This window comes from Eumetopias jubatus, unplaced genomic scaffold (assembly GCF_037043125.1).
Source record: "Eumetopias jubatus isolate StellerSeaLion01/CBP00866 unplaced genomic scaffold, mEumJub1_p1.0 scaffold_11, whole genome shotgun sequence".
In the NCBI taxonomy this organism is placed as follows: domain Eukaryota; kingdom Metazoa; phylum Chordata; class Mammalia; order Carnivora; family Otariidae; genus Eumetopias; species Eumetopias jubatus.
In genome coordinates this window covers 89019462-89091550 of record NW_028274817.1, presented here as the reverse complement: position 1 = coordinate 89091550, position 72089 = coordinate 89019462, and the positions used below count along the sequence as shown (strand labels likewise).

General features: G+C 43.4%; 1 long non-coding RNA gene across 1 annotated transcript; it reads right to left on the bottom strand.

Annotated features, from left to right (window-relative positions):
- Nucleotides 1-19130: 19130 nt before the first annotated feature.
- Nucleotides 19131-71068, bottom strand: LOC114216877 (uncharacterized). Its single transcript, XR_003610852.2, has 5 exons — nucleotides 71013-71068; nucleotides 57486-57563; nucleotides 51581-52129; nucleotides 47322-47481; nucleotides 19131-19303 (listed from the first exon to the last, which is right to left on the bottom strand). It is a non-coding gene; the product is annotated as an uncharacterized LOC114216877 (long non-coding RNA).
- Nucleotides 71069-72089: the final 1021 nt, after the last annotated feature.

The following is a 72089-nucleotide window of genomic DNA, read 5'->3' as shown; positions in this document are numbered from 1 at the left end:
GTATCTTCAAATAACTATATATTTATTTACGACTGTTGTAAAAAAAAAAAAAAAGCTGGGGCGCCTGGGTGGCTCAGTCCGTTAAGCATCTGCCTTCAGCTCAGGTCATGATCTCAGGGTCCTGGGATCGAGCCCCGCATCGGGCTCCCTGCTCGGTGGGGAGTCTCTTTCTCCCTCTGCTCCTCACCCCACTTGTGCTCTCTTTCTCTTTCTCTCTCAAATAAATAAAATCTTAAAACAAAAACAAAAACAACAGCGTCATGTGTTTTTTTCATTCCCAGTGTCGCACATGGCACTGTAAGATCTGATCTCTCCCAGGGGTCACCAACTCATTCCTACCTCAGTGTCTGCAAAGTGGGGGGCAAATGCGTCCCCACTCATTTTCCTTCAGGGGGTTTGCTCCTCTGTGGTTGCCCAACGTGAACCGAGAGATGCTTTGAGTCAAGTTGCTTTTTTCTTCACTGAGAAACCCAAGACAGACCACAGTTAACAATAGTCTTAAAAATAACATCTTGGGAATAATCATCACATGTTTCCTTATTACAGGAAATGCATACCAAATGTCGCCTTGTATTTAAACCTGAAAAGTGGGCAGAGTGTGGGCGACACTTACACCAGAGGCTATTTAAGGAGGGCAGGTTTTCCATGACTGGCAACTGTTGGCCATAGAATTCCATCTGTTCCTAACTTAATTTCACATGTAACTATTAGTGCAGGTGCCACCGGTTAATATTGTAGGAGCAAAAGTGCTTGTCATGTAACCTTGAGGATGTGAGTGGCTCCTTCAAATCCCTCTGGCTTGACCACACGTCCAGTATGGGTGAGGAACAAAGACAAAGAACAAACTTGCAAGGACTATGTCTCATGGGGCTTTTTGTCCTTGGAACCAGAGACATGAATTCAATCTCAAGGCCCACTTGAACACAGAGGGCCTTTGACATTTCTCGCCATTTCCCTGAAACACACACTAGCCACATACTGTGAGGGGACATCAGAACCAGCCACATAGTTTGTGGGGCCCGGCGAAAAATGAAAATGCAGGGCCCCTGGTTCAAAGGCAGGAACAAAGGGGTCATAAAGGTACTAAAATATAAAGCCTTTCCCTTTCTTCCAGTTTTTCTCTTGCCTTGTCATGATGTTTTTCATTTGCTATTTCGAGTCATTCTAAGTAAGGAAAAATTAAAATTTTAAATTATTAGCATGAATTTACCATTCATCTTATATTGCTCAAAGCCAGCTATGAAAGCAAATATATGAGCATTTAACCCATATGTGGAATTACTGAAATGACACAGCTCAGATTTCCTAGCTCACTTCTCCATGTGTATTTTGTTCTCACCAGAATAGCGGAGATACGGCAGATACGGCACAAAACCAACTTAACTGATTTTATCTCACTTTGTCGTATGTACACATTCTACCAACACTCTCACTCTTTGGCTTCCTGGTGAATAAGGAAGGATGGGGAAGAAATGAACTACGGGTTGCCCTGTTCTGCTCTTTCCTTCCATCTTATTGTTTTCTGTGTGAGTGGTTGGTTAATTAATAGAGGCAAATAACACAAGTGAGTAAGAGCGTGATAAGGCTTCTTGTTCCTTCATGTTTCTTAGAAGATTGCTGCTTTCTTTTTGCAGTGGGAGCAAATTCTCGTTCAAATGGAAAGCATCGCCTCACAAAGCTGTCCGATACCCCCACTTACTCAGTTGTAGATGGAACACGTTTGGCATCTCTCTGCGCTCACACCATGGGCCTACTGGATTTCTGAGCTCATGGGCTTCACTATTGCTATGTGCTCACAGAGTGGCAACGGACAGCAGACATTCATCTCACAATATCTTCTCCGCTCATGCTCATGCTCCACCATTACATCAGACTTCACTAACCGAACACAAAGGTCAAAGGTGAAATTAAGAAGGTCAAGGAAGTGACAGCAGGACACTGAACTGAAGTGCCGGACCTTCGTGAGTATGAGCGTCCGTGTAACTACACAGATCCTACACCCTTGAACCTGGCCCGGGGGACATTTCTTTTTGTGCTTCAACATTTAGTAAGCAACAAGTATGTGTGAAAAAAGTAAATGACAGATGGATACTCTGCCATCCTTTAAGTCTTTGAGGGGATGTTTGGGTGATTGCCATATCCATGTCTCCAATAGAAGAGCTACTTGCTCAGCTTCTAAGATGATGCCTAAAATTGCAAGAGAATATCTAGCACTCCTGGGATATGCCTTATCCCCAGAATTGCAATCCCTTGAGATAAACAGGGGAAAATGCAAGATCTGTACAGCTGAGACCTAACACCAAACTTATGAGCTTGATTTGACATTCAGAACATATTACCCAGGAGGATTATTGTAAACAGGCTACAGAAAACAAGGTGACCAGACACAGCTCCCAGCAGCTTGCCTCAACAGCAAATCAGAGCCCTTCTGGCAAAACTGCTGAACGTGAAATAGTGGTGGACAACATTTTTTTTTTTTTAGAATTGTATTTTCTTTTTCACTGTGGTAAAATATGCAACACATAAAATTTACCGTCTTCACAATTTTTAAGTGTGCTGCGCAATAGTGTGAACTATATTCACATGGTCATGCAAGCAACCTCCAGAACTTATTCGTTTTGTAAAACTGAAACTCTGTATCCATTAAACAACTCCCCATTTCCTCCTCCCCCGAGGCCTTGACAACGCCCGTTCGACCTTCTATGTCTAGGAGGCTGACTACACTAGATACCCTATATAAATAGGTGGAATTATACAACATTTGTCTCATTGCGACTGGTTTACTTCTCTGAGTATAATGTCTTCAAGGGTTGTTAATGCGGAAGCACGTGTCAGAAGTTCCTTCCTTTTTCAAGGCTGAATAATATTCCATTCTTTTCATTTGCTCTTTCGTTTATCCATTCATCCACAGAAGAACATTCAGATCGGCTACTGTGAATAAAGCTGCCATGAACATGGGCCCACAAGATCTCTTCAAGACCCTGCTTCTGATCCTTTTGGATACATACCCAGGAGTAGAATTGATGAGAAAACAATTATTTTAAATCACACTCATAGGTGCACGATCCATGCTGGGAGATAACATGATGTTTAGAATTGTCAGGAGACTACCTTGGGAGTTTGAGGGGTAGGAGAGGTAACATGGACGTATTCAGTTTGCAAAAGTATAAGTGCATCCCACGCAGTTGTTCAACAGTGTGGCCTTTCGAACTGGACAGACAAAATCGCTGGCTAAAATAAGCATCAAGACAAATATTCTAACCAAAACACCTTGGATTGGAATCAAGTGAAGCTAAAATAAGTACACTGAAGATGTGTAGAAGAAATACTCACTGACCATCCAATTGTTCTTGGAAAGATAAAACTATTAAGGCACTGTTTATGGGTTTCTAACGCAGCACTTGGAACAATGCAAAAGAACTCTCTGTGGCGAGATACCAATCTTCAGGCAAAAAACAATGTCCCCAGTGAGATATCACTGCGACGCCCTGAAGTAACCTCGCTGAACATACGTCAGCACTCAACACTTTAGACAGCACCGCAACCAGCTTCACCGATGAATTTTAGAATTATAGAACTTTCGAGCTTGTGAGGACATTAGAGATTATCTAGTCCAGCTCTCTTAATTGTAAAAGGATGAAACCAAGGCTCAGAGAGGTGAAGGAGCTCTCCCGGGGCCATAAATAAAGCTAGTTGGTGACAGAGGTACAGCTGAGTTTCTCAGTTCTAGTGGTGAATCTATTAATATCCCCAAGGTCACCCTTACAGCAGCAACCTCACAACTATCTGACAGTATAAATAAAATAGTTCAAGTCTGAAAAGACAAGAGCTTCTGGGCTATTTTTTGTAGCACAGCCAGGCTATCACTGATGTCTTCCAAGTATACTATCCCACTCCAGGGATGTAACAGATACTTTTTCCAAGACCCATGAAGAAGTTTGCTGGTTGTAGACAATCAGCATCACAAAGGCAATAGTCAGCGCCCCCAAATGGACACTGTGCAAATGGACAAATATCTACTGCCTCCTTTGGGTTAACTTAAGACTTCAAGACCTCAGAAAGTTCCTGTTCAAAGGGAAATAGATTCTTCAAGAGAGATTATGTACAGATTCGTTATAGACATGCACCTACTAGCAGAAATTCATTGATCGGGTTAGTGAGTTGTCACCTTGGCAAAGAAGACACGTCCTGGCATTGAGGGACTCGGGACCTGCACATTTTTGTTGAGTGTGGAGAGAAGTTGGGGAGAGAAAGGCTCCCTGAGCTGAGGTGTGCAAGTGTGGGGGGAGTGTTTGGTGCCCTGAGGAGGAGGAAGGCAATGGACAGGGCATAAAGAACACCTAAAAAGAAGGTATAGGAGTATCAAGGAAAAAATTCACTTACTTGACAATATTACCTTGAAGGGCTGCTAAGAATGCTACAGTTGGAAGAGCACTGTCCACGTGACCCATGCTGCGTGCAGCACGAGATAATATTTTGATCATTCAACGATCTCTAAGACCAAAAGGTGAATATGCAAAGTGGGGCTTCAAACACTGGGCTCCAAACTGCCTATACACCCCGCTGGGATATTCCTACTTGGTAGAGAATGATCTTAAACTTGACGAAGGTAGCAGCCATATTCCTATATAACGAAGAAAAACTAAAATGTGATGGAAAAACCCGCTGGTATTCCACCAATGGTGGAGTCACCCAGGTTGAGGGAACTGTGTCTCCTCTGTTGCTGGACAATTGACACAAACGAGTAGGTGAATAGACCCTTTGGGAACTGGCTAGGATTAAAGCAGAGTGAATATTTATTTTCTTTACCTTATCTTTATTTTTCCCATATCCCTGTGCTGCATGTTGATTCAGCCATTAGAGACCATAAAGGTTTAGATAAGCTCAGGGACATCCCACAGGAGTGGTGGTTATTTTCCATTCTTTGTTTGGTGGATGTGTCTGTTTTGCAGCTAGCCATGCTGGGTGGCTGCTTCCCTGGACCCAACTCCTGGTACCCAGGAAATTCCAGGGATGCCAGGACCTTTGGGTTCAGTCACAGAGAAACACACACCACACCTGATCTACATATTTATGTGGGGAATTTGTTCCAGACAATTCTGAGGACATCCAGGGAGGTGGATTGGTTCTTGGGAAGGTCCCAGAGGACTCACTCCCCAGAGAGACTTGCAACTCATAAGAAACTTCAAGAATACTGTGGTTAATGTTCACAAGGACAGAGAATCCTGGACAAGCCATATTCCTTTATCGTCTTATAGGATTTCTGCTATCCTCTGGTTAACCCCTTGTCCCTTTCCTGCTCCCCAACATAATCACGACCATAGTAGACACTTGAACTAACTTCACAACAGATACCATTTTGAATACCATTCTAAGTGGTTATCTACATTATCTCATTTATTTCCTCTGTAATCTTGTTAGATACATGCTATCATCATTCCCTTTTCACCGATGAGGAAGTTGGGATTCAGAGAGCTGAAACGAGCACCCCAGGTCACAGAATGAAGGCAGCTAGGACTCAGACTCAGTACCGTGGAACTTCAAAGTCTGTGGTCTTCACCACCCCACTGTTTTATCTCCTCAAGCATCTTGTTTTCTCTGGGGATTGGGGAGGCCCCTTATTCTTCCATTTCATACCCCATTTCCCCAACCCTACATTTTGGAGCCTCAGCAATGAGGCCTCCCCAAGAAGGGCTGGCCCGCGAGGAAAGAATCCTTTCCCCTTCGCTCACTGAAAGCTGCCGAAGGCTAGCAAGGCCCAGGCTCTTCCACAGGGCCCTGCTCTGGGCTCAAGGCATGGAGTCTGGTTGCATGCTAAAGAGTTTCCATTCCCAAGGGGAGACTGCCCAGGAGAGATGGCCATCTGGAAACGACCTTCCTGATGTTCCTTTGGCTACACATTTTGTTGATTTCCTCAAGTGTGTTTTCTTATGGGGTTTCTGTTTCTTTTCTGGCTTGGTTTGTGACTTGACTTCATTTCTGTTTATTTCTTATTATTTGGCCCAACGCGCTTGTTTTCTTTTGATTTTTTTTCCTCAGACCTCTGGCATATACGACCTGTAGCTCATTTTGCTGTGTGATATGCCACCGTGTGTGTGTGTGTGTGTGTGTGTGTGTGTGTGTGTGTGTGTTTTGTCTGAAGTCTTTGAAAGCCAAAACTCAAACACCATGAAAATGAGATGCGTCAAAGCTTTTGACTTAGACAAAGACCGTCTTGTTAATGAAATACGTAACGGCTGTTCAGATCACAGTGGAGATACCCTCAACTGTTTACTACCCCTCCTCACATAACTGATGAAGCTGCCATTGAAAATGTAGCATCAGGAACCTTAAGAAGAAATAAAACTATGAAGCATTTCTAACAGTTTTCCTTCAGCGACCCAGGGATGGGACAAGGAAGCCTTGGTGATCCTCAGCTCAGAACCTTGGGAACAAGGACAGAATAACTCCCGGCCACCAAAAGATGGGGCAGGTGAAAAGCATAACAGGGCAGGGGCACTCAGTCATTTCTCATAGAAAATCACTGGGCATGCTGAATAGGGCTTATCGTGGTTTTGTGTCCAACTTCTAATTCCAGATAATATTCAGAATTTTTTTATTTAAACCAAGCTGGTTTGTAGTCTGTCTGGACCTAATTATTTTCCTCACACATCCAAGAATGTGTTCGGGAGACTTCCATCAGAAAAGATGGGATACAAAATAAGACCACCATAGACTCTGGTTTTAGGACCACTGAGAGAGAGGAAGAAAAGAGCCACATAATATGCTTCCTGGGTTAGAGGGAGAAAGATCTTCCAAATATCACAAAATTCTCAGAGGAGAAGGCCCCACCAAATAGATTCCAAGTGTAACTAAATGCAGTGAAGAGCTTTATGACAGGGCTGTCCTGTTCCTGTATTTAGAAGTCTTGACAGTTTGCTATGTACTAAGGCTTTGGAGTCAGTGAGGTCTGAGTTCAAATCCTGCTGTGCAACTTACTAGTTGGGTGACAATGGGCATTCAGTGACCTCACGCACAAAATGGAAATAATAATGTCTATTGTTTACAGTCCCTATCAGACTCAACTGAAATAATGCATATGGAGTGATTAGTACAATGCTGACATCTAGTAATTTTTCAATAAGTGGTTATTCTTATATATTATCCTACCACTCCATGTATGTCCTGTTAGCATATGTTGAGCTCCTTAAGCATATAGCTTAAACCCATATGGAATCACACCTACTGTTTCATGCATACTTATAGTAAGTTTTGGAGAAAAGCTGTCATTTTTTTTTTAAGATTTTATTTATTTATTTGAGACAGAGAGAGAAGCACAAGCTGGGGGGAGGGGCAGAGGGAGAGGGAGAGGCAGACTCCCTGATGAGCAGGGAGCCCAACACAGGGCTTGATCCCAGGACCCTGGGATCATGACCTGAGCCCTGAGCCAAAGGCAGATGCTTAACTGACTGAGCCACCCAGGCGCCCCATAAAGGCTGTTTTATTATTCACCTGATGTTATATTCATAGAAACTAGAGTGAAGACTGGCTTGGCCAAAAGCAAATGGAACGGCAAAGCATGGGGCAAGAAGCAAAGCTAAAACTGAAAGATCTAGCAACTCTTCTCCAACCGTTCCCCCCAGAAGTGTAGTGGAGAGGACTGAACACGAGTCCAGAGGGTCCAAGAAGTCTTCCCAGGAGGATATCCCCAGACTGGAAATAGCTAGATGTCGAGTTGGAGAGGAAATAAGGCAGATCTGGCAGACAAGGGCAGACAGAGCTCCTCACATGGGGCATTTCCTCTTCTCTCTACCTTTTCCCCGAAGTAGTGTTTGTGTCCAGCATCTCATTGCAAAGTCCCAACAGCCACTTCATTTGGAGAGGTGGGCACGTGTGCCACTATGATCCTCAGGGACTAAAGAAATGTGTTCAACAAAAAATAAGTCCATTCAGACCAATCATTTGTGTCAATTAAATAGTGGATGTTTGCATGTTTATAGAGATCATAGAACAAGAACGTTCTATATAATAAATGACTGTACTTTGGGGTACTAAAATAGACAAGCTAGAATTCACGAATACAGCTCAATTTTGTCAGGCATAACAATCAGCAGTTTTGCAAAATCAGGAGCCAAGGTCAGCTTGGACTTAATTCTCCATCCAGGTTCTTGTGGGTCACCCAGCTCTGCAGCACTCTCTGTTCTGAGCTGGGAAGGAGAAAGGATTGCCTCTGTTGGTTAAAATCATTGTCATGGTGGATCTCGGATGCATTGTTGGCTCATCCCTCCACTTTTTTCCACTAATAGCATGACTTTTCCTTGAGGGAAGAGTCCCTGACCCCATTCATGTGATTCTTTTCAGGCCACCTTACATGATATCCCATCCACCTAGTCAGAGACAAGATCCCATAGATGAAGCCTGGACATCCATAGTACCACTTTCCAGGGGTGCTTGGCTGGCTCATTTGGTTAAGCGTCTGCCTTTGGCTCAGGTCGTGATCTCAGGGTCTAGGGTAAAGCCCCACGTCAGGCTCTGTGCTCATTGGGGAGTCTGCTTCTCCCTCTCTTTACCACTCTCCCTTGGCTTGTGCTCTCTCTCTCTCTCTCACTCACTCTCTCTCTCAAATAAATAAATAAAATCTTTGAAAAAAATTAAAAGAAACCCATAGTACCACTTTCCTCTGGACACAGTGAATACTCAAGAAGTAGGTACATTCTTCCAGCCAGGCTAATCACTCTTTCCCTTGGATTTTTCTAACTAGAGCTGAGAGGTAAGAGCTCTCTTTCTTTTTCTGGCCCAAGACTGTGAGGACATAAACCTAAAACAGCTATGGCCAGGCTACTACCAGATGGAAAGACCCCATCTGTAACAGAAGTCAATGAAGTGGATACATGAAGAGGAGATAAACTAGAGGCCTGATGGAGTTCAAGTCCCTGGTTCTAGGTGTCTCTGGGGCCAGCTCCACCCTTCCTGGGTCTTAAGCTGGCGTGAGTTGTGTTTCTGTCACTTGCAGCCGAGAGTCCTGACTAATAGGGAGAGAATACTCAGCCGGGTAGACTCAGGACAAAACAATCGACACAATTAAAGGGATAATAGAAGTCAGACATCCAGTAGAGGAACTTTCAGAGGACAGACTATGGAGACTGTGAATCAAGTAACAAAAACAAAAAACATGGAGAACAGAAGAGAGGCACCTTGACTCTTTGTCATATGTATAGTCAGCACTTCCAGGACTACAAAACAAGGTGAACTTCTTAACGGGACAATGAATCTGGATCGTTCAAGTGCACTTGGACACACATTTCCATATGTTGCATAGTGTTTCAGGAAGCCCACAAACCTCTCAAAGCTAGTTAGGAATTGTCTCCCAAGGACTACAAGGCACAAGTAGGGTTAATGATGATGTTGGAGATTCATGTTTCTATGTAGACTCTTGCTAGTTGTGTGTCATTATTTAGCCAAGTCTTAGATTCTTCATTTGTAATTTTGAAGTAATAAAAACACTGAATGTAAGTAACAAGGGAGTTGAGAATATTAAGATGGATCATCTATGTAAAGTACCTGATACAGTGAGTGACACATCATTGCCTCTCAATAAATGGATCATCATCATTATCATTATCATCAGGTTAATTAATAGATGCTTATGGACTGATTCACTAAGGATACACAGGCATCAAATATTTAACTTTCATAATAAACTTCGTATTTAATTTTGAACATGTCATTCTAATTGTTTCATTGCATAAATACAGGAGCCCTCTGGTGGTCAAAACCACTTCCTGAACATGCTCAAAAGACTACCTTTATTTAAGTATTAAAAGGAGTCACATAAGGAGATTGTCATCTCCATCCCATTAAGATAAACCACAAGTTATGGATTTATATATGGTTGAATTGTGTCCCCCCCAAATTCACATGTTGAAGTCCTAACCTCCCGTACTTCAGAATGTGACAGTATTTGGTAATAGGGTCTTGAAAGAGGTAATTAGGTTACAATAGGATCATCAGTTTGGGCCCTAATCCAACACGAGAGATTTGGACACAGACACGTACGGAGGGAAGACAAAGTGAGGACACAAAGGAAAGATGGCCATCTGGCAGCCAAAGAAAGAGACTTCAGAGGAAACTAACCCTGCCAACATCTTGATCTCGGACTTTCAGCCTCTAGAACTGTGAGACCATAAATTTCTATTGTTTAAACCACCCAGTCTGTGCTACTTTGTTATGGCCTCCCTGGCAAACTGATACGTATGGATTGAGGTCCCAGTCAGTAGATGACATTGGTTTTCCTCCTAGTGCAAATTGTGCCAACAGACATAATTGTTGTCATCTCAGAGGCCCATTTGGATGTCACCTGGGGATGAGGTATGCCATAAAGCATGGCATCGAGGAGGTTTGAGGGAAGGGTTTCTTTTGCATGAGATTCACTTTGTTTCGTGATCAAATACTAGCCATTGAAAACCAAGCCAAGAGGACCTATCTGATGATAGCTAGGGACAGTCCAAAAAAACATCAATCAAAAATAGCAGAAGCATTGGGGTGCCTGAGTGGATACAGTCTGTTGAGTGTCCAATTCTTGGCTTCAGCTCAGATCGTGAACTCAGGGTCATGAGATCAAGCCCCGTATCGGGCTCTACGCTCAGTGCGGAGTCTGCTTGAGATTCTCTCTCCCTCTCTTTCTGCCCCTCCCACTTGTGCTCTCTCTCTCCCTCTCTAAAATAAATAGATGATAGATAGATAGATAGAGAGAGAGAGAGACAAAAATAGTAGAAGCATCATCTTCACTCATGCAGTACAACACATGTAGCAAAACTTAATGCTATAAATAATTACTGTTTGTAATAGGATGTTCACAGTTTGCTGGAGTTGTAGCATAAATTTTTTTCCCAGACTTCACAAGAACCCCCTTATGGAGCTATTGTTCTGATTTCTGCTTTTAGAGATAAAGAAGTCCAAAGTCAGCAAGAAGGTCAGTTGCAGAGGTGCAATTCAGACCTAGGCTTTTTGACTCCATATTCCCATGCTCCTTTCACTCTTTCCTACTGCCTCTCCATGTTTTCCGATTTATGTGAGCCCCATTCACTGAGATCTTCTTAAAACATCTTTATTAAATAGGAGAGTTTATTTTTTCACAAAGAGAGTGGCAGCCATTTGTTCTATAGGTTTGTGTTTATGGATTAAACACATGAAAAAATCGGATATAAAACTATTGAACTGGATCTAAAGATGGATATGAGATCTGTCTTCCAGAGCATTACGTTGATTGGAGGTTTCTATGCCAGGAAGGGAGATAAGAATAAATTAGGAAGCTTTTCCTCCTTATAATTTCCTGTTATTCTGTACAGTAAGTATTTAACAAGAATGAGAATTGGTGTGATCTTTCCATGTGCACAGAAGTATATTTTTCTTTAGAAGAGGGATTTCAAAATTGTCCTTTCTTGATTCAAAGCTGATCCTGTGAATAACTGACCCTCGGTTGCATTTTAATACAGAACCTCTGAGAGAGTGTAAGTAAGAATCGATGAAAAATTATTTAATTAGTAGAATTCAGCACTAGCAAGGTGCTCCCACATCAGATAATTAAATTCAAACATACAAAATTCCTGCATCAAATGCAGTACAGTTTTATTGATTTGGAGTCCATTAATTCATGATGATTTAATCTAGCTCAGGCTGACGTTTCCCTCTGCACTTGCTCCGAAGAAAGAACGTGCTACGGAAAATACTACAGTGTAAACAAGAAGAGGTGGAAGCATTTTCATCTTGTGTAAGCAAAGTAATTATTTTAAGACACTTTGGCACATTCATTGTAAACCGATTGTATTTAAGCCATTGCTGGTATTCTTGCTTTTCAAAAGTTTGCCGTACACCACATGGCTTTTAATGAAACACCTACATTATTAGCACTTGTTTTTGCTAACGAAAAGAAATCCAAGGAGAGTTTTTGCTTTCAAGAAAAAAGATGAAAAGCAAAAATAGCGTTCAGCGTTTGTCTTGCAGGAAACTGTTATAGAGGCATTGAGCACCCTGAGTATGTGGAGTGGCCCCTCTAAGCTCCTTCCCTGGTAACTACACTCAGCATCTCAGCATCCAGCCACCAGCCCTTTGTACGGTGTCTATGAGCATTTGCGCTTTATCTCTGTTTATTTTGTGCATGTTAGCACAGGTATCAGAAAGGCCTAAAAGAGGTCATTTTTAGGGTCCGGGAATGCTCAACAATTTTTCCTATAAATGAATGGTAATTGCTTCTTTGCTTTACACCATTTCTGCTTGCAAAAATTTCATAGGAATGCTCTGTTTTTGGAGAGCAGGGCAAATCTGTATTCTGTTGTCGAAATCTTGCACGAATTCAGAGGGTCTCTCTCTCTAGCCAGTAATGGAGATGAGCCATAACTGGGTGTTTACAGTGAGGTTAAGAAGCCAAACTGATAGCCCTTGTCCTGAATGCAGGGGAATGAAGGCTCAGCTGCTGGACCCTGCCTGGCCTCCTGCTGATGGAGGATAATGGGAACTGAGCCGGATCTGGAGTTCTCAAATAGTGGCAATAATTTTCAAATCTGTTTTTTTTTTCTTTCTCTTATTTAAGTTGGGCTTCAAATGAAATCCAATCCATATTTTCCCTAATTTACATTTAAAATTGTTCAAATGTTGTGTTGGTAGGAGATGAGTGAGTCCCCAAGAGGCCTTATAAACCTTCTAAAACTTTTCCTTCAAAACAGGAAGTTGCACTTTACCCAGTGCAAACAAAGTTTAGTTTGAAAAGGCCTGATATGGTCTTTGAAAAATTTGGAATATATTTTAATTTTAATTTTTGAAATACATTTTCTCCCGTTCTCCTTACCGTCGTCAATCTCTGTCTAGGCTCCCCATCATATATGCTGCCTTTCCTTCTCATATAAGCCAAGTTAGGAGAGTTCTAGCCTTATTCTCATAATCCTATACTTGTCTGTTATGGTTAAGGGATTCTATAATTCTGTAAATGTACTAGTTACACCCTCTAATTCAGCTCAACAGCCATCTCTTATTGCCTGTGTAAGCAAATAGGCCTGCCTGCAGGGATGGAGGAGATAAAAAAAAAAAAAAAAAAGATTTCAGAGATGAGTTGATTGCAGCTGAGGAATGCCTGTTTGTTGCACTAAATAATATTTTGATCACCCTTTGCTCCCCAGGTTGTCTGGGAATTAGATATAAACTCCATTTCAGATTTTTGAAATCGACTGAAGAATCGAAAGAACCTCTCTGTGTTTAGGAACAAGCAATTTAATTAGTGGTCTGAGGAGGAGGTGGAGGAGATGGAGCGAAGACAGTGGCAACCTGCGTAGGCTAGGACAGAACGTAGTCAGCCATCTTGGGCCTGACTCTTCTGTGTTTCCGCAGTACTCGGGATATACCTCCCTCCAGCACTTCAAAGCAACTATTGATGGATGCCTCAACTTTTCTTACAAGGACTTATGAGCCCCTCAAGGGCAGGGCTGCTCCTTTCTCAAGCAAGTCATAGGGAGTTGCCTCAGCAGCTCGATAAAGCGTGCTTCTTCAAATGGTTCTCATGGAGGTTTAGGGAGCCAGTGGAAGGCAGGGCCTTTCTCACTGAAGGAAGCCAGAGCAGAGGAATAAAGGAGCAGACTTTCTGGTAACCAGATGTGGAGGTAGAAGAGCCCTGAGGAAATATGGTGAAAATAGGGCAGACAGAGATAGGAACCTCCCTCCCGCCTCTCCCACCCCTCTACACCTCCACTTACTCGGTTGCCCCCTCCTGACCCAGTGTGCCTGTGTGCTGGTCATTACTGCAGCAAAACAACCCCCCCCCCCAACCTCTGGCTTAAAACAACAATCATTTTATTATCTTTCCTAGTTTTTGCACGTTGGGAATTGGGGAACGGCTCTTCTAAGCAGTTCTGGTGTGAGATGTCTACACGGTTATGGTCAGACAATGACTTGAGCTGGAACAATGAGGGGCTGGGGCAGCCGGGACGCAGCTTGGTATCTCTCTCTCTTTATGGAAGTCTTAGGGCCTCCCCACATGGTCCCTCCACATGGGCTAATCTCTGCTTCCTTAAAGCATGGAGACTTCTGGGTCATCAGTCCGCTGCTATGGAGGCTCAAGATGGAGGGTCTTAGTGTTGCAGTGAGCAAGGTGGCAGTTTAGTTGCCTTTTAGGACCTAACCTCAAAAGCCTTGTAATGCCACTTGTGCCATATTGGGTTGGTTGAAACAGTTCCAACAGCACATCTGGCTTCATGTGGAGGGAACATAGTCTCCACTCATGATGGGGGTGGGGGAAGTGTCAAAGTCACATTCTCTAAGAGCACGTGAGATGGAAGATACCGTTTTTGGCTACCTTGGGGAAATATATGGTTTGCTGTGGCCAAGAAGACAGCCAGCAGCTGTGGGGGCTCTTTCTTCCCCACCAAAATTGTTTCCCTATAAACCAGCCCCCCCCACACCCACACATACTTCTTACTCTTGTTACATTTTTCTTTTTGTTTTACACTGAGGGAATCTGGCATAACATTAATCTTAAATACCTTAAGGTTTCTGTCTACTGCATGTGAATTTAGATGGCACAAAACTTAAAAATACCACTGGTTTGATTGTTCACACACATCCCCAAGTAATTTTCCCAGGAAATACTATTTCAAATTCTCTGTGGGGGGGGCGGGGCAGGAAAAGTTAAATGAAAATCAATATTGATGGGTAGTGCTGTATGAAAAATGTGAGTTGTAAGTTATTTTTACCAGAGAGGTAGTTTCCTGTGGAAACTGTGACTGGTAGTAAAGCTCAGTTCTAAAATATTTTGAGATAGAAGCCAAAATCTTGGGTGGGGAAAAATAATTTGCTCTTACCCAGAGAAAAGTCAATTGCTTAGTACTAAAGTATGTATCTTTTCTAAAAGTAATGTGTGGTATATTCAATAATAGCGAGGATGTTCTGGCCATTAATGATTACTGAATTCACCTCCAATGTGTGGACCATTTTCTACCTCTAGAAATTATAGATTTCTTAAGAATTGCTGGATTTTTAAATTTCACTGAAAGTATCTAAAGCAAGTGGTAAGTGGTTATTGAGCTTGGTGGTATCATGAATGTTATCCTTAATACCTCACTGGCAAAACCTGGTGCCATTCAGCATATTCTATATTTAAATTATTGCACAGCAGAGTCAAGCCATCACAGATTTGTATTTCGAAAAGAAATATAAATGACCTCTGCCTCTGTTTTTCACATTGATGACCCTGTGTAATGAACTGGAGAGGGAAAATTCAGGAAATTGTCTTCATCAAGAGTAAACTAAGAACAATAGTTAACTTTTTTTTTTTTTAAGGAGAGGGAGAAATCATTACCCGGGGTTAGATAATTGAATTGTATAAACTTGTTAAAGTTTCAGCCTCACTATAAGCGTATTTGAAAGTAATTATCACCCACAGCATAAATAAGTTTATAATATCTACCTGAGTCAACATTAGTCAGATTTTCAGAGCACCAAGGAAAATAAGCAATTAGAGGCTCCTTATCCAAGAAAAGCATATTACTTAGTTACAAATAATTCCAAAATTCCCAAAGGAACGAGTGGGTGGAGGCTGGTTCTGTGCAGTCCGTGGCCCAGCATCAGAAGATGTGGCAGAAGGCCACCTTCTGATAAACTATGTGCTTCCTTTAATTTTCGGAAGGCCCATCACAGAAACGTGGCTCTGGGAGACGCTGGAGTCTGAGAGATATTGCTTGAGAACCTGCCCATGGGTAGGACCTGAAGTACCTGTCTCGATGAGCCTCAGGAGCAGGTTTTCTGCAGACCCTCTTGCTAAGAGCTTCAGGTCTGTGAGAGAGAGGCCTCAAAGCGGCCCACATGATCAGGCTCCGAAACTTCTGGACTCTCCATTTCAAAACAACGTACAAGGGGAATGGAAATGCTGGAACAGCTTATAAACTATCTGAATATGATCATGACATGATTTCACGATTTTTAGTACAAATGCGTTCATCCTCCCCCTCCCTAGCTTCTCCGGACTGCTTTGGCTGAATCCTATCAAACAATGATTGGGGGACTGCTTTTTCTAGAATAACGACCTTTTGAAAGCTGAAGTTCCGGAAGAAACTCCATGTTTGAAATCTCACTCGTGGAGCTCTCAGCCGGCATATTGCCTGCACAAGGGCGAGGGACCTGCCAAGGCAGGGCTTGGAATGATTACAGGGCGTAGCTTTAGCTTCAGGCTGCTACATTGGCTGGGCACCGACCTGTCACCCTGAGCATTTCTGCCCAGCTCAGTCTTGCTGGGGACAGCTGTTTCTCCGAGGTACCTATGGGCTGTGGTGCCCTAGTTCCTCCTAGGAATGTGCTCTTCTGAATGAAGGAAACATGTTATCTGCTTCCTATCGGATTGGATGTTTATAAATGCATACCTACTTCTAACCTTGTCCTCATGCCAGTTCTGGATCAGCCCAAGGCACTCACTTGTTGTCTTAACTTTAGAAACTCTGTCCCAGTAATTCCAGAAAGCCTACATCAGTAAGAGCCATCAAATGTCTAGGGAAAATATTTGGTAATACACAAGGTAGTGTTCAGCAGAGTAACCCAGTCTGCATTTTTCCCCCTTTTGTCTAAAAATCTCCATTCACAACCGAGAGCGGATGGTAGTGACACAAATCGCCTCCATACCCACCATTTTGTCTCCCCTTCTGTGCTGTGTGTCACAACCCTCTATAAAACGGAGGACATTTCCTCCCTCGTTGCCAGTAAAGATGTTTCTGGGTCCAGTTATACTGCCCCGGATTGTTTATTTGCCAAAGATCGTTTCGTATCCCAGAGTGTTAGACCCTCACTCAGGCTGAAGGAAAGAGCTGACTGCATCAAAGTTGTATACAGAAGACAGTGATATTTTTTTCCTTAAATGTTCATTTTTCTCTAAAAGATTCTATCTAATAAAACAAAAGATACATTAGCCATCCATTTCTAGCTCCCGAATTATACAGTATCATCATTTGCATTTTTTTCAAATTAAAAAACAAAAAACAAAAAACGCCTGCTTTCAGACTTGCTTCAAGGCTCACTCATGAGGTATCACGAGAAGCAGATCTGCGAACTGGCCACCCTCAAGCAGGCACCTTGGTGGTACCCTCTGAGGAACATTTGGATATGCTCTTCTTTAAAAATTGGATTCAGAGGAAAATCAGATTTAAGACTTGTGGTTGGCATGGGGTAAGTGTTGAGAAATGTTCCCTTGGCTTGCATGAAGGAAAGAATATGGCCATCCGGAATCTTAAAAAAAAACAAAAAACAAAAAACAAAAAACAAACAAGCCCTTAATCTTCCTGTTATACTCAATTTCCTTTTGTGTGAGTGTGGGGCTAACACAGCCTCTTTGAAAGAAATAGAAGGAAATAGTGACGAAGAATGAGAAAGAGGACAGCTCTCAGGACTGTCTATTGGTTCCTATTTTTTATACAACACACACATTCTCTTGCCACCACTCCTTATCCATGTACCTGGTGCTCATCAATACCCCCGGATCCCAATACCTTTTCTTGGCTTAGCTGACTCACGCTGACTTTCCGTTTCCGAGGCAGGAATGACTACGCCTCCCACATGCATTCCTGCCCTAGATCCATTCTGTAAATATGTTTTCCTGACCACCAACTTCTCCTTTGCCTCCTTAGGGCAAGTGGGGAGTCTGCTTCTTTGGCATTCTCCCATCACTGGATAGCACAATGCTAGGGGCAGATGTGCTCAAGATGAGCTTCTGGAGCAAATGGCAATGGATACGCTTCCTCCTTGTCAAAATTCTCAATCCAGAAGTCCCACAATACTGACAATCCTTTCCTAGATGATGCCTGCCATCTTCTGTGGACATCACACCTACAGAGGGGACCTACGGACCTCAGGACAGTCTGTATGCACAGAGTCTGACACTTGCACACGTTTACTTCCTCCAGTTTAATCCAACCCCAACTCCAGTTTCCAATATGGTATTTGATTCTGTCTGCTGATGCCAACCTCTAGCAACCCTGAACCTCTGCGGCAAAGAGAACACGGACAGTCCCCTCGTGGTAACGTACTTATCACAACAGACAGTGACCCCAACAGTGTTTGCCTATGATCTGCCATATATTTCTAGGGGTCATTCACAGGTATTATCATATTATTGTAGTTCAGGAGGAAAACAGAACAGAGTTAGGTGTCTGTTTGACTCAACTTTGTCCCAGAAAAGAGTGTGAGCTCTTATTTCCCTGATTTTTTTTTTTTCTAAAGGCCACTTCAGGGCTCTGCCCTCCACACTTACTAAACCTTCATTGAAAGTGGCAGATGAGATAGCTATACATGTTTTTGTGCTGTTCTCTGGAGGGAACACAGACTTCTTTGTACAAAAGCAAAATCTAAAATTTAAGTCTGCCACGACTTTGGTGTGGTTATAACAAGGTTCAGCAACACAAAACACAAATCCCCAGGAGTTTCAGAGAAAACCTTAGCTTATCCCCAAGAATGACACGGTTCCCTGGGATGCCCGTCAGTTGGAGGACATTCATTATGGTCCCGGCCAGGGTGGTCATGGCTCACACCTGAAGCCACGTGATCTTCACCCACTCCCCAAAGTAAAATATCTGGTAGAAAGTGGGGAGATTTGTGAACAAATACGTTCAGAAGAGCTAGAGGATTAGCCACATGATTTAAAGTAGCATCAAGGGGCACCTGGCTGGTTCAGTCGGTTAAGAGCCTGCCTTTGGCTCATGATCCCAGGGTCCTTGGATGGAGCCCTGCCTCGGGGTCTCTGCTCAGTGGAAAGCCTGATTCTCCCTCTGCCCCTCACCCTGCTTGTGCTCTCTCTCTGTCTCAAATAAATGAGATCTTAAAAAAAAAAAAGTAGCATCCTGGGTGGCTCAGTCATTAAGCGTCTGCCTTCGGCTCAGGTCATGATCCCAGGGTCCTGGGATCGAACCCCACATCAGGCTCCTTGCTCGGTGGGAAGCCTGCTTCTCCCTCTCCCACTCCCCCTACTTGTGTTCCTTCTCTCACTGTCTCTCTCTCTCTGTCAAATAAATAAATAAAATCTTAAAAAAAAAAAAAGCAGCATCAATAATTGAAGAATGAAAAGTTGTCCTGCCAAGTATGAGTTATTCTTGAGTAACAGGTTGGGAGTCCTTCAATGTACTCACATGTCTCCAAGGCTCTGCAGACAGCCAGGAGGCATGAACGAATCCGCTGGGCACAGATCTGCCCTGCATCACTTCAGCTCCACGTTTCTACCCTTCTCTACCCTGTGGGTCTGGACTCCAACACCAGGGCTCCTGTGCCCTGTGGCTCCCACCTGGGTTTGGCCAGTAGAGAACACCTACAGAAGATCAGAGAGAAAGGACATTGAGGTCAGAGTATTCATGGCCCTCGCTCATCCCCAAAGCATTGCCTCTGGCTGGCCGCAGCCCCCACCCACCTTTTCCAGATGGCCAACCCTCTGGCAGCTCCAAGACTCACCCTTTCCAAATTCCAGCAACCATTCCCTCCCCTCAACCCTTCTGGCCTGGAAGTGGTAACAAGTTTGCCGCCACTAGTTACAGATTACTGCACTGTCTTTTGGGGTTCCCTTGTATCAACTTTGTAAATAAATCCTCCTTAAATTATCCTTTTTGTGAGTGTGTGGACTCTTTCCTGTTAGAACTCTGATTGATACACCCATAGACCCGAATGTCTGGATTTTCCAGGGTCCCTGAAGGACACCTATGAGGCAGTGCACACAGTAGGAGGTAGGTGCCAACCACTCACAAGATCAGCACGGAATGTGGGCGTTGAGGTCTGGGTTGGGGGATGGTGGGGGGATGCAGCAGGGAAGGCCAGTCCAATTTTTCTAGTTTATACTTGACCACTATCATGGTGCACTTATCTATTGCTCCACTCATAGGTAGATGGACAGAAGCTGTGGGACATGGAGCCAAGAAAAAGGGACTCAGTCCCCTACGTTACGTCTCCTTCCAGGGAACTATGTCCTGAGCTTGTAAGACTCTTCATTGACTGAACTCCACCTGAAGGTCAGCTTCAGCCAGCTTTATAATTAAAAAGTGAGTGTCTTTTGGAACTATTTTCCTTAAATCTCCTCCCCCCCACTTTGTGCACTTCCTGCCCTCGTGCTTCCCAGACCTCCAAGCCTGTGTTCAAAGGGGAAGCCCAAGCCCAACAGACCCATTCTCCTGGGCTTAGGGGTTCCCCGTACTGCAGTCATTGAGGCAGTGAAGGAACGTTCTTCCTAATTAGACCGCCTGGGGGCCTGTGCTGGGAAGAGACTGGGCCTCTATAGGAGTCCGGTCTCCCGGGTATCTCTCATCAGGAAACTTCTCAGCCCTGCCATGAACAGCAAGGCTGAGTTCCCTGAGATCTGGCTTCAGTGGTACAGGGAATGCTCTAGCATTGCTGTGAGTACACCCCCCACCACCCCAGGAGTCCTCACGGGGGGTCGGGGGGCTCTGTCCATCCCCACAAGTCCAGGACCAAGGATCCATTTCAGGCTGCCTGAATGCCGAGTCACAGCAACACACACACGTGCCTCCTTAAATCTTTGAAATTTTGTAAGAAAAAGTCAAGCCATGAAAAGTTATAGGATCTGTTTATGGTAGAGAGATGGCATTTAAACACTCTTAGACCATTTCCCCCCATGTATTTATGAAAGTGAAGAAATATCAAATTAGCTGACAGGATCAAATATTTCCTAAACGACGCTCCAATAAAGAATTGCAAAAGACCATCTGAGTCAACTTTCAACTTCTAGATAGGATCACGCTTATTCCATCCGACTCTCCCTGTCTACTGCAGAAGATCTGAGAAATGGTAAGATAAGTTTTTCTTACACTCCAGGTCTGTGCTGAAACAGAAATGGAGAGTTAGCGGTTATTTTTGTAACTGAGGTTGTATAAGTGGTGACAATGGGATAGGCCGGATCAACATTCAATCTCTAATAGAATGTTTTTCTTCCTGTCTCGCCCATCCAGCACTGGAATTCAGGAACCAGACACCTGCTTCATGTTTAAAAATATATATATTATGTCTGGGCTGATGAGAAAATGTCCTAGGAGGAATTTCTGAAATGAGTACACAATCATTGTGATGCCCCCTGGCTTGATCTGTCTATAGAATCATCTTGGTTAGCTTTTACTCCACTGTATAGCCAATGTTTATGCGGATATGACACATGATTTCTTGATTGGAAAGTGCTTTCTAAATAAAATTAAGGGTGCATTTTATCATGACATGGGAATGTAGAGATTTGAGGTCAGACGCTGACTCTGCCACCTAACACCTATACCTTAGAAGTGTGTCCCTGACAGGGATTTGGTGCTCTCATGAGGGGATAGAAGTAGAGGATGACTAATGGCCACTTCAGGTCGAATTAAAATCCTACCATTTGAACATGAAAGATGGAGGGTCCCAGGTGTATTGATCGGGATTCTGCTAAAATAATTCTGTGTTACAAATGACTCCAAAACTTGATGACTTATGACAATAAGCATTTATTTCTAGCTTAGGGATCTGAAGGTTAGCTGTAGTTCAGCTAGGATCAGCTCTAAGCTTCAACTTGGCTTCAGGTTTGCTCCATGTTTCTTTTCATTGTGGGGCCAACAGCTACCTGGGGCATGTTCTTCTCATGCCTGATGGCAGAAGCACACACACACACACACACACACACACACAGGAGTGAGTGGAAACACACAATACCTCTTAAGATATCAGCTGGGAATTGACACCTTGTTACTTCTTTTTTTTAATTTTTTAATTCATTGTAATACTAATTTTTCTAAGTTTTTATTTAAATTCCAGTTAGTTAACACTTATTTTAAGCCATTTTTTCTTATATAATATGATCATTTAAGGCTATACATTTCCTTCTAAGCACTGGTTTACTTCTACCTAAATCCCATTGCCCAGAGCAAGTCACGTGGCTAAGACCAAAGTCAATGGATCAGGGAAAATCTTTCTTTCCCAGGAGGCAGTGCAAATCCACATGGCAAAGGGTATGGATGTGTAATTCTGTGACAAGAAGTGAATTAAGAATTAAGAGCACACATCAGATCTACTACCCCACTGGCCATGATCATCATTTTTATCTAAATTCAGGGCAGCTGAGAGCTGTCTTCAGGTCCCAGAGACATTTTATTCACCCTGATGCAGCCCCAAATAATCCCACATTGGTCTTTGGGTTCCCCCAGTAAAATAGATTTCTAGCTCTCCTCAAAAGTTCTCATATAAGAAATTCAACAGAAAACTGTGGAAGTTTCCCATAGTGGCTGGCCCAGAAGGCCTGGCAGTGTTGTTGACTGCCAGAAATGCAAATCACCAGACTTAACATCGATAGAAATCAGGAGTTTATCTCTAACTCAAAGTTGACCGAGCCCTCTTGAAATCAGATCTTTATTCTTACTTGCGTGAAGATGCACATCCAAGTCTGAATCAGGAAATTCACCAAGCTACCCTTCTCAGAAATGGCCAGACCCCTATGGGATATTGTTTTTTTGGTTCCCCCATTTTGACACTTAGAATTATGGGTTGTAATGGAAATGTTGGCACAACCTGAACTCTAGCTGCAGATTGTACACAAGGCCTCATGGCCCGTAATCTGCCAAGACACATACCCATAACGTAAACTTCCTTGGTTTGAGTTTATAAATTGGATGTCTTTGACAAACTCTAAGACCTGCAGGGAAATCACTCTGTCATTAAAACTCAGTTTATTTAATGAGCCGTTAGTGAAATAAAGGGTGGGAGAGAAGCTCAGCCTGTATCTAATCTTCCAAGACTCAACCCAAGAAATATAATTCCCTTCAGACGGCAAGACCTCCCTTCGTGGACAGTCATTCAGCAAACCTGTGAGAAACCATCATGGGCTGTAGCCAGGCTGAATCACAACCATGACTTCATTCAGCTGCCTTGCTGTCACACCAGACAGCTTCCATCGAGTGAACTTGCTGGACAGATGAGGGGAGAAAAGCTCCCACAAAGAAGCTCCTGGTTGTGGGCCCACATGGTCATCTCTCAATAGGGACGCAGGCTTAGAGCTACTCCTTAAAATGCAAGGGTTGTCTCCAAAGTTTGTGGAAATGAACTCAAATAAAGACGTGTTCAAAGAAGATATGATTCTGTTTATGGGATTGTTATAATTAATATCCCCTCTGGAAGGCGTTCCGGTAGGCTCTGTTTCTGAAAATTAGATTTTTTTTTTTAATGTTATAAAATGAAGTTAGCAAAAAAAAAAAAACCTTTCCCTTTCAAAGGGAAGTGGAGATTTTAAGAGGGAAGTATAGAATCAAAATCGGTCTTTGCCCCAAAGATGAATTTTAACATTCTACATTGCCAACAATGGGCATTGTTATAACTGGCCATCATAACTCAGTTTACCAGAACTTCCTGGGAGAATTGACCCCCCCTGATTAGTTAGTGCTTTTAAAAGATTTCTTCATTCACATTTTAGAATCTTTATGTAAAAAATCTCATTATTTTAAATTTTATATAAATGCATTAGAATAATGTTCTTTACAGGCAGAGAACAGCAGAAAGAAATGTTTCTTTCCTTGATGATACCATACTGGTGATCCTATATTAACTATTTACTACTATGTAACAAATTACCCCTAAACTGTCTTAAAGCTACATTTGCATTTATTATAATTTACATTTATTATGGATTATAAACAACAACACATATTATCTCACAGTTTCTGTGGATCAGGAATCTGGGGGGGGCGGTTTAGCTGGACCCTCCATCTCAGGACCTCTCATAAGGCTGCAGTCAAGGTGTCGGCAGGGCTGTGCTTTCATCTGAACACACGACCGGGGAAGGTCTACTTCCAAGCTCACTCACATGGTTGTTGGCAGAATTCAGGTTCTCAGAGGTTATTAGACTGAGCATCTCATTGGCTGTTGACTAGAAGCCTCCTTTGGTTCCTTGCCAAATTGGCATCTACAGATGTAAGTAAGCTTACAACCATGGCAGCTTACTTCCCCAGAGCAAGGGCTCCAAGAGAAAGAGAAAGAGAAGGAGTGTGTAAGAACTCACAAGGAAGAAGGAAGTCAGTCTTTTTGTAACTTAATCTCAGAAGTGACATCCCATCCCCTTTGTTGTATTCTATTTATTAGGAGAAAGTCACTAGGTCTAGTCCCCCACTCAAGGATATGAATACTAACAGGCAGAGAGCATGATGGGGCTTTTAGAGGCTGCCTGACACTGATCTTTTAGCCGTTTAATAAAATATGGTTTAAGGTAAAGACAAAATATATATTTAGACAAACATACTAGAACCTGAAACACAAATGTATGTTGTCCCTATCAAACTAGATAGGTCACAAGGCTCTAAATATTCCAACAACGATACCCTTACTCAAAAATATTTTTCAAATCAATTTTTAAAATTCCTATTCAGGGTTGCCTTCAGTGCCTGTGGCACATTCTTTGCAGTCCCCTAACTTTACTCTGGCCCAAAGTTGTGGCCAATCTTTTTTCCTTTGCAGGTAGATTTGAATAATAGAAAGAGTTAAGAGCTATCCAGATACATAAGGTCAAGGTCGGTAATGCTGTCCTTAGTCTTGGCTTTTGTAAATAAGAAATAAAGACTGAGGTATGCAGGCAGGATGGCGGAGGAGTAGGAGACCTGGATTTCGTCTGGTCTCAGGAATTCAGCTGAATAGGGATCGAACCATTCTGAATACCTACGAACTCAACAGGAGATCGAAGAAGAGAGTAGCAACAACTCTGAACAGAGAAGCGACCACTTACTGGAAGGTAGGACATGCGGAGAAGTGAATCCGAGGCGATATTCGGGAGGATCGACGGCGGGGGAGGGGCCTCCGTCGGCCGCTTCTGGCAAGTGATAGAGCCGCGGAGCACAAAATCGGAACTTTGAGAAGTCAGCTCCGCGGAGGGACGTCGCTCCAGTGGCTAAGCGGGGGGTGGAACCCTCGCGGGACAGTGTGGTCTCAGGACCCTCGGGGTCACAGAAAGACCGGGGGAGCCTGAGTGTGGCAGAGCTCCCAGGTATCGGAGCGGGGAAGCCGGCTGCAGAGACGGAGCTGAGGCGCGGGCTCTCAGCTTGGGGTTGCCATAACCTGTGATCCGCGGCCCAGTCAGGCCACTGCTCCTCCAGCAGGGACCCAACAAGCGGCAGAGCCGGGGAGACTCCCCTTCCTCCCCCGGGAGAAGCGGCGCGGAAGCGCACCGCAGGGATCTGCTAGGTTTGGAGACTCCACACGGGGTCGGGAGCCAGAGATAGAAACGCTTGGTCACAGGCCGAGTGAGCACGGAGTGCGGCCGGAGACCGGGGAGACGGGAGTGACTGCTTTTCTCTGGGGCCGCACTGAGGAGCGGGGCCCCGAGTTCTCGGCTCCTTCAGGTGGAGATTGGGAGGCCACCATTTTCACCCTGGTCCTCCAAAGCTGTACGGAGAGATTGCAGGGAACAAAAGCTCCTGAGCGGAAACCCGAGCAGCTTGCTTAGCCCGGACCGAAAAGGGCGGGGCAATTCCGCCTCCAGCAAAGACATTTGGGAACCACGGCAACAGGCCCCTCCCCCAGAAGATCAGCAGAACAGCCAGCAAGCCAAGACCAAGTTTACTGATCAGGGAGAACGGGAGAACTCCAGCGATAGGGGAGTACTGCACATAGAATTCATGGCTTTTTTACCATGATTCATTAGTTTTTCAAAGTTAATTTTTTAACTGTTTTTTTTAATCTTTCTTTTCCCCTTTTTCAACCAACATCTTATCAATCCCTTTTTTAAAAAAACATTTTTTATTTTTCATTTTTAGAGTCATATTTTATTCTTTCATAGTAGTTACCCTTATTTTTGGCATATATATATATAAGTTGTTCTCTCTTTAAAATTTTGAGATACAGTTTCTTCTAACAGATCAAAATATACCCTAAATCACTAGTGTATGCCTTTGTTCTAGTCTCCTGCCTCATCACATTCTCACCCTTTTTTTTTTAAATCTTCTTTGTTTTTTCAAACAACTTCTTATCAATTCCTTTTATAAAATCTTTTATAATTTTCATCTTTATAGTCGTCTTCCATCCCTTCGTTGTATCAACCCTTATTTTGTACATATATGTCTTTCTTCCTTTAAAATTTTAGGAGGCACTTTTTTCTAACAGACCAAAATACACCCAAAATCTAGTGTGTGGAACTGATCTATACACTAGCCTGATCATATTTGATCATATTCTGGTTTTTTTTGTATTGTTCTGTTTTTGTTTTTATCTTTTTCTTTTCTTTCGATTTTCTTTCTTTCCCTTTCTTTTCCCCTGGTTTCAGGTCTTTTCTGATTTGTATAGAGTATATTTGCTGGGGACGTTGTTAACTTGTTATCATTTTGTTCTCTCGTTCATCTATTCTCCTCTGGACAAAATGACAAGATGAAAAAAATCACCTCAGCAAAAAGAACAAGAGGTAGTACCGTCAGCCAGGGACCTACTCAATACGGACATTAGTATGATGTCAGACCTAGAGTTCAGAATCATGACTTTAAAGATACTAGCTGGGCTTGAAAAAAGCGTGGAAGTTATTAGAGAAACCCTTTCTGGAGAAATAAAAGAACTAAAATCTAAACAAGTCGAAATCAAAAAAGCTATTAATGAGGTGCAATCAAAAATGGGGGCACGAACTGCTAGGATAAATGAGGCAGAAGAGAGAATCAGCGATATAGAAGACCAAATGATGGAAAATAAAGAGGCTGAGAAAAAGAGAAACAACTACAGGATCACGAGGGCAGAATTCGAGAGATAAGTGATACGATAAGACGAAACAACATTAGAATAATTGGGATTCCCAGAAGAAGAAAGAGAGAGAGGGGCAGAAGGTATATTGGAGCAAATTATAGCAGAGAACTTCCCTCATGTGAGGAAGGAAACAGGCATCAAAATCCAGGAGGCACAGAGAACCCCTCTCAAAATCAATAAAAATAGGTTAACAACCCGACATCTAATAGTAAAACTTACGAGTCTCAGAGACAAAGAGAAAATCCTGAAAGCAGCTCGGGAGAAGAGATATGTAACCTACAATGGTAGAAACATTAGATTGGCAACAGACCTATCCACAGAGACCTGGCAGGCCAGAAAGGACTGGCATATCTTCAGAGCACTAAATGAGAAAAATATGCAGCCCAGAATACTATATCCAGCTAGGCTGTCATTGAAAATAGAAGGAGAGATAAAAAGCTTCCAGGACAAACAAAAACTAAAGGAATTTGCAAACACAAAACCAGCCCTACAAGAAATATTGAAAGGGGTCCTCTAAGCAAAGAGAGAGGCTAAAAGTAGCATAGATCAGAAAGGAACACAGACAATATACAGTAACAGTCACCTTACAGGCAATACAATGGCACTAAATTCCTACCTTTCAATAGTTACCCTTAATGTAAATGGGCTAAATGCCCCAATCAAACGACACAGGCTATCAGATTGGATTAAAAAACAAGACCCATCGATATGCTGTCTGCAAGAGACTCATTTGAGACCCAAAGACACCCCCAGATTGAAAGTGAGGGGGTGGAAAACCATTTACCATGCTAATGGACACCAAAAGAAAGCTGGGGTGGCAATCCTTATATCAGACAAATTAGATTTTAAAGCAAAGACTGGAATAAGAGATGAAGAAGGACACTATATCCTACTTAAAGGGTCTATCCAACAAGAAGATCTAACGATTGTAAGTATCTATGCCCCTAACATGGGAGCAGCCAATTATATAAGGCAATTAATAACAAAAGCGAGGAAACACATTGACAACAATACAATAATAGTGGGGGACTTTAATACCCCCCTGACTGAAATGGACAGATCATGTAAGCAAAAGATCAACAAGGAAATAAAGACTTTAAATGACACACTGGACCAAATGGACTTCACAGACATATTCAGAGCATTCCATCCCAAAGCAACGGAATACACATTCTTCTCTACTGCCCATGGAACATTCTCCAGAATTGATCACATCCTAGGTCACAAATCAGGTCTCAACCAGTACCAAAAGATTGGGATCATTCCCTGCATATTTTCAGACCACAATGCTTTGAAACTAGAACTCAACCACAAGAGTAAAGTCGGAAAGAACTCAAATACATGGAGGCTAAAGAGCATCCTACTAAAGAATGAATGGGTCAACCAGGAAATTGAAGAATTAAAAAAATTCATGGAAAGCAATGAAAATGAAAACACAACTGCTCAAAATCTTTGGGATACAGCAAAGGCAGTCCTGAGAGGAAAGTATATAACAATACAAGCCTTTCTCAAGAAACAAGAAAGGTCTCAAATACACAACCTAACCCTACACCTAAAGGAGCTGGAGAAAGAACAGCAAATAAAGCCTAAACCCAGCAGGAGAAGAGAAATCATAAAGATCAGAGCAGAAATCAATGAAATAGAACCCAAAAGAACAGTAGAACAGATCAACGAAACTAGGAGCTGGTTCTTTGAAAGAATTAACGAGATTGATAAACCCCTGGCCAGACTTATCAAAAAGAAAAGAGAAATGACCCACATCAACAAAATCATGAATGAAAGAGGAGAGATCACAACCAACACCAAAGAAATACAAACAATTATAAGAACATATTAGGAGCAACTCTATGCCAGCAAATTAGATGACCTGGAAGAAATGGGTGCATTCCTAGAGATGTATCAACTACCAAAACTGAACCAGGAAGAAATAGAAAACCTGAACAGACCTATAACCACTAAGGAAATTGAAGCAGTCATCAAAAATCTCCCAACAAACAAAAGCCCAGGGCCAGATGGCTTCCCAGGGGAATTCTATCAGACATTTAAAGAAGAATTAATACCCATTCTCCTGAAACTTTTCCAAAAAATAGAAATGGAAGGAAACCTTCCAAACTCATTTTATGAGGCCAGCATTACCTTGATCCCAAAACCAGACAAAGACCCCATCCAAAAGGAGAATTACAGACCAATATCCTTGATGAACATGGATGCAAAAATTCTCACCAAAATACTAGCCAATAGGATCCAACAGTACATTAAAAGGATTATTCACCATGACCAAGTGGGATTTATCCCTGGGCTGCAAGGTTGGTTCAACATCCGCAAATCAATCATCATGATACAATACATTAACAAAAGAAAGAACCAGAATCACATGATCCTCTCAATAGATGCAGAAAAAGCATTTGACAAAGTACAGCATCCTTTCTTGATCAAAACTCTTCAGAGTATAGGGATAGAGGGTACAGACCTCAATATCATAAAAGCCATCTATGAAAAACCTACAGCGAATATCATTCTCAATGGGGAAAAGCTGAGAGCTTTTCCCCTAAGGTCAGGAACGCAGCAGGGATGTCCACTATCACCACTGCTATTCAACATAGTATTAGAAGTCCTAGCCACAGCAGTCAGACAACAAAAAGAAATCAAAGGCATCCAAATCGGCAAAGAGGAAGTCAAACTCTCACTCTTTGCAGATGATATGATACTGTATGTGGAAAACCCAAAAGACTCCACCCCAAAACTGCTAGAACTCATACAGGAATTCAGTAAAGTAGCAGGATATAAAATCAATGCACAGAAATCAGTGGCATTCCTATACACCAACAACAAGGCAGAAGAGAGACAAATCAAGGACTCAATCCCATTTACAATTGCACCCAAAACCATAAGATACCTAGGAATAAATTTAACCAAAGAGGCAAAGGATCTGTACTCAGAAAACTATAAAATACTCATGAAAGAAATTGAAGAAGACACAAAGAAATGGAAAAACGTTCCATGCTCATGGATTGGAAGAACAAACATTGTGAACATGTCAATGCTCCCTAGAGCAATCTACACATTCAATGCAATCCCCATCAAAATACCATCCACTCTTTTCAAAGAAATGGAACCAATAATCCTAAAATTTGTATGGAACCAGAAGAGACCCCGAATAGCCAGAGGAATCTTGAAAAGGAAAAGCAAAGCTGGCAGGATCACAATTCTAGACTTCCAGCTCTCTTACAAAGCTGTCATCATCAAGACTGTATGGTACGGGCACAAAAACAGACACATAGATCAATGGAACAGAATCGAGAGCCCAGAAATGGACCCTCAACTCTATGGTCAACTCATCTTTGACAAAGCAGGAAAGAATGTCCAATGGAAAAAAGAGAGTCTCTTCAACAAATGGTGTTGGGAAAATTGGACAGCCACATGCAGAAGAATGAAACTGGACCATTTCCTTACAGCACACACAAAAATAGACTCCAAATGGTTGAAAGACCTAAACGTGAGACAGGAGTCCATCAAAATCCTAAAGGAGAACACAGGTAGCAACCTCTTCGACCTCAGCCGCAGCAACTTCTTCCTAGAAACATCGCCAAAGGCAAGGGAAGCAAGGGCAAAAATGAACTATTGGGATTTCATCAAGATAAAAAGCTTTTGCACAGCAAAAGAAACAGTCCACAAAACCAAAAGACAACCGACAGAATGGGAGAAAATATTTGCAAATGACATATCAGATAAAGGGCTAGTATCCAAAATCTATAAAGAACTTATCAAACTCAACACCCAGAGAACAAATAATTCAATCAAGAAATGGGCAGACAACATGAACAGACATTTCTGCGAAGTAGACATCCAAATGGCCAACAGACACATGAAAAAGTGCTCAACATCGCTCGGCATCAGGGAAATCCAAATCAAAACCTCCATGAGATACCACCTCACACCAGTCAGAATGGCTAAAATTAACAAGTCAGGAAACGACAGATGTTGGCGGCGATGCGGAGAAAGGGGAACCCTCCCACACTGTTGGTGGGAATGCTAGCCGGTGCAACCACTCTGGAAAACAGTATGGAGGTTCCTCAAACAGTTGAAAATAGAGCTACCCTACGATCCAGCAATTGCACTACTGGGTATTTACCACAAAGATACAAATGTAGGGATCCGAAGGGGTACGTGCACCCCGATGTTTATAGCGGCAATGTCCACGATAGCCAAACTGTGGAAAGAGCCAAGATGTCCATCGACAGATGAATGGATAAAGAAGAAGTGGTATATATACACAATGGAATATTATGCAGCCATCAAAAGGAATGAGATCTTGCCTTTTGCAACAACGTGGTTGGAACTGGAGGGTGTTATGCTGAGTGAAATAAGTCAATCAGAGAAAGACATGTATCATATGACCTCACTGATAGGAGCAATTCTTAATCTCAGGAAACAAAGTGAGCGTTGCTGGAGTGATGGGGGGTGGGAGGGATGGGGTGGCTGGGTGATAGACATTGGGGAGGGTATGTGCTATGGTGAGCGCTGTGAATTGTGCAAGACTGTTGGATCACAGATCAGTACTTCTGAAACAAATAATGCAACATATGTTAAGAAAAAAGAAAAAGAAGAAGATAGCAGGAGGGGAAGAATGAAGGGGAGTAAGTCGGAGGGGGAGACGAACCATGAGAGATGATGGACTCTGAAAAACAAACTGAGGGTTCTAGAGGGGAGGGGGGTGGGGGGATGGTTTAGCTTGGTGATGGGTATTAAAGAAGGCACGTTCTGCGTGGAGCACTGGGTGTTATGCACAAACAATGAATCATGGAACACTACATCAAAAACTAATGATGTAATGTATGGTGATTAACATAACAATAAAAAATTAAAAAACAAAAACAAAAAAATGTATGCAAATATTGGGTCATCAGGTTGTATACCTTAAATAGATGCAATTTTTGATTGTCATTTATACCTCTGTAAAGCCGGGAAAAAATCCTAAAATAAAAAAAAAAAAGAAAGAAAGGAACACTGATTTCCATATGCGGCTCATAAATTGGCCCATAAGGCCATGCCTAAAAGGGATTATTTTGATTTAACTTTCATTTGGATGTTTAAAATCTGGTCCTCATCTGAAGATTTTCAGTATGCATCCTTCAGAGCTATGGCTTATGTGTTTAAACATTTTACTCTGCATCTGATACACCAGGGCAAAGAGAAAACACAAGGCCATGCTGGGACATGTGGGAACAGAAAGGGAGAGACCCCTGAGTGGGCTCCAGAGTGCACCCCCACCCCACGAATAGGCAGGAGGCTTTTACAGCCGTGCACCTGTGCATCTGAGACCCCCTTCAGGTTTGTAGTTAGTGAGTCAGTATGAGTCTGCCATGCCACACCCACACCCTGGGACCCCTTCAGGGCTGAGGGAAATCTGAGAACACCCACAGCCACTGCCCTTAACCTGGTTGGGAGGAGAGAGGAGCAGAGTGACATGACATCACAAATGAGGGGGACTATTTTGGGGGGATCCCCTCCACACTCAAAATCTTCAGGATTACAAACCATTTATGAACAGAATGCTTCCTGATTGTTAAATAAGCATGTCAGATTTTGTCAAATTTAACAAAACTGTGATTTCCATTCAGCTCCGTTTTCCTAGGTCCAAGGCTAGAAGGAAGAACCTGGGCTCAAGGTCAGTGCTGATTCCTCAGCCTGCGCAATATGACCTCGAGCTCCTTCCTCCTGTTTCCTCTGGTCACTCTTCCTCCCTCCCCCAGACACCTCTTTCCCGTCCCCACACCTGAAGAGCAAGCCTGCTAAGGCTGAGAGCTCTAGTAATGACTCTCCTGGACAAAACATTGTATTATCACTCCATGTTAAACAAACCCTCATAAAGCATGGAAGCAGCATTGCCCATGCTCATGGCCACAAACTTCTGAGCATGTCAGAACATTTACCTTCATAAAACTAAGGTAACAGAATGACCCCAGCAAGTCTGGATATCTCACTTCCTCTCCGCACCATTTCACTTTGGTGATGACCCCTCCCGCTCTTCAGATACCAGACTCTCTCACTTTTTGTGTTGGACTCACGAGCGGCCCCTCAAGGACTGACTCTACCTCCCCGTATTTGTGTCCTGTATTCCCCTCCCACAATGCCTTTAAGTTTGGTCATGTAACCTGCTTTGGCCAATGGGACATTAGCAAACATGATGCCAGCGGGGTCTTGATAAATACTTGTGCGCTGGGAGTTACCTTCCTAGAACACTTCTTGGAAGATCATTCTACACTGTGTTGGAGCCCAGGTTAGACGACCGAAAGGATGTTGAGAGGACACAGTGTAGAGAAAGCCTGGAGCACGAGAGGCCAGCTTGGACATTCCCACCTCCACCAAGCTCCCAGCTGAATGCAGCCATCTGAGGGACCACAGCTATATGACATGTAGCAGAAGGTGGCCCCAGCTGAGCCCTGTCAACCCAGAGAATTGTGAGAAATGACGAATGGTTGTTGTTTTATGCCAAATTTTGGAGTGATTTGTTATGGAGTAGAAGGTAACTAAATTTCTCCTTCCCTTCCCCAGCCACAAACCGGGAAAGTGTAAGACACTGGTCTTTACATTTGGGAGTTGATTGCCTGGTCCAGCGTAGGTGTTCTGAAGGTATCTTAGCCAGTAATTCAAGTCCGCCTTTCTAATTGTGGGTTGGAAGGTGAGGTCACTTGGAAGGGTCTCTTCTTCGCATGGATATGGTGAAAAAGGACTTCTTTAGCTACAGCTTCGAGGATTTCACTCTGGGGGGCAGCCAGGAAGAGAGAGGCTCCCTTGTCCGTCATGACTCCGTTCATCCCTTCCTCCTTACCTTTTCCACTGACCAGCACCCATCCTTTATTTTCTTTAATCCTCAATCTTTTCATCCATTTTGCATTTTCTATTGCATTAGGAGATGTTCTTCTGGTGATTTCTTCGGTTTGTTCTTCCAGGTCTGTGTTCCTCCCCTCTCTGTCCTTCTCTGTGCCTGGAGGCTGACCACTATGGTGCTGCATTGGTGGGGCTCCCCGGACCTCTGGCTTCGAGTTGGGTTGGGCCAATGTGAGGCACTGACAGGAAGTCAGAGGGCTGGAGGGGAGAGGGCAGGAAATGTATTTCACCCCCTCCCTACCTCCCTGCCAAACCACAGCCTCCTTTATCAGCACTGCAGTGTCAGTAAGTAGGCTCTCTCCTACAGCTATAGCTCTCACTGGGTTCCAGGAACCTTGCCCTTCACCTGGCCCTTTAACTCTAGGGTGGTAATGGCTTCCCACTTCTGTTAGTCCTTGGGGTACACCCCCAACCTGTGGAGTTCCCTTAACCCTGTCCACAAATCTATAAATAGTTCTTTTCTCTTCGGTCATCCCTGCAGCGCATCATCTGTTTTCCCGCAGGACCCTGACTGACAAAGATCTTAACTGACAGATGAACATACTGTATTTACTTTTAAACAATTAAAAAATTTCTCGTTCATTAGAGATGTGCATGACCATCAATATCTTCTCACCCCGGTGCTGAGTTGGTATCATTCCAGCCAAAAGCAGAGTTGCATAGCCAAATGGCCACTTTGTGTTTCGAGGGGTAAAGAGGATGTGCCGCTATCCCTAAGATGGAGTCCCCAGGACTGGGAAGAAGAGTGGTGTTTGCAGTTCTGTTGGGGGCGGAAGCCTGAACTCCATCTGGTTGGGAGATTGGGCTCACCTAATGGGCCACAGTGGCCTGGGGCCGGCAATATTTCACTGTAATAGAGCCAGCAACAGCAGAGAGATGGAGGGGACCAGGGCCCTCAAAGGGCTTTGAAGAGGCAAAGGGGTGGCGGCCATGCAAGAGCAGGCTGACCAACACCAGGAGTGGCTTCCGGGCATCCAAGAGGACAGACTGTAAGCCACTGCGGGGTGTGGGGAATGGTTGACACACACGAAGGATGCCAGGCCCCTTGCCCATCTGGCTGTTAAGTCATTTTAAATTTAATTTGGGGAAAGTTGATGTGATAGCGCTGGATCCCTGAGGGTTGTAGAGTGGATTTTGGAGAACTGCTTTGTATTGACTATTTTTTTTTTCACTGATGGACATGGTTATGGTTTTATTCAAAAATCTCTTTCATGTGAAATAAGATTCTATAAATACATAGTCACCTGAAATCTCTTCTGTAAGTCATAAGGCAGTCTCGAACAGGAGGGCATATGTTTTAAAGCTCAGTTGAGATCAGTGATCTGATCGGGCCCAGCCACGGGCAGTTGATGGAAAAAAAGCACAAGTTCAATTCCTGGAGGTTGGGTTTTTGCTTTGACTTTCATGTGTAACACGCAGAATTGCAGGATAGAGAATTTGAAAGGATATTGTTAAATGTTGGGGTGGCAAGGAAGGAAGGTAGGAAGGTGGAAGGAAGAAGGAAAAAAAGGGGGGAATATTTGTTGAAAAAAATATAAAATATTTTGCATAGGGAGGTTACCAAAAGATATCTCTCTAGAAACATGGCCACAGCCTCCGCATGTGGATCATCGTGGCAAAAGAATAGGGGCTTGAATGTCGGCTCTGACAGTCCTAATCTCCCTACTCCACTCATTCCACGATAACTTCCATAAAGTCTTGAGTGATGCATTTTTTTTCTTTATTTCCATATTACAAATTAGAACTTCCAAACTGGAACCAGGGAATAAAACTGTAAATGTATAGAGAGATCACTATAGACCAGGAGGTACCATACATAATCTCCCTGAATCTTCGAAGCAACTCTAGGCAATAGATATCATGGCCTCCGAGTTGCAAATAAGGAAACTGAAGCCTAGATCAATGAAGTGCTTGATGCCTCATGGCCAGAAGGCAGTGGGGTTGGGGTTTGGGTCCAAGTCCACGCTTTTTCATCTTTTCTGCACTGTCTTCTAGATTGGAAATGGGAGAAAGAAGGCTGGGGGTGGGAATCAAGTAATTGGCATTCTGGGGGAAGCTGATTTATGTAAACTTTCCTTTTTTAATTTTTTTTAAAGATTTTATTTGTTTATTTTAGAGAGAGAGCATGCGTGCAAGCCAGCAGGGGGAAGGGCAGAGGGACGGAGACTCTCAAGCCGACTCCCCATTGAACACGGAGCCTGAGACTCGGGGCTTGATCTCACCCCACTCCAAGATCATGACCTGAGCTGAAACCAAGAATCGGACACTTAACCTACTGAGCCACCCAGGCGCCCCAGATTTATGTAAATTTTTAAATATCTCCTTTTTAAAAAAATCCTGTTTTGTTTATTGATAATAAACACCAACTCTGTATTGGTTTTAATGGTGACTTTTGACTACAGACAAAACACTTAATTAGGAGCAAGAACAGTAGTTTGGGGGACGGATTCTCATTCCACCAAGTTAGTTGGGTAATCCAACCACCTCTTCCTGTTTCACCTTCCCATTCCTTGATGGGCTCTTTGCAGGGACCACCAGCCTTGCTTCATTTCAATTAGTTTTGAGAAATGTTTTCGGTGCCTGTGTATCAAGGCATTAACATCAGAAACTACAGAAACAAAATGATTTAGATATTCATGCATAACATTTGGCATGAATTCTGGGACAAAAATCTCCTCTTCCTGCTGAAAAAGCATGTGGATAAATCTGAAGATGCTAATTTGCATGGAATGTGAAAAATAAATAAACTCCCAGCATGCCGTGAGTTGGATCGAATTTTCTTCTCCATCTCTCCGATGGAGACAGTCCAGTTCTAACCTGCTCCACTCACCATGTCAATACGAGTTGATCTATCTTTGCTGCCTCTCTTTTCAGGGACACAGAGAGACAGAATCCAGGGCACAGGGGAATTTGCCCTGTCCATTCTGGGCATATAAATCTGTGCCAGATCAATAAAGAGAGAGGAATAAAAAGGAGGTCAGATAACTGAAAATGACAAAGCGTCATATGCTCGACCTAGTTGACCTCTGGTCTATTCCTTATTTCCTTATTTCTGGTCTATTTCTTATTTAAGATCATGGCCCATGACCTTTGCCATGGAAATTGGGTCAGGGTGGCAAGGTGTATTTTGAATGTATTATTCATCTTTGGTAATATTCAGAGCAGTTTGCTGAGCCAGGTGCAGCAAAAATCTGCTTCTGGAAGTGAATTGTTAATTTCTTCTGGATCACTTCAAGCAGATATACGCAAAGACTTAGTTATTCATGTAAATCAAATCACAGGTGTGAAAATGAAGCAGTGGGAGTCTAGGTGCGTGTTAATGAGCATTAATGTCTGAGGAAAACAGTGTCAGTTTATTTTTTAATGTCTGTTTGACTTTCAAAGCTGCGAATGTGGGAAAACTCAGGATGCTCGCATGTGCAAATGTGGCGAAATTCGCAAAGGGGACTAGGGTGATGAATCCACTGCAGTGACATCCCATTGCTCATCTCTCCACTCCTCTCTCTGCTCAAGAGCAGCTGCCTGGGGTGGGGGTGGGGGGTGCAGAAGAACGAGAAAAAATATGTTTGGTTCCAGGTGAAAAGCATAATTAAAGCTGTATCGGCAGATATATTTGCAGTAGCATGGTCCCTGGAACCAGTGTCCAGTGGTGTGCTGGTAAATATCTAACAAATGCGTCTCCAGGAACTAAAAATCCCTGCTCTGTAATGGCTGCCAATTTCCATAGTATAAATACTCCTACCATGGTCAATTTCAAGCTACCAACCTGACCTCACTCCATGCAGATTTGGGAAGAAATGTGAAGCTGGCCCCAGGACACTAGAGCGTGACCCTTCCCTCCTCCATTCCCACGTGCTCCACTTAAAGGGGGCGCTCCGCTGAGTGATAGGAAATTGACCAGCTTCTGTTTCAGAAGGAAAACGACAGATCAATCCTCTGGATATTTTTGCTCACACTGGCTCATTTACCTCAAACACTTTCCCCTCTTCATCTTGAGCTCTACTCCTCCTTCAGGTCTGTGTAGAAATTTTCCCAAGCTCCCAACCTTAAAGCTAGGTGAGGTGGCCCCCACCCCCACCCCCACTACAACTCTGGGGTTTCTACCCAGACAACATTCTATTGTAAGAGCCTGTTTACTGCCCTGGGGGATCCTTGAAAACAGGGCCTGATCCCCTTCACAGTAATGTGCCTTGAAATTCAGCACAGAGTAGGGGGCTTAACAAATGCTTATTTATCCATTGAAGCAGGGAGGCGGGGGGGGGGGGGGGGGGGGGGGAGAAAGCCTAAGGGAAGGACCTTGAATAACTATCCTCAAGCTGCTTTCGCCCGAGAAAATAGTTAAACAGTTGATAGAGTCAGAAAAACACTCTTGCGGTTTGAAATGTGTTAATTTATTTTATCACTTTGATTACAAATCATTATTTAGCTATCTTAGCATTTCCATGAGGGCTTTATAATGCGGCTTTGGACAGAGACTTCCTGGTGTGAAGTCTATTCCTCAACTCACAAGCTCTGTAACTTTGGGCCCAGGCTCTGTACTTTTTCTGTGCCTTAATTTCCTCTTCTGCAAAACGGGGAGAATCATAGTATATAGCTCAAAGACTCTTCTTGTTCTCTGTATTTTCTGTCAGTCGATTTGTTTAACCGGGGCAGGGAGGTGAGAGGTCTTCCCCAAGCCATAAACACCTAACTCAAGAATGCCCCATACACATGAACAGCCAGCCATTTGTTCCTTACCTGTCCCTTTGCCTGCTCGCCCAGTGACTGAGCCAGTTAGTAACTACAGTGATGGGCACCGGGGCCAATGGTGCTGGGCCCCGGGGCCAATGGTGCTCGGCCACCGCCTCCTTCCTTGCCTTTTAGATCACGCGCATCTTAGTTCACTCCAAATTGGGCAATCCTGCTCCTCTTCTTTGTTCCTTCTAGCTTCCTCTTTTTCTGCTACTTCTCATGCTCTCTGTTGATTCTCCCATCCCTCACCTACGTTTTCTCCCTCTCATCTGTGAGCTGCAAATACCCCCTTCACACGGGTCATGCATTGACGCGAAGGAGACAGTGCAATAAAGCAAAATAGAAAATCATCATAATTAACCTCTAGAGACCTTTAAACAAACGTGGAAGACCCCTCAGTCACCCTTTACCTTTACAAATGCTTCCAAGCATGCTTTTCTCCCAAAACTCAGCATTCTAAATCATTCAAATCAAAACACGTATTTAAAAATTTTTTCCATAACAACTCATTTTGCAAAAGCCTCGTTTCCAACGAAATGTATACTATTTGTGTTAGTAATATTCTAGCTAAAAATCGTGTGCTAAAAATATCCTAACACGATTCCGACTAACGTGCACGTTATTATTAGTGTTGTTTTTCTCGGGGGGATGCAGAACAAGCTGGAAACCTGAGCACCCCAATAGCATTGCTTCTAGGGGAGAATATCGTAGGGTGCAAACTATTCGTAAATTTAGATCTCCTTGGCTATGCTGTCAATTGGGTAGTTTAAATTATGTGTTTCTTTTGTTATTTGGTGTCTTTTTTAGACCCAGGGAAGCCTGGGTGAAGAGAGATGACCCCAAGCATCACATATACACTGAAACTCAGGGCACAGTCTTTTCAAGAGGCATGTGATTTTCTCCAAGGAAACAATCCTTTGCTTTTGTAAGATAATCTGTTCAAAACGTGTGGAGAGTGAGTACAGCGGGACCCAGCAGGATGTGTGTTTTGCTGAATATCAGCATGTTGATCCTAGACACAAAGCTTATCTGCTTTGCTCCAAAAAACATATTTCTGAGCTTTTGTGAAATTGGATGGCAATCAATCGGGGGGGGGGGCGAGCTCCACGCTGGCTCACCGTGAACACTGTTTAACTGGAGAGCTAGTTTATTGGAAGGGCACCCGCCTTTTAGAAGTCCAAACTGAGTTCAGCTATTTCTTATCCAGGGACCTTTAAACTTGTTTTTTTTTTTTTTTTTTTAAATCTTCTTAGTGCAGGAATAACCCCTTTAGGACTCCAAAGATATAGTTACTGTATAAGTCACATAGTCGTGACATTGAATTAAGACATATTGGTAGGCTGGCCAGAAAGTCTAATATAAGTCTGCATGAGGAGTAGAATCCTGGGGTGTCATTCTTAATGATAGTTACCTGGAGAAGAAGCATTTCTTTAGATCAGAAGCCAAACCTGAAAGCTAAGGTTCTAGGAAGTAGAAGAAACTTGGTACGTGCCATCAAGTTACCTTGAAAAGTTCTGGGTGATGGGCCACTAAATACAGTTGGGCAGGTTGTTCACTGAACAAGGGTGCCTGGTTGAAGGAGGAAATAAAGGCTGAAATCCACCCTGCCCTCTGCTCTCCAAGACAAGAACTGCACCTGCCCAGAGAAGGCAACTTGGTCAAATTGATGCAAAGTGCCTTATAGGCTAGCCAATGCCCTGGGTGGCAGGCTTCATGATGGCACCGGCCACATGGCAACAGTAGTGGAGATATAAAAGGGTAAGGCAGGAGCTGGATAATTTGGGCTTCAGGACACAAATTCCACCAATGCCACCCATGAAGGGAACTCTGGCTAATAGCCCTGGAAATGAACCATACAAACTAAAGTCAAAAACCTTATTTTGTGAACATTGAACCACTATCTGTGTTTATTTACTTTGTTTTTCCTTAGAATTGTATAAAACTTGTACGAAAGTTCCAATCAGTCTTCATTGTGTTTAGAGGAATCATGGGAACGGTTTTGTTTGACGTTTGGGTCACACTTTCAGAGAGTCATCTGGCCCCAGGGCCCAGACGCATGGTAATGGAAGTAATTAGAACTGCCCCCCTTCACCCCCACCCCTCCCAGGGGGCCTTATAGACTTCAGCCTATTTGGGAATACTTTGGTTTGATTTTCTTTTTAATTAAGGGAAGTTAGTAGAATTTCTTTAGGTGTTTTATGGCGGTGGGGGCAGGGGGAATGCTGAGGACCCTCCAGCCAACCCCATAGATGATTCTCTTTGGGGCGGAACAAGAGAAAGGGTCCAGAAAGAGAGTGATAAAATACTAGTATTTTTGTGTGCATCTTCAAGACACTGCATAATACTGTGACATTCATTTCAGCCTGTAGGAGACTCAGGAGCTCACTCTACCAACCATCTGAGTAAGAAGCCACTTGTTTGGGTGCCTTCAACTCATAAAGTTGTGGGAAAAAACTGTATTTTCTGTCAGAAAATTTGCCCTTTTTAGCACCATTGAGGCTTCCAGTGGGGCCTTGAAATCATCACACAGTTGCCAAGCACATGAAAGGAGTCAACCCTGAGAGCAAGGACTTGCTTTTTCTCTTCCCCATTGGGATAGGATATCTCTGAGTTATATTATGATGGCACCCAAAAATGCTCCGGAATTTTAGAGATGAAGGTGGATAGCCTGTCTTGTCAAAAAAATGTCTCCTATGGCCCATGTACAGATTCCCTGGACTCAGTGAGAGCTGTCTTTAACTTTCAGTACGTTGCTCGGAGGCCAGAGAAAGAACAATGCTTTGGATTGTACCGGACCCTACGCTTGATGTGCACTGTGGCCTCGGGAAGGCCCAAAGCTCCCCAGTACTGCTACTTGCCATTTCTTAATTTAAAAAAAATTTTTTAAATTTATCTTAAAAATTTTTTAAGTTAATTTAAATTTTTTAAAATTAAACTGAAAACAGTTTTAAAAATTGTAGCAAAACACACATAATGCGAAATATGCCATCATGACCATTTTTAAGTGTGCAGTCCACATCGTTGTGAAACAGTCACCACCACCCATCTCCAGAACTCCTTTTGTCTTCCCAAACTAAAACTCTGAACCCATTAAACAATAACTCCCCGTTCCTCCCTCCCCCGCACCCAGTCCCTGGAAAAGACCACTCAGCTTTCTGTCCCTATGAGTCTGAGTAGGTGCCTCATATATGTGGAATCTTACAGTATTTGTAATTTGGGGACTGGCTTATTTCACTTAGCATAATGTCCTCAGATTCATCCATGAGGGAGAATGTGTCAGGATTTCATTCCTTTTTATGGCTTAGTATTACTCCATACACACACACACACACCCCACACACCTTGCTTACACAGTCTTCCATTGATGGACATTTAGGTTGCCTGCATCTCTTGGCTACTGTGAATAACGCTGCTATGAACATGGGTGCACAAATATTCCATCAGGACGCTGCTGTCAATTCTTTTGGGTATATATGAAGAAGTAGGACTGCTGGATCATATGGTAATTCTATTTTTAATTTCTTGGGGAACTTGTCCTGTTGTGCACAGTGGTTGTACAAACACCACTCTCCATTTAGAGCCATGTATCTTCTGGGGACCTCTTGGAAGTTTCCACCCATGAAGACGATCATCTTGGTCATTTCCAGCTGTCTTTGCCCCTCCCTTCCTCCTTCACCAAAAGCAGGACATCGAGGCAGAAGATTGGCTTCAATGACGGTTTTGTTTCTTGAACTGGGCAAAAGATGTTCAAGTTCCCATAGTGGTATATAGGTTGACCCACGTTCTCGCTCTCCTTGGGGGTGTTCTGACCGAGACTGTTGTCTGAAGTCCTGGTAACAATCCCTTGGCTTTGCCCTTTACAATGGCTCCTTTCATTTCAGGATCAAAAAGACTTCTCTCCCAAGCAACTGTGATGCTTATCCTTTTATGATAGTGGAGGAACTGAAGGGTAGAACATTTAAATGACTTGCCCAGGATGAGTCAGAGATTCGATGGCTGAGCCAAGAAGGAAAGCCAAGAGTCTGTGCCCCATGTCTGAATCCTCAGCCTGCACTTGTTCGGAGGAGCGGGTGGATCCAGAGAGGGCCGTGGTTTCCAAAAGCTGTCCTCTGAGGGACTAACAGGTTGGCCAAATCCAGCTGAAGAGAACAAGCGGCATTTGACGCCGGGCCTAGCCTACCAAGGACAGTCGAGTCTGATCTTGGACAGAGAAAAGTAGCTCAAGGGAGGTTATTTTCCAGGGGGAGGAGTAAGGGAGAACTCTCTTGAGACTGTTATAAACAAGTAGGAAAGCAGGCCAACTTCAGGTTGGCAAAAGGATGCTCCTTAAATCCGGCTTCCTCAATTAAAATGCATGTCTGAGGGTTCGGGGAAGGGTAGCAACCGATGAAAAGTTACGGGTGCATCTTGGCTTTACTGTGGCATTCTGGTCTGGTAAAAGTAAACATGGGTGATATGGATCAGCAAGGCCACCAAACATCTCTGGCGCCCAGTGAGCACAGACTCTGGTTCTAGTAAAAGACTCCCTTCATCCTGTTGTTCGAGAGGGTATACAGAACTCCCTGAGGGATTCTGTACAATTCCTTTGAGTTGCCTACAACATCCCTATATTCAAGCATTTTGCATTTTCTAGGTTATGTAACAACAACAACAGCAACAACAGAATGCACCCAACTACCGTAACATTTGCTCATTCGCTGTGACGTGATGGTCATTGTGTATCATTTGCAGTGATACGGAGGAGAAAACACTCCTTTCTCACAGAAACGCTGCATAAACAGAGCTGTAAATCTTCCAAACGAACATATCGTTCTTTCTATTGTATGTCTCTGGAAAATGTTCAACCCAGTTGGGGTCATGTGGGCTCTGTAAAAGTTACAAACGGGTTAGACCTTGTCCTTCCAGAGGCCACGCAGAAGTTAGAGACGGAGGAGACCAGATGGGCTCTTCCAGACTTTTCCTGTTGTATAGTCCCTATGCACGCAAAACAACAGGAGAATGTGTTTTAAGTGATTGATTTTGATAAGGGTGTTGGGGCCACGTGAGTCTCTTTCTGGTCCATAAATCCCCCCATAAAAGAGAGACTCCAATGGGAGAGCTTTCCATCTTTTAAGAGATTTTCGGAAACGTTTCTCTCCCCACAAGAGAAGCCGGCACAGAGCCGGTCCCCGGGGGGCAATGGAGACAGTGGGCTGAGGGCCCCTCATGCTGGAAAGACTCGGGGGGCACGAGAGGGCAGCAGGCAATGTCTCTACCAGCAGGCACTAAAAATAGTTGGAGACATGGGCAACTGTGTGCTTGCTCTCATTTTCAAGGCCAGGTGGGTGGTGCTGCACCTTCTCCTCCCGCACATCCCTTCAAGCTACAGGCCTTTTTGTGGTTTTAATCTCCCTCAAGGCTGTCTGAGGGTTGTTTTAACCTCTTTTTAAGTTAATAAAAATGCTGTGTTTGGAAGATAAGGAAAGAAGGGAGGGAAGGGAGTGTTTGTTTGGTCCCAGGGTTTAAGCGCCTTGCCCCTGAGCCCCCTTGATTTTTTTTTAAGGTCATATTCAAGCCTGTGTTGCAAATCCCCTCCAAGAAGACTATCCAATGGGCTTCGCAACGGGCTGTCTGTGAACATTTTGTACTGGCAGTTACCTGATTGACCACGGAGTGGCAAATCTCGAGCAGGAAATCGGTTACATGCGAGTGCCTCCCTTCCCAAAAGCCTTCAGCAGAATGTAGAGCCAGATGAATGATGGTAGCCTTGTCACGAGGCCCAAACTGGTCACAATGCCGCCATGCATCATGAATGGCTTCCCAGCTTGGCGTAAACCCGGCTTTCCATGTTTATTACTTTTTTGTTATCGGAGCCGAAGGAACAAAGCAAAATGCATCCCGCGCAACATCCAGGATGGGGCATGCAGGATCACGAAAGCCTGAGAAAAGGCTGCTATGTCTCTCCCTGTCCTGAAGCCTTTTCCTTTTCCTTCTTGTTTGAGAGAAGTTCCCCAACTTTGTGGCAACTGCCTTTGATTTATGCTCCCCAAGCTCAAAAAGAAAAACATCCGTTTTCTCCAAATTATTTTGATGCTCTTTCCCCTCCCGAAGAAAGCCTTTTACATGGCTCTGGCTTCACGAAGCCCTTGGAACTCTAAGTAGGACAAGAATTAGTATTGACTCAGCTTGGCAGGTAGGCTGGGGGGCGGGGGGAGGTGGGGGGGCTCTCCCAGGTGCTCCCTACGGCAGGAATTGGACTCTCCCTGGAGTAACAAGACCCAGACTAACCCGCGGGATCTCCACACCGGCGCTTTTCAGCTTGGGCTTCAACGTCATTTCTCTTCTCAGCAACTCTGGCCCCCTTATGGGCCTGGGACGTCCAAGGAGAGCCAGGCTAACTTTTCAGGAGCTGGCCCAAACTACTTTCCAAGAAGAAAATCACATGAAAGATAGTTCCAACGACCAGGGTGCCTTCTCCCTCCCTCCATTTCATTGGGACGCTGAGAAGCTATTAGTGACCTGAGCTGTCCCCAAATGGGAATCCAAATAACTAACTTGTCAGGGAAGCGAGCCTGACTGAGGTCAACGGGCTCCTTATATTTTCGTTCCTAAGTGCTCTGCGAGTCTTTGTTTTCTGTGCCAATTAGTCCATCGTGGTATGTATCTCATGTACAGAACACACTCATAAATCTAACTGGAAGCCAGAATGTGGCACAACCATTTGATTATGGGAAAAATCTATTTGATTTATGAGGTCTTACGACCCAACGAACCGTATTGTGCTTTCTTCTCCACTGCCTGGCTTAACTGTGTTGGCAATCCGGTCCCTCCCTCGGCCTGACAATCATAGGACTTGGGGCCTGCCTCGAGCAGCAACACGGGTCAGGGAGACAAGGGTGGAGAGCAGGAGGAAGAATTGCTCTTTAATTACTGCTAATTTGAATATTAAATTATTTCCCCATGAAAACAGCTAGATTCAGCAGTCTGTGGCTCGGGCCACATTTTTCCGTTAATGTGACCGGGAGTTCTGCTGGGTAAGAACTCTGAGAAAGCCCATGCTCGAGTAAATGTCCTGGGAAGTCTTGTGACTCAGAGGCAGGGTGCCATTTCCAAAAGGGACATCATTACAGAGGTCTCACAATTCAGCTACTTGAAGGGGGCATTCGGTCTAGCGAGCACATCAAATAAATTATGATTCCTCTGAGAATCTGTGCTTCCCTGTCTATATTTCTGGCACTCTTGAGTGGCATTTTAGGGGAGGCTAGTGATTTCTTTTGCTGGGGTTTCGGGAGCAGAAAGGGACTTTGCTTCGATCCGGATGACTCATGTGGGTTAACCCAAAGTGGGGGAAACTTCTCCTCCTCCCACTCAGGTGCAAAGTGGCCCACCCACGAACGCTGCTTTCAAAGGAAGTTTGACAAAGTGATCTGTGCTCCTGTCATCTGCGCAGAGGGCCCAGCCCCAGGGCATGCTGGGAACTTCTGGTCCAAGAAAGGCACCAGCCAACAAGGGCTAGGGTGGAAAACAAGGAGGAAACCTTCTGGGGCCAGCAAGTGTGTCTCTCTCTGCAAGGGGTATATGTCAGAGCAAATCTCTAAATCTAAATGGGCAGAGCAAACTCAGGTCTGGCCAAACGTGGGGCAGGGATTCGACGAGGCTCCCAAGCAGCAGTATTTTTGGTGTTTATCAAAGCGGACGCAAATGAGCCTGAAAGATGGGACCAGGTTTGGGGAAAGGAGCTGGCAGAAACTCTGCCACACTGGAAGCTCCATGAGAGCAGAGGTCCCATCTGGTTTTGTTTACACGTTCCCCTGTGCCCAGCAGGGCCGGGCACACATGAGGGGCTCAATAATAACGGGTGGAATGAATAAGATGATTGGGGCTGCCCAACTGGTCAAGCTAGAGCGCTAATGGGTATAATAATAGTCATAACCATTTCAAAGGGTACTTGTTAACAGGTAGGGTGACAGTAGTTTAGTTAATGCAGTGGTGGGGCGCCTGGGTGGCTCAGTTGTCAAGCGTCGGCCTTCGGCTCAGGTCATGATCCCAGGGTCCTGGGATTGAGCTCCGCATCGGGCTCCCTGCTCTGCAGGAAGCCTGCTTCTCCCTCTCCCTCTCCCCCTGCTTGTGTTCCCTCTCTCGCTGTGTCTCTCTCTGTCAAATAGATAAATAAAATCTTAAAAAAAAAAACAAATGCTTGTCAGTGGCACATGATGACTCCCCTTGGTATGTCTACTAATAGAAAAAGAGGCTGTATCCAGTCCTTCCAACGATTGGTGAGGCAGCTCCCCTGTCAAGCCAAGCCTCCATTGATTCCAGGGTGTAGCAGGGCCCAGCCCACAGATGGGTGGGCGTCAGACTGGCAGGGACCAGCGTCAGACTGGCAGGGACCAACAGACACAAACGTTCAGGCCTGAGCCAAGTCCCAACATGGCCACTGTTCCTCACTTCTGTGCGGCCATGTAGTTAAGAGTTGAGGCTTTTGAGTCAGAGAGTCAGGTTCAAATCCCTGCTCTGCTGCTTATGTTCTTTGTGACCCCAGGCAAGTTCCAAAATTCTCTGACCTTCAGATCCCTTGTCTGTAAAATGATGATGATAATAACACTTACTGAAGGGTTGTTGTGAGGACTAGATGAGAAATGTTAACTTTCCAGCACTGGAGCTGGCCCATGGGAAGCACTCAACAATGGTAGCCATGGCGAGTACTGTTATCACTTAGACGTGCTGTGAGCTATGTCTTATTCTTCTCATAATTCGCATGCTTAGATCCCTGAGACAATGCCTTATATAGAGTGTTTAATAACTGCACATGCTTGGGCGCCTGGTTAAGCTTCTGGCTCTTGGTTTCGGCTCCTGTCATGATCTCAGGGTCGTAGGATCGAGCCCCAGGTTGGGCCCCATGCCGAGAGCAGAGTCTATGTAAGACTCTCTCTCCCTCTCCCACTGCCCCTCCCCCCCAAAGTAAGTAAATAAATCTTTAAATAATTGCACACGCTTACCTGTTCCTCCTTTCTTTACCTCTTCTGCTGGGCTGGCAGTCAGCTGCAGAGTTAAGCTCCACTTTCAGCTTCAGGTCCAGCTGGCTCAAGGGAGCTCCAAGTATGTCTCATTTTCTTTCTGGGATCAGTGGCTAGTGAGGGCATGTCTTTCTCATGGTGTCTGAAGCACAAGCATATAAGCCAAATCATACAGGCCCATTTCAAGCCCCTGCACAAGTCACATTTGCCAATGTCCCATCAGTGAAGCATGTCACACGGCCAAATCTAAACTCAAAGTGTGAGGAAATACACTCTGTGGGAAGGACCACAAAGCCATACAGCAAAAGTCATAGTTAGAGGGAGGGGTGAAGAATCAGGACCAATAATCAGAAAGCCTCCCCTGATGATATCCCAAGATATTAAATCCCACTTCTAGATATTAAATCTCAATCCATAATCATAACTTTTAGCCAGCCTGGGTCATTTCACCACAACTCTTTTTAGGGCTTCAGAAGTCACCCTTATCTCTCCACCATCAAGAAGTGTGAAGCAAGTTTTTGGAGGACAGGTCCAGAGAGTATTTGAGTGATGACCAAAAAATATCTAAAATCTGGGGCCCCTGAGTGGCTCAGTCGGTTAGGCGTCTGATTCTTGGTTTTGGCTCAGGTCATGATCTCATGGATCGTGAGATTGGCGGCATGGCTCCAGGTTCAGAAAGGAGTCTGCTTGAGAGTCTCTCCCTCTGCCCCTCTCCCCTTTCTCTCTCTCTCAAATAAATAAATCTTTAAAAAAATATATATCTGAGGGGCACCTGGGTGGCTCAGATTGTTAAGCGTCTGCCTTCAGCTCAGGTCATGATCCCAGGGTCCTGGGATCGAGCCCCACATTGGGCTCCCGGCTCAGTGGGGAGTCTGCTTCTCCCTCTCTCTCTGTCTGCTGCTCTCCTGCTTATGCTTTCTCTGTCTCTCAAAATAAAATCTTTAAAATATGTGTGTGTGTGTGTGTGTGTGTGTGTGTGTGTGTGTATATATATCTGAAAGTCACATAACTTTTAGCCCTGTATCTCTCCAGAATGGGTTCCCAGTAACAATTTCTAACTCCCTACACACAATCCAAAGAAATTTATACAGATTTCTTCCCTTTCTGTCTTAACGCTTAATCCCCCAAAACCCAGATATCTGAAGGTAGATAGCACATCAGGCCCCTTGCATGACTGCATTTGATAGGTGTGGCAAACAGATCCACCAAGGAAGTCAAGAGTGGGTGACTCTATTATAAACAACATTTGGAGGGCTCAGTTTACTTTTTATTCTTTATTGGATTTCATAAGAGTGGACAGTTCTATGCTCTGTCATAGATTATTTGCTTTTCTAAACACACTTTTTACAGTAAATTAAGAAGCATTTTACTCAATAGGACACTTTCTGAATCTCCAGTGGGAGTATTCTTGCCCAAAGGGGAGCTAGTATTGTTAAAGTTGTCTTCATGAATTGCACTTGAGGTCAAATTAAAAACAGCCTTTGGAGCTCAAGTACAGAATCATAGAAATCATAGGCTTTGAAGGAAAAATAGCTCTTTTACTTCCTAGAAAAACAGTCAAACTTGAACTTCTAAAGGTTGAGCTAGAGTGAGAACGATGAAAAGACTATTTCCTCTTATTCCAGGGCTGGATTCAACTAAAGCATGGACCAATCTTGTAACAGAAGTGCCTCCTAAGAGGGGCAGTTAAGAGCTGTGGGGGAAAGAAAAGAAAAAACATGGCAACTGCTCTTCGGAATCCGTAATTATGTACCGGAAGCTAAGAGAAAAAAACACCAGACTGTACAGTGAGTCCAGAGCTTCTTAAACTTGAATGTGCATACAAATCACCTCTCATTCAAAATTTCTGGGGTGGGGCCCGAGATTCTGCATTTCTGGCAAGCTCCTAGGTAATGCTAGTGTTCCTAGTCTGTGACCCGCACTTTGAGTAGCAAAAGTTTTAGTTGTGGAACATACTGGAATCTTGTGTAGGAACATGAAGGTGAGAGAGATAATGAAGGTAAAAGTGGTGAGTTCTTCACAGAGGAGGTATGCACAAAGGAATATTCTGGAACAATGTACATGTAGCAGAGCCCAAATCTCACAAGAGATTCTCACTTACAAAGACCCCATGAGGAGTCTAAAAGAATCCTAGAGTGAATTATAAACATGGTGCCCCTTAACTCAGGTTTGTTCAGGCGAATTCTTGCTAAATTGGTGAAATGTAAAATTGATTCTGTTCTCACCCAAGAAGATAGGGTCCTAATAAGAGATAGATATATATATAGATATATAGCATAGTAAGTATCTATATATGATATATATAAATATATGATGTGCATATGATATGTATAGTTGATATACAGTATATAGAGAGCTATATATATCTATATTATACATAGATATCACATATATATTTATTATATATGACACATATATAATATAGATATATTATCTCTATTCCTTGCTGATCTATTTACGTGGACTGTTGTACAAGCTGCCACCACCACAGGCCAGTTACCATCAAATAAACTTCTGAATTTGAATGATGTTTGGTGGGGATTGTCTACTAAGAAAGAGTGATAGATTTCATAAGCTGTGTTTTAAACCTCATAATATGCATCCCCAAAAGTTATGTGACTTGGGAAATTACAAAAGAAGACTGGAGAGAACAGAAACGATTTAAAAAGACAGAAAGTTTTTGTTGCTTTTTTTTTTTCTAGAACATTGACTCTGTTTAGCCCTTGGAAGGGAATTAGAAAGTGAATCTGTTTCTTTATATTATTTGTATTAGTAAAAGCACCAGCTTTTCCCTCTATCACACACACTAAAAACGTTGAGTAAATATTTAAAGAATATCAGTGTGAAGAAGCACTAATTTATTACCCCGTTGTCTTTCTCTGAAGGAAGAGGATTTAGATCAGATGAAGGGAAGAGCATTTTAGGCAGGAGGGGAGTTCAGGCAGCAGTGCTTAGAGCTGGAAAGGGGTTGTGGAAAGTAAGATTGCCAAAGCAGGTTGGGGCCAGATGGTAGGGAACCAGCTGAATGCCTCGCTAAGGAGTCTCGACGTTCTTCTTTAGGTAAGCACATTTTTGATCCAGGGATGAAATAAAATATGAAAAGGGCCATATTGAAGTACTTGGTAGTTGGCACTTGGCGATGCTTGCTCTGGGCCATTCACCCACTTGACAGTTCCTCAGGGAGTTCTAAGGAACCTTCTATAGGGAGGGATGTCCAAGTTCAAGGTAAATGCAATCGCAGACCGCTGAGACAGACTAATCCCCAGGACCTTGGGACGAGACTCAAACCAGAGACTTCTCAGGGAGCCCCAAAGACTTAGAGAGTAACTGGTCCTCAGAGGGGCAAAATGCCCAGCAGGTCCCCGAGAGACTGGGGGAGGGCATCCATATTTTTCTCATTAACTTATTCATGACATGAAGTATTATGTCTTGCTGAGGATGGTGGAAAATATTTCACTGAAGTCTTAAGTTGGAAAAAAAAAAAGTTAAGAGGGTTTTTTTTCCTCTTTATGACCCTAGGCCAAAGAAAAAGTTTGTCACTGAATGTTTATGAGAGGAGTAAGCCAGAAGAACAGACACAGCCAAATCCCTCTGACTCATTACGGCGCGGTAGGAGCAGCGTGCTCAATTAGTAGGCAATATAATTTACCTAGCCCCGAGGGTCAGAGGGGGCGGGCTGTGGCCGGCAGTGGGGGGGATCTGGGAGCAGGGTGGAAATTAGAATTGTCAAAGTTATAAATTTACCCAAAAGAGTGAGATAGTAAGGTGACCCCTCTGAGTGAAGCCGGGTCTCCATGGCCACCCGTCACTTCTGAGCTCCAATGAGCCACTTGTCAGACCCTGCTGTCTATATAGCTAACATGAGTAAGGTAGGAGCAATGTGAGACTCCTGGGGTCATAAAAAAAAGAGGTGGGGGGGAAATAAATCAGCTAAGAGTGTCAGGACACGGAAGAAGTAGAGACTAACTGCTGGGACTCCACCAGGCAGGGTAAGGCTCTTCCCACTCTGAAGGCACTGGCTTCTTCCTCCCGTGGGCAGGGGGCTGCCCAATAAGAACACCAGCCCTGGACTGAAAGTGCTCCTGATCCTGCTGAGGGAGGGCTGTCGGTGATGAACAGCATTCTTATGGAGATGGTCTTGATTGTTGTGGTTTTTCGTGCGCTTTTGCTATTTCACTCTGACATGCCTATTCATTATTTTCTTCACGTTTTCCCTCGTTTGGCTAAGACTGTGTACACACCTGCTGTGCGCCAAGTGCTGTAAAGGCACGGGGGATACAATGTCAGGCAAGACCCAGGCTTGCCCTCAATGGGCTTTTGGTAGAGAGGGTCCAGGGACAGTCTGAAAGTGTTGAGTTCTAGATGATTCCAGAATGGCCCATGCAAGAGTCCACGCCAGACCACAGGGAAGTATAAAGTCCTCCTCAGACCAGACTGAATTTCTCTTCTGGCTTGGCATGCACAAGAAGTCTCTGACTGCTCTGTGGTATGAGAGAGGAGGAGGTTTGGTGGAAATTAGTCTAGAACTGTCTTAGTGTCATCCTGTATGAGTCATGGGACATGGATGCCCAGAATTAAACCTGGACCAACGTCTATGAAGCTTCACTTCCTCTTCTGACCAAGCTTGAGAATCATACACACCAACCCTTGAGCCATATTGACACTCAGAGCTGCTCGGTCTTGTACTGGCAGCCCTGTCCGAAGGGACCACTAGCTCCTCCATAGCAGATACCGTGACTGCTTGATGGTGAAACCAGGGAAATCCAAGAGTGATGGGCTGATTTTCAGACCTGAAAAATAAAAATAGTATATTTATTACAACATCTCTGAATAGGGATAGGTATCTCAGAAAAACTGTTCTAGTTCCTTCTTAATGTGACAAGATCATTTTCGAGGCACTAATTGATACCCTCCCTCTCCTCATGTGTCTTTTCCCTTTTCCTTTTCCTGTTCCCAGCTGATAATCAGACTCTGGGCTCTTGCCCTCAGAGAAAGCTGGCAGCAGGAGAGCTGAAGTGGATTATGCGGAGTGCCACTGGGGCCACAGGAAAAGGGGGTGTGCCTTAAGGCAGTGACCTGGAGTAGAGAGAGCCAGGGAAACCCAGGAGGGGCCATATGTTGTGGTTTCTGAGAACGGAGGAGACCTGCACTCTGGAGAAGGAGCCAAACAAACCTCAGGAGAGGACTGTGAGGTGCTGTAGGGAAGCATCTACCGGCCACAGGGGCTCCCATTCTAGAGAAGAGTGCCGTGTGCCAAGCACCCCTAGGGGGAAATGGGAGCCTGGGGACTGTGAGGAAGGACTTCTCAACTGTAGCAAGTGCAGAGAGTTCACCTGAAGACTTAAAGGTGTGTGAGTGTGTGTGTGCGTGTGTGCACGTGCACGATCCCAGATGTCTTGTCACTTGTACAACCACAGGACCTTTGCATCACCCTAGGCGAGGTGGTCGCTTCTAAAGGTTTTGACTTCCTATCAACCCAGCATGATGGGATTAGAGTAGAAATTAAACGAATTTAAGTAAAATTAAGAATTACAATATTTCTACAGCCCTGAGGCTATCTACTGAGCCATACCTGTTCTTCTCCCCAGATCCTTCTCTCCTTGCCTATTTTGGCCAGCGTGGGGATATCAGTCCTGGCACGCGGACCTATCTAGCATAAAGCCTGCTCCTATGAGGTAGAAGGCCTCACCTGAATAAAAGCTTTTCTGGAATAGAACCCTCTAGAATGTACCTGTACATTCTATCCTCCATGACTCCATCATCGTCGTCATCCTCCTCCTCCTCCCTCTCCTCCTCCTCCTCGTTCCCCTCCTCCTCTTCTTCCTCCTCCACTTCTTCCTCCTCCTCCTCCTCCTGCTTCTTCTTCTTCTCTTCTCTCACGCTCTTGTTCTCTCTGTCTCTCTTCTCCATCTTTTCCCTCTCCTTCCTTTTTTCCCTCCTGCTCTCCCTGCCTTTGGCTTCAGGGTTTATACTCTTAACCATTACACTATACTTCCTGTTGTCAGTTTGAAATACCAAGAAAGGATCGTCTGGGCTACCGTGGAAATTATCTGTAAGAATCAAGGAGCAGAAGAATGTGTATGCGATGATTCTTTGTGTGTCAATAAGGACAGAAATTTGGATAGATAGATAGATAGGTAGACACAGAGAGACTGATTGATTTCTTGGTATATGCCTAAATAATTTGGGGGGCGGAGAGGGCGAGACAAAAATATATTAACAGTAGTTGCCTTTGCGGACAGACACTGGAGGCAAAAGGAGAGAAACAGTCACCTTTAATTTGGTTCGTTTCTGTGCTGCTTGAATTTGCTAACCTTGTATATGCTTTGCTTTTTTAAACTATCTACCAAGATTATATAAAAAGGGAGGTTTATACGAAGCTTTTTTTTTGTACTTTCTTTTCTAAACATTTTTGTGTACAGATAACTAATAAATATGAGGTCCCCCCCCGCCACCGAGAAAAATCTTGTACTATGCTTGTCAAATAATTATAACATTGTGGTTTCACCCCGCCTATAGGGCCCGGGAATTCTGAGATGATCCTGAAGACGCCCCCAGTGCCGCGGCTGCCTCTGGCAGGGGGCCGGTTTCCAGCATGCTCTGGATATGAAGAGGCCAGTGTAACAGACGGAGAAGACACCCTGGGGATTACATATGCCTCCCCCACCCCCCAAAATGATCAAAGGCCCCCGGGAGGAATCTAGAAACTGCTGTGAGGTCTCAACTTCCCTGTGGACATGCAGCTGACAGTGCCAAAGGCATTTTCAAATTAAAAAGGAAAACAGTATTGACTGGGAAGCTGGATCAAGGTTACGATTGGCGGCGTCTTAGAAATTAATAGGAGATTCTGATGGTATTTGGCCAGGAACTCAGGAATGCCCAGATCCTATTTACAATAACTGCCCCTGGCTCCCCCAAGGAGGACTCAGCCCCAGGAGCAGGGTCTGCAGACAGGGCAATGCAGCAGGCCTGGTAGCTGGAGCTTGGGACCCACACCCCAAGGCAGAGGTTCTGGTGAGGGGGGCTCCCTGACAGCATCCAGCAAAGACACAGATGCCCAGGGAGACAGAGGGAACAACCTGTCTTGGTTTGCCCCAGACTGTCCCAGTGTCCCAGGAAAACCCCTCAGTTCCAGACACACAGCAACAGCTGTTCACCCTACCAGTGGGTGTCCTCACAGAATTCTACACCTAGAAGGGAACCTGGCGACTAAGGCTATTCTCTGTCTACCTGAAATTTAAGTAGCAAGTTCTTACTAGCTTCAATTTGTTTTATATGTAAAAGTAAAAGGTGTGTGTGTGTGTGTGTGTGTGTTCAAGAAAGAGAGAGATGGGCGCCTGGGTGGCTCAGTTGGTTAAGCGACTGCCTTCGGCTCAGGTCATGATCCTGGAGTCCCGAGATCGAGTCCCGCATCAGGCTCCCTGCTCAGCAGGGAGTCTGCTTCTCCCTCTGACCCTCTTCCCTCTCGTGCTCTCTGTCTCTCATTCTCTCTCTCTCTCAAATAAATACATAAAATCTTAAAAAAAAAAAAAAAAAAGAGAGAGACACGGAGCGCCTGGGTGGCTCAGTCGTTAGGCGTCTACCTTCAGCTCAGGTCATGGTCCCAGGGTCCTGGGATCGAGCTCCACATCGGGCTCCCTGCTCAGCGGGAAGCCTGCTTCTCCCTCTCCCACTCCCTCTGCTTGTGTTCCCTCTCTCGTGTTCTCTCTCTCTGTCAAAAAAAAAAAAAAATGAGAGAGAGAAATAGAGAGACAAAGAGAAAGATTTAAAATGAAGAAAGAAATTGCTTTGTTCATCTAACAATGATTTGCAGAACACCTACATCATTCTGGGAACTGTGCTCAATAAAGGCTTGTTGCAACCTTCAGAAGAAATCATTAGAATTTCTCTATTTTTCATTTTTATTTTTTATTTATTTATTTATTTATTTATTTTTAAAGATTTTATTTATTTATTTGAGAGAGAGAGAGAGAAACAGTATGAGAGGGGAGAAGGTCAGAGGGAGAAGCAGGCTCCCCGCTGAGCCAGGAGCCCGATGTGGGACTCGATCCCAGGACTCCGGGATCATGACCTGAGCCGAAGGCAGTTGCTTAACCAACTGAGCCACCCAGGCGCCCTTATTTTTACTTTTTAAAAAAGATTTTATTTATTTATTTGAGAGAGAGAGAGAGGGAGCATGAGTAGGGGGAGGGGCAGAGGGACAGGCAGAGGCAGACTCCCCGCTGAGCAGGGAACCTCACATGGGGCTTGATCCCAGGACCCTGAGACCATGACCTGAGCTGAAACCAGAAGGTTATCTGACTGAGCCACCCAGGTGCCCCATATTTTTCATTTTTAAAGAGGAGGAGTGATGCCTGGGTGGCTCAGGTAGTTAAGCGTCTGCCTTCGGCTCAGGTCATGATCCCAGGGTCCTGGGATCGAGCCCCGCATTGGGCTCCCTGCTCAGAGGGGAGTCTGCTTCTCCTCCCTCTGCCTTCCGTTCTCCCTGCTTGTGATCTCTCTCTCTCTGACAAATAAATAAATAAAATCTTTAAAAAAAGCAAAGAGGAGGAAATTAAATAGGGCTTTGATGATATTTAGTATGCTGGTTGAATTGGCACCTTCCCAGAGGTCACATGGGACACACAGTAGGCACTGTATTCTGAGGGAAAAGAGCTTCAAAAATGCAGTGGGGATACAAAGCCGATTGGTGGTTGCCAACGGATGGGGAGAGAGCAGAGTGAGGAGTGACTGTTTAATGGGTACAAGGTTGCTTTCTGGGGTTCTAGAATTGGTGGTGATGGTTGCACAACATTGTGAATGTGCTACAAGCCAGTGAACTGTACACTGGAAAATGGTTAAAATGGTCAATTCTGTGTTATTTGAATTTTATCTCAATCAAAAGGAAAATCTGTAAAAATTCAGTGGCATCCTCACTTGCTGACTTGCCATTTGTGCATTGTAAGGATTTGCAGTTTGGATGCTCAGTTGGGTGGTGGTGTGGATTAGATTATCTTAAACAGCAGAATGTGTATAAAACTGCCTGGTGGGATGGGCAAAACCATGAAAATGGCTTCCACCGCAGAGGGAAAATCTTATGGAAAAGCAATTTTAAAAGGAGTGAAACTAAACGATGAATTCTGAATTTTTCTTTTACTTTCAATAACAGTTCCAAATTTGCTGACCTTTACTAGGATGACAGGAAATCATAATGTTGGTTGTTTAGCAGAAACTTTTTATAAAAGCACATAATCTATCTCCTTGAGATTTAAAAATGGATATTTTTTAAAATGAGTGAGAGATTAAGTATTTTTTGAAAGAAATTATGCCATGGAGAGAGCAGAGATGTTTGGAAGTTTCCCCCATTGTTATTTCTGTTGCAGAAAACAATGCATGTGGGTGACACTTATACGTGCACACTTGCCAAAAAACAGAAATGAGATTTTTCAGTCTTGTTTACATATCTTCCAAATGAAGAGATCTCTCAAATGCTGCATCTTCTGGTTGGTTTACTAGAACAATTTGACATTAAAGATCAAAATTCACTAGCCAGGTTTCAACAAAAACCTTTGCATGACTGACATAGGGCTCAAAAAATAAAATGATCACTGTAATTAGTCAAGGCAACCAATGATCTACTTCTTCTTTTCTTTTCTTTTTTAAAAAAAGATTTATTTATTTATTTATTTGAGAGAGAGAGAGAGAGAGAGAGAGAGAGAGAGAGAGAGCATGAGCAGGGGGAGGGGAGGGAGAGCTAGAGAGAGAATCCTCAAGCAGGTTCCCCACGGAACACAGAGCCAGACACAGGGCTCGATCCCACGACCCTGAGATCACGACCTGAGCCGAAACCAAGAGTTGGACACTTAACAGACTGAGCCACCCAGGTGCCCCTACTTCTTCCTTTTAAATGTATATATCCTTGCCAGTGTCTTTTCCAGCCATGTCAAACCATTAAAGCCAAATTTTATCAAAACAAACTAAACTTAACACCAGACCAAAGTGGTAAACTGAGATTTTAAAAAAGTACGAAGCATATTCAATTGCATTGCTCTCACTTATAAAGTAATTTTAGAAAGATCAAAGAGGGTTTTTGTTCCTGTTTAATAATAAAAATGAATAATAATGCAACATAATAAAAAGTTAATAATAATAAAAATTACTTCTTACCAAGTGGGATTTATTCCAGGTATGCAAGGCTGAGTCAGTATTCAAAAATCAATTAATGTAATCCATCACATCAACAAGCTAAAGCAGAAAAAACATATAATCATATCAGCAGATGCAGAAAAAGCATTCGATAAAATCCAACACCCATTTATAATTAAAAAGTCTCAGTAAACAAGGAATAGAAACTTGATAAAGAACATCTACAAAAAACCTCCTACAGCTAACATCACACTTTAATGGTGAGAAAATTAAAGCATTCTCACTCAGCTCAGGAATAAGGCAAGGGTGTCTCCTCTCATCGCTCCTTTTCGATATCGTACTAGAAGTCCTAAATAACGCAATAACAGAAGAAAAGGAAGTAAAAAGTATGCAGATTGGCATGGAAGAAATAAAACAATCTTGGTTTGCAGATGGCGTGATTACCTATGTAGAAAATCTGAGAGAACTCACCAAAAACAAAACAAAACAAAAAAAAACCCAACCCTCCTAGACCTAATAAGTGATTTCAGCAAGGTTGATGGATACAAGGTTAATAGTTAATATACAGGGATGCCTGGGTGGCTCAGTCGTTAAGTGTCTGCTTTCAGCTCAGATCATGGTTCCAGGGTCCTGGGATGGAGCCCTGCATCAGGCTCCCTGCTCCACAGGAAGCCTGCTTCTCCCTCTCCCACTCCCCCTGCTTGTGTTCCCTCTTCTGCTGTCTCTCTCTCTCTGTCAATTAAATAAATAAATAAAATCTTTAAAAACATAGTTAATATACAGAAGTCAATCACTGTCCTAAATGCCAGCAATGAACAAGTGGAATTTGATATTAAAAATACAATACCTCCTGCAGTGTTGGTGGGATTGCAAACTGATGGATGCAGCCACGGTGTGAAACAGTACAGAGGTTCCTCAAAAAGTTAAAAATACAATTGCCCTGTGATCCAGTAGTCATATTACGGGATATTTACCCCAAAAATACAAAAACGCGAATTCAAGGGGCTACATGCACCCTTATGTTCCTAGCAGCATTATTTACAATAGCCAAATTATGGAAATAGCCCAAGTGTCCATTGACAGATGAATGGATAAAGAAGAGGTGGCATATATATAATGGAATATTATTCCACCATAAAAAAGAATGAAATCTTGCCGTTTTCAACAATGTGGATGGAGCTAGAGAGTATGATGCTAAGTGAGATCAGTCAGTCAGAGAAAGACAAACACCATACGATTTCACTCCTATCTGGAATTTAAGAAACAAAACAAATAAGCAGAGGGAAAAAAGAGAGAGAGAATGAGACAAACCAGGAAACAGACTCTTAACTATAGAGAACGAACTGATGGTTATCGGAGGGGAGGCAGGTGGGGGCATGGGTGACATACGTGATAGGAATTAAAGAATACACTTATCATGATGAGCACTGAGTAATGTATAGAATTAGTGAATCGCTATATTGTACACCTGAGACTAATATAATACTGTATGTCAACTATAACAGAATGAAAAGTAAAAATGTAATAAAAAGGGACGGCTGGTGGCTCAGTCAGTTAAGCTTCTGTCTTTGGCTCAGGTCATGATCCCCGGGTCCTGGGGTCCAGTCCCACGTTGGGCTCCTTGCTCAACGGGGAGCCTGCTTCTCCCTCTGCCTGCCACTCCCCCTGCTTGTGTTCTCTCTCTCTGACAAATAAATAATCTAAAATAATAATAATAAATTAAGTAAATAAAATTCTTTCGGTGTAAAAAAAAACACCAAACACAATACCACTTAAATTAGCACCTCCAAAAGCAAAACACTTGAATATAAATCTGACAATATATGTACTAGATCTATATGAGGAAAACTAAAATTCTGATGAAAGAAATCAAATAACTAAATTAATTGAAGGGATGTTTTAGGTTCATGGATAGGAGCATTCAATCAGTTCTTCTCAACTTGATCTATAGATTCAACACAATCCCAGTCGAAATCACAGGAGGTTATTTTGTGAATATTGACAAAATGATTCTAAAGTTTATATGGAGAAGCAAAAACTCAGAATAGCCAAAACAATATTGAAGGAGAAAGGCAAATTTGGAGAACTGACACTATCCTGTTCCAAGACTTACTAAAATCTACATACAGTAAGACTTCACAACAAGATTGTGGGGTATTGGTGAAAGAATAGATAAACAGACCAAAGGAACAGACTAGAGAACTCAGAAATAAACTCACAAATATAGTCAACTGATCTTTGACAAAGGAACACGGGCAATATTATGGAGGAGATTTCGTCTTTTCAACAAATGGTACTGGAACAACTGAATATCCACACACACACACACACACACACACAATGAACCTAGACACAGACCTTATACCCTTTACAAAAACTTACTCAAGATGAACCATAGACCTAGGTATAAAATGCAAAACTAAAAAACTCCTAGAAGATAACATAGGAGAAAATCCAAATGACCTTGAGTTTGGTGAGGACTTATGTACAACACCAAAGTTACAATCCATGAAAGAAATCATTGATAAGCTAGATTTCATTAAAAGTAAAACTTTTCACTCTGTGAAAGACACTGTCAAGAGAATAAGACAAGCCACAGGCTGGGAGAAAATAACTGTAAAAGACATATCTGATAGAGGACTATTACCCAAAATATACAAAGAACTCCTAAAATTTAACAATGAGAAAACAAGCAACCTGATCTAAAAAATGGGCAAAATATTATTTTGTGTTTTGTTTTGTGGTAGCATTGGTGAAATTGGGTAAAGGATACACGATATTTCTCTTTAGTATTTCTTATAAATGCATGTGAAAGTATTCTTACCTTAAAACTTAAAAAATGTTTAATTTAAAAATTCTAAATAAGTAAATAAATGGGCAAAATATCTGAATAGACACCTCATTGAAGATGTACAGATGGCCCACAAGCATATGAAAAGACTGTCAACATCACATGTCATTAAGAAATTGCAAATTGAAACAGTACTGAGATACCACCACACACCTAGTAGAATGGGAAAAATCCAAAACACTGACAATACCATAAGGCCAAATGCTGGTGAGGATGTGGAGCAACAGGCACTCTCATTCGTTGCTGGTGGGAATGCAAAAATGGTACAGCCACTTTGCAAGACAGTTTGGCAGTTTCTTACAAAAGTAAACAATTGTACCCCTTGGTATTTACCCCAAAGTGTTGAAAACTCATGGCCACACAAAACGCCATATACAGATGTTTATAGCAGCCTTATTCATAATTGCCAAAACTTGTAAGCACCCAAGATGTTCTTCAGTAAGTTAATGGATAAATTGTGGTCCATCCAGACAAAGGAATATTATCCAGCACTAAGAAGAAATGAGCAGTCAAGCTATAGAAAGATACAGAGGAAACTTAAATGTGTATTTCTAAATGAAAGAAGACAATCTGAAAAGGCTACACACTGTATACTTTCAACTATATGACATTCTGGAAAAGGCAAAATGATAGAGAGTGTAAAAAGATCAGTGGTTGCCAAGGGTTAGGGGAGAAGGAAGGATGAACAGATGGGGTACAGAGGTTGCTTTAGGGCAGTGAAACTAGTCTATATGGTACTATAATGGTGGATACATGTCATTTTACATTTGCCTGAACCTATAGAATGTACCCAAGAGTGAACCCTAATGCAAACCATGAACTTAGGGTGATGAAGTGTCAATGTAGGGTCATTGATTGTAACAAATGTACCACTCTGGTGCGGGATGTTGATAGTGGGGGAGGTTGGAGGTGTGTGGGAGCAGGGGATATACGGGAATTCTCTGACTGTTCTGCTCAATGTTGCTGTGAGCCTGAAGTTTCTCTAAAAAACAGTCTATTTAAAAAATAGAATGGCCAAAGGCAGTCTAGAGCAGTGATCTCTCAATTTTTTAATGTGCCACCCGTCAGTAGAATATTTAGAGTACACATCCTCAATAAATGCATATTTATCTTCTATAAATTTTATAAGTAGTGAAAATAATTATACTACCACATTGTGTAAGCTATAACCAATAAACTGACAACAGAAATTTTTAAAAATTATTTTTAAAATATTGCCTATTTTATGTTTATATCACCCTTTCAGAGTTTCTTAGTGTATGCTTCATAGTATATGTAATGAGGTCGTCATGAATATAATTTATAAATGAACAAATACGCATACAAATTCTGGGCTCAGAATTTTTTTTTTTTTTGAGAAAGAAAGATTGAAGTTCCACCAGAAATAGAGCTGAGACAGGAACGTGGGTGCAGGGATTTCATCTGGTAGGAAGGAACAGGGAGTGTGAGATGGAGGAAAAGGATAATACGTGGTCGAGCTGGTTACCTCTGGGCAACAAAGACCTTCTGAAGAACTACCAAATGTGTCTCGGCATTGGAACTGTTGCTTCAAAAGAGGGAAACCTGGAGCATTTCTCTTCTGACTCCCATCTCCCAATGGGGGAGGGTCTCTCCCCACCCCACCTCCCCACCTCTCCATACCCCACCCCAGAGTGTTAACTCCACACACACACACACGCTCACACACACACGCTCACACACACACAAACTCACATAATTCCGTACTGTCCTGGGTGGGCTAGGTTCCGGAAAGCGGATAGAAGCGGCTGAGGCTGAGGGTGGGACTCTGCCAGCGTGTGTTTTGGTGTGGAGCACCAAAAGCTAACATAACATAACAAAAACCTATGTTAAAACAAAAGTTTGGAGCGCCCTCATTTGTGGAAGGAATGAAGGCAGGCTCCTCCCTCACCCGGTAAAGGCAGTACACTCATCCAATCGTCAATTACCACATTATCACACGAATGCCTATGTACTGTTTGCACATATATTTTTTGTCACTGTCCCAAGAGTGGCTCCAGGAGGTGCTGACATCAGACTGAGCCAGGTGAATATTCTAGATCCTTTACGTAGTAGCTATGTGACTCTGAGAAAGTTCTTTTCTTTTTCTTGGCCTCTATTTCACCTTCTGGACACTCGAGATAATAATGCCTACCCAATGTTTAAAGTTAGGATTAAAATGAGATAATAGATGTGTAAAGTGCCTGGCACAAAGACACCAATCAATAAATTAGGTGGGGTTTTTTCTTCCCCCTTTTTATCTGCCAGATCTTCTATACCTGCACACAGCAGACATACAGCTTGGGAGTTAAAAGTACAAGTCTTAAGGCACAAGGACTTGGGTTCAGAGCCAGGCCCTGCTGAATACCAATTTCAGACCTTGAGCGAGATCCTGCAAGTCTTGTTGAAACTCTGGTTTCTAGTGAGTTAATCCACCTCTCTGTGTAAGCATATATAAGATACTGAGCCTAATTTAAGTACAGTGCCTATCACTGCACTTCATATGTACATCATTACAACTATTTCTTGATTTCACTTTCTCTTTTGACATTCAGGATCTCATAGTGCCTTGGTTTACCTTTTTTTTTTATTATGAAGAACTTTAAATGGATACAAAAGTAAAGAGAATAGTATAGTGAGCCCTTATTACCCAAACCTCAGCAAGTACCAATCTTCTTTCATCTATAACCCCGACTCACTTCTTCCTCTCTCTAACTCTGTAGCAAATCACAGACATAAGATCATCTTATCTGTAATTATTCCAGTATGCATCGCGAAAGGATACCTCAAAAGAACATAAGCACAATACAATTATCATGCCTTAAAAAATGAATGATTCCTTAAGATCATCAAACTCCCAGTCGTTGCTCAAGTTTCCACTTATTTCATAAGTCTTTTCTTTTTTTTAAAGATTTTATTTTTTTTGTCAGAGAGAGAGAGGGCACAAGCAGGGGGAGTGGCAGAGGGAGAGGGAGAAGCAGGTTCCCCGCTGAGCAGGGAGCCCGATGCGGGGCGCAATTCCAGGACCCTGAGATCATGACCTGAGTCGAAGGCAGATGCTTAGCGGACTGAGCCACCCAGGCGCCCCTTTCATAAATCTTTTCTTAACCGTTTGTTTGAACTAGTATCTAAATAAAGTCAACATAGAGGGGCACCTGGGTGGCTCAGTCGGTTAAGTGTCTGCCTTCGGCTCAGGTCATGATCCCAGGGTCCTGGGATGGAGCCCCGTGTCGGGCTTCCTGCTCGGTAGGGAGTCTGCTTCTCCCTCTCCCTCTGCCACTCCTCTGGCTCGTGCTATCTCTCTCTGTCAAGTAAGTAAATAAAACCTTAAAAAAAATAAAGTCAACATGCTGTGATTGAATAATTTGTCTCTTAAATCTCTTTATTTCTGTAGGTCCCTCCTTTCTTTTTTCTTGTCCTGTAGACTTCCCACAGTCTGGATTTTGCTGTTGGCATCTTCATGGTGTCATTTAACACATTTTCTGTCTTCATAGTTCCTGTAAATTGGTAGCACTATCTAGCTATTTGATCAGATTTAGGTTTGTTCTTTTTGACAAGATTACTTCATAAGTGGCAGTGTGTTCTTCTATTAAGAAACACATTGTATCTGGTTGCGTCTTTGTGATGTTACCAGCCATTGATGATCAATGCCTAGATCCATGAATATTCTAGGTGTTGCAAACTGATACTCTAGGTCATAAAAATAAAGATGGTAAATCAAGACTCATCTGAAAGCGACCCCCCCCACACACACAGCTTTGTTAGACATCTCTTTTACAAACTGGAAAGCCAAGGAAGGGGGAACTTAAGCAGGACATTTTGTGTTATCGCAACGTCCCCTTTGTTCATGATTTTTCAATCTGCTTGAATCCATTGAACAACCTTCAAGTCCAGATTCAAACCAGATTTAGCTTGCTGCATACAAACATTTCTTTAGGCTCTGGAACAGACTCATCATTAAACATCAAACATGTGACACATTCTACACTCCTTGGACCTACCATTGCTATAATTCAGTGAAAGAAGATAGTTCATCGTGATAACATAAAGAATGGCCCTTTTCACCATTCCAGGGTTTTCCAACAAGCCAATTGTGGAGAGGGGGGCCTGGCCATCAGATAAGTCTTTATTTCACATCTTCACTAATGATCTAGAGTAGATCAAACTACCCATGAATGAGTGACCACTGAACTGGGAACAAGGACAGGTCATGTCCGAGATGGGGAGCATGACAGCAATGTGTTGTGGTACTGTGCATGGGCAAGTTCATCTTATAATGCCCTGGTTAGGGGTGCCTGGGTGGCTCAGTCGGTTAACCACCGCCTTCAGCTCAGGTCATGATCGCAGAGTCCTGGGATCGAGTCTGGCCCCGGGCTCCTTACTCAGCAGGGAGCCTGCTTCTCCCTCTGCCTGCCACTCCCCCTGCTTGTACGCTCTCTCTGTCAAATAAATAAATAAAATCTTTAAAAAAAAAGAATTTATAATGCTCTGGTTACCCTGGAATAGACCAGACCCGTTGCCTCATTCCAGGATACATAGAAGTGAGAGTGAATGGCCCACCATCTGGAAGGAAGTCTGGACTAATAAAGTTGTGTGGGAATAATAAAAGGTGCTTGTGCAAATCTTACATAACAGAAACTGAAAAGGGATGGGCCCAGAAATTACAGAACGACACATGCCATTTCTCGTTTTTGGAAAAGATAGGAATAAAATTGGAGCAGGATAAGCTGGTAAGTCCTAAGAAGAAAATGGATACAGGAAAATAATCTTCATAGTCTTGTAAGGAATTAACTCAACAGAATTTCTCATCTTAAAATTGCTGGAAATTATATGCAATTGCTCTTGACTTTAAGAGGCTTTGACTTTGGAGCGTCTGGGTGGCTCAGTCAGTTAAACATCCGACTCTTGATTTTGTCTCAGGTCGTGATCTCAGGGTCATGAGATCAAGCCCTGCATCGGGCTCTACCCTGGGCATGGAGCCTCCTGGAGATTCTCTCTCTCCCTCTCCCTCTGCCCCTCCCCTGCTTGCTCTCTCTTAAAAAAAAATAAATAAATAAAGAGGTTTTGACTTTATTTGGAAGAACAGATTCATTAGCAAAGTGGAAAAATCCATGTGGTCCAAACCTTACAGTTTTGGGGGAGGGCACAAGCTTAAAGTTCATACTCAAAGAGGCTCCTTCTGAATGGACTGGTCATCAAATAGCGGTCTCTTGGATATGCCAAGCACCTGACAAACACCATTAACCCTGACAACTTTGTGAAGTTGCTATTATTATCTCCATTTCATTGATGAGAAAACTGAGGCTCAGAGAAGCTGAGTGACTTGACCAAGGTCCCTCAGCTAATAAGAGGCAGATCCTGTTTTTAAATCCTAGATCTGTCCGTCCAAGCCTTTATACTACTCTGCCTGGTAACCCATTTTGGAAATGGCACAAGGACCTAACATTTACAGAGTATCTTGATCTAAATTGCCCATCAAGAGCCACCACATAGCTTGCCCAAAGCTGGACAAATAAACAGTGCTCTAAATAGCTCTACTCTACTACCAATGGGAAGGTAGTACAAAAACCTCATACTTGAGTGAGGGCCCTGAAGGTCAGTGCTGGATCTGTTGGATTTTAGCCTTTCCATTAGTGACCCAGAGAACAGAACAGTAAGTCTGCTCAACATGTTCACGTTTACATATAATGGCATTCTGGGTATGGGGAATTCCAGGAAAGAAGCTACCCTGAAAGCTGGGGACCCTAGCACCAACATACCCTAATAAAACTCAAGAAACAGCCAGAAAGCAAGAGGAAGGAGATCAGCAAAGATAATTGCTAGGATTCAATACGATAAAATTCAATACAGCCATACTCATGTATGACTAAAACACCTGTAGACTTAACTCCTGAAAATGTTAGCTAAGTAGTTCTGTCATTAATCAAGGTTCAGGAAAAACCATGTAGGCAGGAATATTGCACACAGGGTCTAAAAGAATCCTTTCACAGTAGAATATCCCTTCTGATTTCTACCACTTAAAAATTCAGAAAGTCGAGGAGCCTGGGTGGCTCAGGTGGTTAAGCGACCAACTCCTGGTTTCAGCTCAGGTCATGATCTCAGGGTCATGAGATCGAGCCCTGCTTTGGGCTCCATGCTTAGGGCAGAGTCCACTTGGGACTCTTTCTCCCTCTCCCTCTGCCCGTCCCCCTTGCTCTCTCTCTCTCTCTCTCTCTCTCTCTCTCAAATAAATAAATAAATAAATCTTTAAAAATAAATAAATAAATAAATAAAAATTCAGAAAGTCTTCATGAAAAGCTGTAGGGATGATTGAACAATCTAACTATAAAATCTATGGAGGAAAGTGAAAGAAACAGGAGTTTCACAATAGCCAAAAAGTAGTAATTTAATAATGGTGTCTAAGGCAATTACAGATTTAATCTTATTGGACATGATCAACTATTGTAAATTGAAAAAAAAAATTGCCAAGCATGCTCCTAGTATTAATCCATTCTAATTAAATAATTAGCTCTATCAGGAAATTTTTTCATAAACTTACCCCAATTCCAGATATTCTTATTCTTTTCTTTCCCTGGAATGGTGCAAGAAAGCAACTCTTATGTATAACTAATTCTTTAGTAATGATTTTAATATATTTCTATCCTTTCCATTTTAAATGTTTAAAGAAAAACTGAAACAAACTGATTAGCTGGATATCTCATGGTGGGGGGGCGGGGCCGTGTCCTGTAGGAGTAAAAGGCAATAAAGTATAGATACTTCTAGTCATAAGAGGAAGGCCCAAGAGCAGAAGAAAAAAAAAAATCACATAGCACCAGCAATGCAGTCAAACTGTTCTTTCCAGATGGTGGATTGGCTCTAATTTATCCCTTTGGCTTAAGTTTCACCTTGAAGCAACTCAGAACCTAAGAGTGAAGAAGTGCAACAGCAGCTTAGTTTTATTTTTTATTTAGTTATTATTTTTTTTATTTTTTAAAGATTTTATTTATTTGACAGAGAGAGATAGTGAGAGCAGGAACACAAGCAGGGGGAGTGGGAGAGGGAGAAGCAGGCTTCCCGCGGAGCAGGGAGCCCGATGTGGGGCTTGATCCCAGGACCCTGGAATCATGACCTGAGCCGAAGGCAGGCTCTTAACGACTGAGCCACCCAGGCGCCCCAGCAGCTTAGTTTTATAACGCACTTTACAGTTTATAACTCATTTTTGCATTCTTTTCCCATTTGATCAGCCTAAAAACTCTATGAGGGAGATCTGAGTTCTCTTCTGGCAGATAAAGGCCTTGTCTTCTCAGGAAATGTTGGCAAAAGGACCGGGGCAGAACTAATAGGACATTCAAACATCCCCTGTATTAGTCAGGGTTCTCCAAAGAAACAGAACCAATAGGAAATAGGAAATAGATACATGATAGATGAATGATAGATGGATAGGTAGATAGCTAGCTAGCTGTAAGTATATATAAAAGAGATACATAGATATAAGTATATATAAAAGATATATATATGTATATATATACATATTAAAAGAGATTTATTATAAGGAATTGGCTCATGAGATAATGGAGTCTAAGAAGTCCCAAGATCTACAGTCAGCAAAGTAGAGACCCAGGAGTGCTGATGGTATAAGTTCCAGTCCAAGTCTGAAGGCCTGAGAACAGGAGAGCCAATGGTGTAAGTCCTAGTTCAAGGGCAAGAAGACTGACATCTCAGCTGTCAGTCAGAAAAAGCCAATTCTCCCTTTCTCCACCTTTTTGTTCTACTCAGGCCCTTAACAGGTTGGATGAGGCCCATCCACACTGAGGAGGGCAGTCTGCTTTACTCAGTCTATGGATTCAAATGCTAAACTCTTCCAGAAACACCCTCCCAGATACATCCAAAATAATGTTTAGCCAAATACCTGGGCACCCTGTGATCCAGTCAGGTTGACATCTAAAATTAATCATCATGTCCCCTAATATCACCTCAAGGGAACAGTTTCTACCTCTGAGGGTCTCCACCTTTGCTCTGTGCCAGGCTTTACCCAGGCGGTCACCTCAGGACATTTCCTCCCAAAAAGGCCTGGATGAATTCCCCTCTGAAGATCCCATTCAAAGGCTGGACACCACAAACTACCCAGGTGGAAACAGAAACTCATTAACAAAAGCCAGGACAGAGCAGCCATCAGTGAGAATTAAAGAGAATCTCCCAACTGCAGAGAGTGGGATTCATTTAGAAAAATACAATCTAAAATCTTTGGTTTGGTGCAGCCCAAAGGGGAGTTTGAGATGGCTCTTAAGTCAGACTGAGCTGGATTCTAATAGCAGCTCTGGTCCTTCTCGTATGACCAATCTTCCAGTCGTCCAACTATGCACAGGTAACGTGGGGATTAAAACATCTCACCAGAAGCTGCTGGTCCACACAACAACATGGCTGCCTCTCACAGACCTTATGTGGAGTGGAAAAAGCCAGACACAGAAGAGTATCACGCCATATGATTCCACCGATATGAACTTCTAGAACAGCCAAAATGAATCTATGGGGATAGAAGTCAGAATAGTAGTGGCCTCTGGGGTGGTGAGAATTAACTGAAAAAGGGGCAGAGGGGGACTCTCTGTGGTAAGGAAAATAGACTGTATCTTGACTATGGTATGGGTTACACAAGTGTATACATGCATCAAAATTCATCTAACTGGGGCGCCTGGGTGGCTCAGTTGGTTAAGCAACTGCCTTCAGCTCAGGTCATGATCCTGGAGTTCCGGGATCGAGTCCCACATCAGGCTCCCTGCTCAGCAGGGAGTCTGCTTCTCCCTCTGACCCTCTTCCCTCTCGTGCTCTCTGTCTCTCATTCTCTCTCTCTCGAATAAATAAATAAAAAATCTTTAAAAAAAAAATTCATCTAACTGTATACTGAAGATCTGTGCATTTTACTGTATAACATGTTTCAGTAAAGCTTCAAAAACGCAGGGCACCTGGGTGGCTCAGTCGGTTAAGCATCTGCCTTTGGCTCAGGTCATGATTTCAGGGTCCTGGGATCGAGCCCCGCATTGGGCTCCCTGCTCAGTGGAGAGTATGCTTCTCCCTCTCCCTCTGCCCTGCTCCCAACTTGTGATTTCTCTCTCTCTCTCTCTCTCTCTCTCAAATAAATAAATAAAATCTTAAAAAAAAAAGACCTTCAGAAATGCATATCTCATTGGGCTGTTGTGAGAAATGAATGAGATAATATAAGGAAAGTGACTTCTGGTGGAGTACTTCAACACACAGTACGTGTTCAAGAAATGATGGCTAAAACACCTAGCTTTAAAGTAACTGACTTCAGAAATCTCAGGCAGTCTGCAGCATCCAGAAATCGAAGAGGATTCCAGAGCAGGGGCAGATGTTAGTTCGCTGCTTCCTCCTTCAGTAGGAGGGTTCCTACTTGTGGGCTCCTGGCCACTGTAGCACCCTGGCCTCACTGAGCACGCCAGTGGGTACTGTCCTTGGAAGCTGGCAGCAGGCAACGACCCATAGGTGCATGGGCCCAAGACAGCCCTGGGCAGGGCTGCAGTCTCCCGGAGGCTGAGAAGGGGCCTGGCTAGGGAGGGATCTTCAGTCCGGACGAAATGAGCCCCAAATAGTTTGGAGCCCCTGAGAGAGAGACTGAACTGAGGAGTAGGAGGGAGGGAGTAGGGCAGAAAAGGACCTGACTTCTGGAACTCAGCACCAAGTCAGGGTCGTGGCAGGAGGCAGAGTCCAGTTCCTAGGTCAAGACGGGAGGAAAAGAAAGGTCTTTCTGAGAACAGAGGCTTGAGCATTAGGCTTATCCCAGAGTCTGGGGTGAAATCAGTCCTGGATAAATCCAGTTGGCTCTACTATCGTACTACCGTTCAAGTTACCTAGACTCGTCCTGGATTGAACACGACGGCAACACTTCTCAAATGTGCACAAGAATTGCCTGGGAATCCTGTTAAAATCAGGCTCTGAGGTGAGACCTGAAATTCTGCATTTCTAGCAAGGTCTCAGGTGATGTCCTTGCCTTTCTGGTCCACGGGTCACAACGGGGTTAGCAAGAACCTTCTGGAAGATGCACTGTGTCAACAGTCAGATGACTGGGATGACTCCTGGATCTCTTTAAATATCTGTTCCCTCCGACTCCAGGCTCAGATGAAGAAGAGGGAAATAACGACCACCACCACCTCCCATACACACATGCACTCAACATTCAAACCACGGAAGTCAATATTCTATGAGGTATTCTAAGAACCCCACTCCTATTTATTCTGGGTTTAAAACACGGCCATAAATGGTGCTGCAAAGAGATTTACAGCTTTTAATCTTCTCATATAGCACAACTGCTAAATAGAGTGTAATATATGTGGCAGGAATGAGTCCAGAATTTATTTAAGACTTTATCCTCTCAGTTCATATGTCAAAAGATTGCCATTTCCAATTATTTATTAGGAATGTGATATTTTTCAAGGTGGATGCATTACTCTTGTTATCTGCTTTCAATTAGCTGAGAATTTACTATGCTCAGCCAAATGTCCATTCATCAGCAAATTCCAGATTCCTGGCAGTCTGATTAACTTCCCAGGGCTCTTCTTTTATAGTTTAAATAAATGAGGCTGTCTATATCTCAGGCTTGCTTGCTTATGGAAGGAAACAGAATAGGTTTTGGAATTGAAGAAGAGGAGAAGGAGGAGAGAAGTAAAAGCCTCAAGCAATCAGGAGATATTACAGAGATAAATACCTACCCTTAGACCAAGGGCTGCTCCACACTAGCGTTTTTTCAGCCATATCAAAGCCAGCAGTTCGGAAATGCAGTGCCTTCAGCAAAGGGCCGAAGGCTTGAACTTGGTGTATCATTTCTTCTGTGGGACCCAGTGTAATGGGAGAAGCATGAGCATTGGAACCAATGAGGTCTGGCTCTGAATCCCAGCTCAGCCACTTCAAAGTGGGTAAGTCTTCTAACCTCCATATTAACCTCTCTACATTTCCTCTTCTGTAAAATCACGACAGTAATGACTAACTCGCAGATATGTCGTGAATTTAAATGAAATCGTGTTTATGTAACGATGATGTCAGCTAAGGGAACCCTATCCTTGAGTTTCAAACGACATTTGGTCAAACTGTGTCCAATGTGTGCCGAAGACCCCAAATCACTACTCGTCTCTCTGGGGGACTTGAAGGGTCGGGGATAATGGGGTGGAGGGGGTGGCTGATGGTTGTCCCAGCCACGGCTGGCCGCAAGCTCCTCCGTCTCCTGAGTCGGTCCTGTTCCAGATTTCCCACTGCACGTGCAACATAGAACGTCCCTGTTCATCAGTGTATTCGCACACATCCAAAAATCAACCCAGTCATGCAAGGTCTTATGAGTAGCAGATTTTATTACTGAAGACCTGGGGGAGAAAGAGGAGGTTAAGCCTCGCAGCAATTCACACTCTTAAAATTGACTATTCGCCACCTTACACTTACAAATTCCGTAGCCATTTTTGTTCACTATTACTCCAGCTGTCAAGCATGTGACCTAGACCTTTTTTGACCTTCCTCTCTACCTCTGTCTCTGTCTCTCTGTCTGTTTCCTTCTTCTTGGGTGGGTGGGAGGGGGCAATGAAACGAAACCTAAATTCCCTCACATTCCCTTACTCAGATCAGTTTAGCCCTCCCTTGGCACTGACCTCACTGTGGGGAGCCATCTTGGACCTGAGTCTTGACATCCCTTTGACCCTTCACTATGCTATTCGAAGAAAACACAATTCCTCACTCTCGGGGATTTCTGTCTGAGTGGTTCAGATCTCTGCATTAGAGCCCTACATCAGTCAGACGCACAC